Raw genomic sequence first — 72,089 nt, forward strand, 5'->3', positions numbered from 1 at the left:
CTTGAGATATTTATTCTAGTGAGCAAGTATTCACTCTTTTCTGTGTTTTTTAAGTCAAAGCAAATTAAGCTCCACTTAGTAATGTACTAGAGCCCAGAATATATGACTACAATTTTCAGGTGAGCTGGGTGTTAAAATATTTTTTTAAATGACAGAGAAAATATGTATTTAATCTTCTGTTCTTGTTATTGGATAGTTGAGGAATCTACTGTTTAATTCTTAGCAATAGTTTAGTTGTGAATATATTTCCAAATACATAGATAAAGTACTAATAAGTAGAGAAAGTAGCATAAAATGAATTATACCTTTTTTTATAAGGAGGATTACAAGATCATCTCATTATACTGCACATGAGAAAATAAGTTACCTGTCAGAGAAATGATTGTCTAATGGTTGTTAATATATAGTTATACTATGTCATTAGTTATAGTTTTTTCCTGAACTCCCTCTGCTTTTATAATAAAGAGATATCTTCTGCCTGCATTCTAAATATCCAAACAAGTTAATGTTAAAATTGGTGTATTCTTATTGGCTTGGGGAGAAATACTGTTCATCTATGAATAGTTACAGTGGATTGGTAAGTGCTAAAATGTGAGACAGTGTAGATGCTAGAAACAGACCATCAGACTTTCCTTAGTACTATTTCTCCCCACTCCCAGTCACATGAGTGGATTTAATCATATGGAGAGACAGCACAGGCCAGAATGGAAACCTTTGGAGCTGCCTATTCACACATTTAAAAGCTATTAAACAGTTGTAAAAGCAAATTCTTTTTTCTATCACTTTTCTTCTCTTTGGAACCAAAGTTGTTTCTGGACACAGTCAGTAACAATTATCAATAGATTCTTGTGAGCATGATATCTTGGAGCATATAGGAAAAGATAATTGAAAGGTAGCAAAATACAAAAGAAGAAAAGAAGGAAGAGGAGGAGGAGAAAAGAAAGAAGGGGAGAAGGATAAGGGAAAAGAAGAAAAGAGGGAGAAGGAAGTGAAGGAAAAGATGAAAGAGAGAGGGGAGAGGAGGAGAAGGAAAAAGAAAGAAGCAGCAGCTTACAATAGATCATCAGGACCATACATCAAGTAGGTCCATTCATGTAATAAAAATGGGTTGAACTTATTTATTTTAAATAATACTCATTAAACAAAATGAAATGAAATAAAGGGCTAGCAATAATGGAAGGATAAAATATGCAATGGCAAAAAAAATAAACAAAAAGAAAGAAGAGATTGTTATATTGTTATCATATAAAAAGAACTGAAAGTACAAAGCATTAAATAGGAAAAGGAGTTATTTTACATTGGTAGGAATGCATCTATAAAGAAAAGAGGTTATTCTTGAATTTGTATGCACCAAATAATATGGGATTAAAATAAACTTTGTTTAAAAATCCAGGAGCAATGTGTAGATAAACTGATAAAAATGTAAACCATAGTATGAGACTTTAATAAAACAGTTTAAGCAAAATAATGAAAAAATATGAATTGATTTAAACTACAGCCTTATCATTCATGGTTTAGAATGTGTATCTCATAGTTCTTAAAAATTATTTTAAGAATCTGTAGGGACATTGTTTATTTTAGCAAATATTAGAGGAAAAATTGAAGTCTAAAAATAGAGGAGAATTTATAGATATTACATTAAAACATCCTGAACAACAGCTTCCTAGAGACCTAGTAACATGGAAAAAACTTGCATTTTATTTTAAGAAAAAATATTAGGTTTGTCTTTGATATCCTAATGTGTATTAATTATGTATTAATACCTTGCAAAAAGATTGAAATCCACAGGTGACTCTGGAATTATTTTTGTATTTTTATTTTTATAGTTCCCAAATGACCTATGATATACAGCTTCGGTAATCAGAAGCCAAAAACACATTTTTAAGAATAAACTTAATTTTGTATTTATTTTTAATTTTTAAAATTTTTTTTTGAAAATAAACATTTTAATTGAAATTCCATTTGCATAATTTGACACATGATGTGGAGAGTGTTTTATAAGAGCCTTTTGTTGAAATTTTAATTATGTAGATATGAGGTACAAAGAATTGATGAAAGTTGTAATAGCTTCATCTTGGTCCATGAGCTCTAGCTCTTACAAAACATTTCACACACACACGTAATCCCCCTGTGCACTTCACATTTGGGTCTGGTAGTTTTGCCTTGAGCTCCAAATGAATAGTTTTTTTTCTTTTCTTGTTCCATTGGTTAGTTTGAGAGAACCCTTAAAATGAATATTTACAAACATTGCTTGGCTTGCTTAGGCAGCTACCTATTACTTTAAGAATGGGACTCCTGTTGCTGCCAGGTTGAGTTGCTGTGGAGAGCAAGGATGAGAGGCAAAATTGCAGCTTTTAAATATTTTTAGAAAAGAAGGAGTCGACTTGCTGACATCAGGCACTGCAATCAATCCCCATCATCTTTTCATTCTCAGGAATACGTGGGGAAAAAGACCATTTCAAAGCTAAATTGATGTTTCACTATTGAACAAGAATTTAAAAGCTCTTTGCCGACCAGATTCTTATTTCTTTTATTTATCTTGGACATTGAAAGTAGAGTCAATATAAAATTGTTTAATGTAGAAGGCCTTCCTTAAGGATTCTTAATCATCTCCTTCTATTATTTCAATTCCCCTGTAGCGCAGTAACCATGTCTATCTTAAACGACCATAATAATAATTGGTCTTCCAGAGAGCCATATACTAATATCATAGCGATATAGTAGTAAATAATAATAATTAAAAATAGGAATTTTTGGCTAACATTAAAGAAGATATTTTTCATATCAAGATATTCAGCCATCACAATAGATAAAATATATAAAAATAATGTGTACGTGCACTGTAATGAGTTACAATATCATAAACTAAATCACTAAGAAACTAATAGTACTAACCATCTAGGTTACATAATTTTAACTGACTCTGTAAACAAGGTGGCTAAAATAAAAATCAAATGGTAACAGCAAGAAATATTTTTAAAATCGTCAAAATACATTATTTTACAATTGAGTTTCTAGAATGATTAAGCATTATCATTAACATGTAGATGGAATGGAGCAGGGAGGGATTGATAAGATGGCAAATTTTTGCTTCATGGTAAAATATGTAGTAAAGACATTTTGGAAATACATATAAGTGTTTTAGGAAGTTATGGCATCTACTGGAAAAAGGTGTGTAGATGTAATAGAATCAAATGCATAGCAGACACAATTGAGGGAAATAACATACTGCGTCGAAATAATTGTGCACATTGACTCAACCATGGAGCAAGCTTCGTTTAGCCTTTTGCAGGTTTATTTTTTATATGTATTCAGTGGGTAGTTTCTGGCAGCTAGTGGTTTCTGGAAGATGGAATGAATTAAGGGTACCTACTCAGATGGCTTAAACTTTTTAATAGTGTTTGTGAAGACTTTAAAGTGTGTTCATTCACCTAGTTTCCAAATAGCCTTTCCCGTCTTTGTTTCCTTCTGACTAGAATTACCTCCCTGAAATTTGCATTTTGAAGAGATGGCCCTCAGTTTCTACATAAGACTAAGTAAAACATTCACATCTCAAAGGCACAGAGAAACAATGCAAGTTCCTCCTAGAAGGTGTATTGTTTCCTAAATCCAAAATTATTACAATACTTATGAGCTTTTTGAGATGAATAGGGACTGGTAGAAAAGTGGCCTTTTTCTCTTCTTGTGAAAGCTCAGTTTATAGGACAGCTGTTTTTAATTCTTTAAAGAATTGGGTTACAACCTGAATGCAATCAAGGGACTGAGACAATCACCCCACTATATTATCTTCAACTATACTTGAAATCAAAAGATTCCTGTGTTCTAGATTTAGAGCTATTTGTCTTTGGAATGTTTTTCTCTCTGGGTACATTGTTTCATTTAGCTAAGGCTACACACATAGCTAGGTTGCCTTCCCTTGTCTTGAGGTTTTTCATCACATTCCTCAGGGAGGGGCTCTACCACACAGAAAGCCAAACCATATTCTCAGAATGCATGACAAGACAAGTAAGCCACCATAGCTGTCTCTGTGAGAGAAAAAGCAGATAACCAATAAGAAACAACGTGACATTTTACCTTCCTTTCTCTACAGGGCAAGATCCAAGAGGACTGACTCTGGTAAGAATTCTCATGTTTCACAGACTTCTGCCAGTATTCCCAGGCTCCAGAAAGAGTGAGTTAAGTAGAGTGTGTAACTCCAGTATGTACCAGAATTTCATGAGGTTCTCCATTAATTTTAATTTTAGTTTTCCCTGGGCTGCTTATGGGAATAACTCATGGCAATTTACCAGAGAATCCCTCAGCGTCACATCAGCCCTAGGAGGCCATCTGGGGCCTTCCTTTGAGATGTGGGGGTGTTCAAATTGGTGTGGAAGGATTTGTATAAAATCTTCAAAGACAATCTTTCTTCCAATGTCAAAATTGATTGCAAATGAGACCTCAGTTTCTGGGCCAGTGTTTTGATGATGGAACCCAAGTAAGGTGCAAAGTGAGAGGCCCAGGTGTTGTTTTAGGTTTCTGGTCTTGGAGCCGCTGTAATTTTAAGGCTACTAACTTTGTGGACTCTTGTTTATGATCTTGTATGTCTCTGCAGAGTGGAAAGGCAATTAAGATGGACTTTTAATAGACTGAATATTCAAGTAAAGGAAAGTAGAAAGATGCAATAGGAATCACATCAATCTTACAGTCTTTGGGGTACCTCTTGTGGCTTTCACTTTTCATTAGTCTTCTGCAACGAATCTTCTAATGAAGCTCTCTTAGAATCTTGAAGCCTTTTGGAGTCTTCTGCATAAAATAGGTAGCCCATTCTATTTGATTTTAGGAACACTTGTTTTTAATTGTACTTCTCTAATGAATGATTTTGTCTAATTGGAATATGTCCCATAATGGCCATTGTAATTCTAGATTGTCTTAGTAAGACTTTACCAGTTTTGTAGGTATCTACAGCTTCCAGAGAAACAGTTCTTTGACATATAAGCAGGTATGCTGGAAGGAAGCACTTTCAGTTCCTTGAAACTTGATGATTCCATTTCTTTAGCTAGGGCTTGGCTCTCTTGTAGCCAAATTAACACCTAAGAGGAATGTGCTACTGGGTTGGTGATATTGTGGTGTTCTACAGTGTGCCTTTTGCATGGAAATTTTCTTGAGGTTGCTAGGTGATTTAGTATCAATTTAACCCATTCTATGATTAACGTATCCTAGCACAAGACTCTATAGAGTTAGGTGGCTCGTACTCTAACAGTTTTTAAGTGCTTGATTCAGGCCCATCAAATGTGACATTGGCTTCCATGAGCAATAGATCTACTGTTTCTTTCATGAGAAGTTTTGTTTATAGTGTGGATGACCTGATGGTTTTTAATAGTGTGAGTGACTTGATTCTACTTAGATTTTGATGTGCCATTGGTCAAACATTCTGAATTTCTTGTTTTAATTTATTTCCTCAAGTTCTCCAATGGTTTATGCTGTGGACTTACCTCAAAGGTTTGTGAGTCCCCCTAATGACTGCAATCCATTGCACTCATTGGAATTCCTTCTTCTTGAGTCTCCTAATGGCTGCCACTCACTGTCAAATCCTAGTATAATTATTCCAGAACTTTTCCAGGATCCCAGAACTTTCCTGGGAACTTTAAAAAACTTTGAAAACTTCCTGGAGAATAAATATGTAATTTTGCAGGTTTTTTAAAAACACAAACAGGGTAGAATCAATATAGTATTGTCACAATCAGATGGCAGTTGGTTATATTGTCTTTGTGCTTGATCTTTTTGTTTTATAAGTAAAAACTTAGTTTTAAACAGCCAATAGCTGGTTATGTTTTAGAAAGCATGATTAGATTAATTCTTTAATGGTGGCTTCAAGTTCTTCCTTGTAGCTCTAGAAAATCCACTCAACCTTTTGTAACTTTTTTAAAAACTGGAAGGTTTGCCATTTGACTTTGCACTCTGAAAGCAACGTTTCAAGCAAAGAAAAAGAGTATTTATATATAAATATAATAATAACATAATATAAATATGTACATTAAAAAAATAAAGTTTGTTTGGATCAGAATGCTGCACACAGGGCGTGAAGCTTAAATCTGAGAGTGGCTCACCCACAGCCCTTGGTACTGATGAGAGGAACAATAAGCTAAAAGGGGTCAGTGTGCATCTCATCTCATGGACTGTTAGCAGTCAGCTTCCCATCCTACTAATTGTTACCAATACCAAAGACTTAAAAAATGATAAAAGAAGACCATTTAGGTGATACAAACAAACTTTATTTAACACTTCATGAAGCAGTCTTCATTCACAGAACTGCTGAACTGTCTTTACTGAAGAACATAAATGAGTATATACAGTAAAATGATGTAATTAAAAAATCACCAATTAGGAAACAGTAATGTAAAAAATTGATTTAGGCAAGTATCCATCGACAGACACTGAGCCATTGTGTGAATAGTTGCTGGGAAGCAGATATTCATTAGCAGATATTCATGCGGTTGGAAAACATCAGGCCAGATTAACAACTAGCATGCCCATAATTCATAAAAACAGACATTATGTCTCTTGATGTTATGCAAAGGAATGTATACATTCCTTGTAATGTGGTTTAAATCGTTTGTAAATGGTTTGATCTAAGTATGATCATGAGATAACAAAGAGAATGATTTAAATTGTGGAACATTTTATACAAGTGGCCTGGATGCTTCAAAAGTATCAGTGTTATGAAAGACAAAGTCAAGAAAATTAAAAAAAGACTAAAGATGCGTGCAACCAAATACAGTGTATAATTTTTGGTGGAATCTTGTATTAAAACAAGGTTGGCAGTTCATTTTATGAACTGTTAGATAACTTATATATGGATTACATTTCGTATAATATTATTGAATCAAAGTTAAATTCCTTGGTATGGAAATGGGACTGTGGTTATGTAAAGGCAAGTGATCTTAAAGGCAAGAGGATGAAATATTTAGGAATGAGTACCATCATGTCAATGATTGACTTTTGAATATATAGCAAAGGAGAAAGAGAAAACATATTTGCCAAATGTTAACAACTGTTGAATCCTAGTAAAGGGTAAATGAATGTCATTAAAACATGGCTTTTACTATAACTTTTCTTTAGGTTTGATACTTTTGAAATTAAAAAAAATAGGGCAAGTAATCAAAAACAGACAAAATACAGAATTTTATACATTCCTAAAAGTTGTATCTTCATGAAACCCATCCATTTCGTTACCAAAGACTTGTCTTTTATAATGAATTTAATATAAGCAAAGACTTATATATGATTCCAAAGTTTTAAGAGACATTTAAGAATCTTATTTTCATGGGGCGCCTGGGTGGCTTGTCAGTTAAGTGTCAGACTCTTGGTTTCAGCTCAGGTAATGATCTCATGGTTTGTGGGTTTGAGCCGCACATTCGGCTCTGCACTGACAGTGTGGAGTCTGCTTGGGATTCTCTCTCTCCCTCTCTCTCTCTCTCTCTCTGTCCCTCCCCCACTTGCTCCCTCTGTCTCTCTCTCCCAAAATAAATAAGTAAAAAAAAAAGAATCTTTTTTCACAACAGTCATAAAGTAGAAATCAATTCTCACAAACATAATAACCCCTCTTCTTACATTAGCCTTTACAATTTACCTTTCCATGTTTCATTCGAATATGAAAAAGGTTATGGCCTTGTGCACAATTCCTTTTAATCTTTATGTGAATTTAGGAATATACTCAGTTCTTTTAATTATATGAAACAAATTCATTCAAATAATGAATGAATGTTTTCATAGTAGTTTTGGTAGTATAAGACTGGAATTAGATTTTAGCTGAGAGTAGAAGGAGACAATTCCCAATCTATACTCAAAATAATGTATTATTTCTTAGAGTAACAGAAAATAAGAAATGACAAAGAGAAAATAGCTATACACTTCAAACCATGACAGCTTTGCAAATGGCATAACAAAGTTAAAAGTATAAAGAAAATTGTAATGTTCAGATGTACAGTGAGAAGTCATTACTTATAGTCTTTTGAAGACAAAGTTTGCTTTGTGTATTTTGAAAGAGAAAAAAACTGTTTGGTACTATCCTTTTGCTTACAAACTGAGTGCTAATAATACTCCTTTTACTGACAATTGAGAGATTACACTGTGAAAATCTGTGATAGGATTGTGAGAAAGCTTAACATGTTCACTTATTTAGACCATTAAAATAATGAAAATATCATCCTTTCGTACAAAAGATGGGTACACTTGAAGCCACAACTTTTTTTCCTTCTTTTCAGAGTGGCATCATTCTTAAAAATGTTATCTCCTTCGAAAAGGTAAGCAATGCACACGAGTTTTAGAAAATACAGGCTCACATCACAGAACTGTAATCAAAGTCAACAATTTTGTACTGATTGGCATGAAAGTTTGAGTGTTAAGCTGATTCTTCTGTTGGAATCGTTTGATCACAGCAGCACTCTGCTATATTAGGCTTTCAAATTAAATGGTCGTAAGTACTCTCCTTACTGTATTGCAACATTCATGTTAATCTACTGACACTAAATATAAGCTCATTTGGCTCCTACTGGAACGGTATTTTTAAAACCGTGGGTCACAGTCTGATGGCATCAACTTTATGCATTGAGACTAGCATTTATAAATAATAAAGCAGGGTAGGATAAAACAGACCATAATACTTGTACATGTGTCACAAGAAGCAGACATAAATATTGTTAGTGAATGAGTGTGTGTATTTATGTGTGTAATTTTGCAATATAAAATGTCATGCTCTTGGTTTCAGTTTATTTATTTGTTTTTTAAGTTTATTTGTGTGAGAGAGAGAGCAGGCTCATGAATGGGGGAGGGGCAGAGAGAGAGAGAGGGAGAGAGAGAATCCCAAGAAGGCTCTATATGGTCAACGTAGAGCCTGATGTGGGGCTTGAACCCACAAAACCATGAGCTTATGACCTGAGCCAAGATCAAGAGCCAGATACTTAACCAATTGAGCCACCCACACACACCAACTCTTGGTTTCAATTTTAAAAAGTTGAAGGCAATGACTTGAATTTTCAAAGAGTGTAATAGAGGCTGCTACTTTCAGGAATTTTACTACATAATAGCAAATTTTAATGAAACATATTTCCAAGCACAGCAAGATTTAACTTACCAGTCTTACTAAAATAAAAATGGTGTTTTTATAAATATGTTATTAATGTTTTCTCATGTGGAAAATATATGCTTATCACAAACAAACCTAGAAGAAGTAGAAAATCTGATTATGAGTCAAATTGAGCATCTTATATTCAAAAGACATTTGTATTTTATTGTGGACTCTTTAGATTATTTAAATATTTAATTGTTTTTCTAGTAGGTGGTTAATACTGATTTATAAAAATTTAGATACTTATATATCCTATATTTTACAAATATTTTCCCAATTTTTCTGTAGTGTTTGAGTTTGTTTATTCAGACATTTTCAAAGTATATGTAGTGAAATTTATTATGTCAATTGCTTCTGGATTTGTCTCTTTAAGGCCTTTTCATACTTATGATACCTATTCAGTACCTATATTCTATCTTTTTCTTAAAATACGAGTATCCTACTAGTATAAACCTTATTAAATCATGGTAGATTTATAGAATATTTTAATAACACATAGAGCTAGTCTTTTAATACATTAACATTTTAAATATGTTTCTGGCTAGTTCTGCTCATTTGTTTTTTATTTTCTAATAATTAAAAAAGTGTTTTTAGAAGTTTAGCATAAAAGTGGATGAAATTAAAACTGTATAGTTTGATGATTATTCTAAAAAGACTCAGATGATAGCTGAACAAAGCTTAAAAAAAATAAGTAATCAAAGATCAAGGTATAAGGCATTACTAACACACTGTAGGAAACAAATATTCTAATACCTATAGTAGATTATTTCTGACTGCACAGGAATGTTATGAATATGGAATAAGCAGTATGAGTTGGGCCTCTTCTGCCTAACATGATGTCTGTGGAATCTATATATGCTGTTGTGTCTTGCATGATTTTGGTCATTTTCATTGCTTTATGAAATTGCATTAAGTGACTATCCCAAATGTGAACTGGCATATGAATTAAGTGTACGAATTTCATGAAGAGTATTGTTATGGACATTTTTTGTATATTGTATATTTTTTATTTTGATATTGTTTCTCCTTGGGTTAGTTTTGGTAATTTGTGTTTTTCAAGAATTTGTCCTTTTTTCATTTAAATATTCAGATAATATTGGCATTTAGATAGCATTTTCATTCTCAAATCCCAGGGTTCATTGCTTGGACCTGGTCTAGTCTTCATCTTCACTCATTCTCCTATGGTAATAGTCCCCAAATTCCTTCTGTAGTCTGGAACTCTTCTTTGCATAAAAGAACTACCTGCTTATTCTAAATCTCTACTTGGACGTCTAAGAATCTCAGACTTAACAAGCTCTGAATTTAAACTCTATTTCCCCCCAATTTTTTTTTCTTTCTCAGATGTCATCTCAGCAAACAGCAACTTTCTTTCAGTTGTTCAGGCTAAAACCTTGAGATCATCTTTTTTTTTTTTCTTTTTTTCTTGTTTCCCCTCATACCTCGTAGCAATCTCTTGGCAATATCCGTTGACTATTTTCAGAAAACAACCTCTACTTCTTCTTCCATTGCAGGCACTCTGGCCCAAGTCAAAGTCCCTTTTTGCTGTGATGATTGTGATAGCCCTTTGGTAACTCCTCATCCTTCTCCACCTCCTCTTCCTCTCTCTTCCCTCTTCCGTTCTTTTTCTTCTTCACCTTCTCCTGTTTTTCCTCTTCTCTTCCCTTCTTTCTGTGCCTTCTCCTCCACCTCTTTTCATTTCCCCCCATCTCTCACATCATGTATTTCAGTCTTCTACCCAAAACCCTTCAAAAACTCTCTTCTTAATCATTTTAAGAGAGAAAAGCCTTAAAGTGGTCCACATTACAGCTATATGATTTCCAGGTTTTTTTTTTTTTTTTATTACATTAGCCTCATCTCTTCTAATTATTCTTTCTTACTATTCCGCAAAAGACAGAACATGTACCTGTTTTAGAATCTTTTTCACTTGATTTTCCTTTGCTCAAAATATTTTTTTCTTGATCCACATGAATCAAATATTCCTCCATGAATTTCTGTATTGTATTTAAATCATAATCCCACACCAGACACGCCATAGTTCCTTCTCTGATTTACTTTTCTTATTATCTACATGGCATATTTTAACGTACTGCATACTTATATAGTATGTGTGTATGTATATATTCATTTATTTTTCACTTATTTATGTTTTTGTTTTTCTGTATCACAAGTGAGAACATAAGTGCCTTGATAGGAAGGATTTGGGTTGTATTTTCAGGACATAAAAGAACATCTAACACATGGTAGACGCTTAACAAACATGTGGTAAATGAACATTTTGGAATAATGTATAAAGTACTTCTTTTAGAATGGTTTGTGAGGCAGGGCATTTATGCTAAATTCTCCATATTTTGAAATCTAGAAATGTCTTTGTTTTGCCCTAAATTGTGAAAGAGTATTTCTGTGTAGACAACTAAAATGTTGGGATTTACTCTCAGCTCTTTGAAGATTTTATTCTATTCTTTTCTAAATTCCTTTTTTTTTTTGAAGCTTTTGGTTGTTTATTTTAAAGGATCTGTCTTTTATCACCAGGTACTTTTAAAATCATCTCTATTTTATTGGAAATTTTATAACTCCATGTCAATGTGTTAAAATACAGATTTAAAAAAAATATACTGTGCTTTTAGTTTCCACTTATCCATGTCTTTATTACCTAAAAATTGCACAGCTATGATCTATCATCCCTTTAATTTTTTCTTCTGCTCCATCTATATTTTCTATTCTTTTTTAGGTATTTTGATTAAATAAACACTAGAATTTTTAGTTCAACACTTCATATGTATTAAAATGACCTTAATATTTTACATCTGTCTCCGTATATTTTGTTCTATGGTAGAATACAGTTTATAAATTTTCTGATTTTTTTCAACAACTCTACTTTTATTATTGAATGTTTATTGATTGTTTACAAAAATACACCTCACCATGTTAAATTAGCTTTTGATATCTCATTTTTTCTGATTGCAAATTTTATTTCATTGAATATTTAATATGTAATATTTTTATATTGTTTTTGATACTTTTATATGTGAAATTCTTGTGTTATGATTGCATTTGATTTCTGTCTTCTGACTTTCACTTGTAGTTATTTGTTTCACTACCAATTTTAAAGATCTTTGTGTATGGTCCTATATTTAGTTTATCTTGTTGAATGGAAAACATGGTGGGAAATAAATCCAGTAACTCTGAGGCCTTTTACATAGCAAAATTACTAGGGTTCTAGAAGTGTGGATCATGTCAAAATACTCCTGTTAAGTGAAAGATAAATTGTTGCATCTGGCCACTATAGGCAAAAAGAAGCACAATTCCCGGTGTATCTCTTTGGATATTGGAGGCAACGTCTTCATCATTTGGATGTGTTATACTGTCCAATTTACTGAGTGACCTGAAAAGCTGCTAGATTTGAGTGGGGCCCAGAACATAAGATGGCTTTGCTACAGGTCCATCCTGCCTTGAAAACTGCTCTGCCACTTGGGCCATGTGATGCAGTAGATTCAGTGGTGCTTGAAGTGTCAGTGGCAGATAGGGAGGCTGTTTGTAGGTTTTGGCAGGCCTTTGTAGGTGAATTGCAGCACGGGCCCTTAGGATTTTAGAGCAGAGCCCTACTATCCTCTGGATAACTACTCTCCTTTTGAGAAACAGTTCTTGACCTGCTACTGGGTCTGAGGAGAGACTGAATACTTAAACTTAAGCCATCACATTACCATGTGACTTAATCTGCCCATCATGTAATGAGTCTTATTTCACCTCCTTAAAGTCGGGCATTCACAACCATGCTACATCATCAAATAGAAGTGGTATATAACATGATATGGCCTGAAGGCGTGAGAAAGTTACCTGAGAAGTGGTCCAAAGGCCCATGGCCTCACTTCTGCTGTGCTACATTCTCTCAGCCTGCAACCATGGCCTCATGGGGATTTGCCTATGATAAACTGACAGAGAAAGAGAAGACTTAGATTTGACTTAAAGATGTTTCTGCAAGATATATAGCCAACACCTGATGGTGAACAGCTTCCACACTACAACCCCTGTCTTGGAGATCTCTGAAGGATGGTAATGAAGGGAAATCTTCCCTGTGGGCAGAACTTTAAGCAGTGCACCTAATTTTTCACTCTGCTGGGAAAGAGCAGTGGACTGACATGTGATTATACATTGATTCATGGGTTGTTCTCAATGGTTTGACTGAATGTCAGGGACTTAGAAGAAACACAATTGGAACATGTAATCTCTCTGAATGGGCAAAAAACAGGAAAACATGTGTGTCCCACATGAATGTTTACCAAAGAGTGACTTCTGAAGAGGAGGATTTTGATGATCAAGTGGAGAGGATGACCTATTCTATATATACCTGTCTTCATCTCTCTCCAGCCAATGTCATTGCCCAATGAGCTTATAAACAAAGTGGTCCTTGTAGCAGGGACAGAAAGTATGCATGGCTTCAGCAACCTAGAATTCCATTCACCAAGGCCAACCTGGCTCTGGCCACCGCTAAGTGCTCAATCTGCACCAACAAAGACCAATGCTGAGTCTTCTACATGGTATCATTTCCTTATGTTTATCAGGTAGCTATTTGGTGGTAGGTTGATTATTTAAGACACTTCTATGAGGGTAAAGGTGGCATTTTGTTCTTATAGGAATAGACACTTCTTCTGGATATGGGTTTGGCTTCCTTGCATGCAACGTTTCTGCTAAAACTACCATCCATGGACTTACAGAATGCCTTATTCACTGTTCTTGATATAGCACACAGAATTGTTTCTGATTAAATAACTCGCTTTGTTGCAAAAGAAGTGAGGCAATGGTTGGGGTGCTTGGGTGGTTCAGTTGATTAAGCATCTGACTTTGGCTCAGGTCATGATCTCACAGTAGGTGAGTTCGAGCCCCACATCGGGCTCTGTGCTGACAGCTCAGAGTCTGGAGCCTGCTTCCAATTCTGTCTCCCTTTCTCTGCCTCTCCCCAACTCATGCTTGCTCTCTGTCTCTCTCTGTCTCTCTCCCTCTCTCTCTCTCTCTCTCTCTCTCTCTCTCTCTCCCCTCTCCCTAATTGCCAATGAGGCAATGGGCTCGTTATTATGGAATTTACTGGTCATACCATGTTCTCCAATGTCTGTAGCTTTCTTGATTGAATGGTGAAATGACTTTTGAATACTTCTTTACAGTCTAGCTAGGTGACAATACCTTGAAAATTTGGTTAAGATTTCCCAGAAGGCTATGTATGCTCTGAATAAGCTTCCAGTATATGGTGGTGTTTCTCCCATAGCTAGGATCCCCAGGTCTAGGAATCAAGGAGTGGAAATGAGGAGTGGTACTACTCACTATTTTCCCTAGTGACCCTCTAGCAAAATTTTTTGCTTCCTCTTCACAGTATCTTAGGCTTTACTGGCCTTAGAAGTATTAGTACTAAAGGGGTGAATGTTTTCACCAGAAGACCCAACAATGATTCCCTTGAACTAGAAATTAAGAATAATACCTGGTCATTTTGAATTCCTTGTGCCTCTGAATCAGCAGGCAAAGAAGGAAGTTACAAAGAAGGGATTCTTCTTGATTACCAAGAAGAAATTGGACTACTACTCCACAGTGGAGATGACGAAAAGTATATCTAGAATGCAGGGGATTCCTTAGGGTGTCTCTTAGTGTTTCAGTGCCCTGTGATTAAGGTTAATGGAAAACTACAACAGTCCAATCCAGGCAGGACCAATAATGACCATGACTCTTCAGGAAAGATGGTATGGGTCACCCTACCAGTTAAAGAATCACACTCAGCTGAAGTGCTTCCTGAAGGCAAAGAGAATAGTATAACCATATGACACGTAATGGCAATAAAGACTAATTTTTATGAGTATTTCCTAAAAATTCCTTATTTTGTCATGAATGTGTATATCATATATCTTTGTTTTCTTCCCTCTCTTATTCCCTTATCAGGTAACCTAAAATGTATTGACTTTATATCATAGTATTAACTGTTGTTAATTTTATATCATAATGCTATTATTTATCAAGGGGAAGAGTAAACATCATTCAAGCACTTAACATCTTGGGACTTCATGTGTTTTTGGTTGTACATAGGATAGTATCATGTTAGTATCATGTTAGGGATGGACTTGTGATGGTTAATTTTATGTGTCAACTTGACTGAACCATGGCGTGCCCAGATATTGTCAAGTGTAATCCTGATTTAGTCTGTGAGGATCTTTCTGGGTGAGACTAACGTTTGAATCAGTAGACTAAGAATGGATTGCCCTCCTAAGTATGGGTTGATCTTATACAGTCAGTTGAAGACCTGAATAGAACAAAAAGGCTAACTTTCCCATGAATTACAGGGAAATCTTTCTGCCTAACTACCATTGACTGGAATTTTGGGCTTGAATTGACATATTGGCTTTTTCTGCTTTTGGACTTGAATGGAAATATCAGCCCTTTCTGGTTGTGAAAGAGAGTGCAAGCCTCCTAGCACTCAGACTGGAACCACACTATAGGGTCTCTGGATTGTCAGCTTACTGACTGCAAATCTTGTGATTTGTCAGCCTCTATGATTGTATGAGTCAGTTTTTTATAATAAATTTCTTTCTCTCAATCTCTCTCACTATGTATAGACACCCTGCTGGTCCTGTGTCTCTAGAGAATTTCTAATACACTGATTGTAATTATATATATTTGGGTTATGTGATATTGTTCCATGAGCTGATGATATATATAAATACAAATATATTTATTTTATATATATATATATATATATATATATATATATATTCTGTATATATAAACATATCACTATATAAACATATATATTCCCCATATTATATAATTTCTGTTGATCTGTCTTCAAGTTCAGGGAATCTTTCCTCAGTCATTAGTATTATTTTCTCATCCAGTGAGTTTTATTTCATATATTTTTTTGTTTTGTTCTGTTTTACAATTTCTCAGCAGTTTGATTTTTATGGTCTCTATTTCTTAATTCAGTGTTTCTATCTTTTCATTATTTGTGACCATATAGATCTATAACTATTGTGCTTCACTTGAATACATTTCACAGGTAATGTGTTTTCACAAACTGAAGATTTGTGGCAATCTTGTGTTGAGCAAGTCTATCAGCACCATATTTTCCAACAGCAATTGCTCACTTCATGTCTCTGTAATATGTTTTAGTAATTCTCACAGTATTTTAAACTCTTTCATTATTACATTTGTTATGGTAATCTGTTATCAGTGGTTATGACTCATTGAAAAGTCAAATGATAGTTAATCTTTTTAGCAATAAAGTATTTTTTAATTAAGGTATGTTCATTGTTTTTTAGACATAATGATATTGTTTACTTAATGGACTATAGAATAAACATAACTTTTATATACACTGGGAAACCAAAACAAAAGCCATTTGACTTGTTTTATTGTGATATTTGCTTTATTGGGGTAGTCTGGAACCAAACATACTGTATCTACAAGGTATGCTTATATTTTCCTTTATATCTTTAAACATAGTTATAATAGCTGCTTTATTATCCTTGTCTGCAAATTTCAACATCTAGGTAACACAATATTATCTTTTGTTTAATGTCCTTTCCTCTCTGAATTAATTATGTCTTTCTATTTCTTTAGATTTCAACTAATTTTGGATTGTTTCCTTGGACATTGCAATGGATATTTTTAGCAACTATAGATGATCTTATGACTTTCTGATGACTATTTTATTACTATTATTATTTATTATTATTATTATTATTATTAATTGCTTTCAAGAGTAGAATTCAGTGATTCATCACTTACATGTAACACCCAGTACTTATCACAAGTGCCCTCCTTAATCCCCATCACACATTTGGCCCATCTCCCACCCACCTCCCTCCATCAACCCTCAGTTTGCTTTCTAGTTAAGTCTCTATTTTTTTTCAACTTATTTTCAAAGACCTATAATTTCACTGAGCTTGATCTATAAAACACCATTTCTCCTTTTAGCCTGAGTTGAGTTTTCCCTATGAATGAGTGTTTCAGAGATTAGCCAGGGATTTAGACAGAGAAAATTTATGGATCCCCTCTCACTTTTCCTTTTGGTATTTCCCCTCTTACGTTAAGTGGCTGCATTTTTACTAAATCCTGTCCTATGTTCTCTCATGTCAGTAGGACTTCAGGGTTTTTGTTAAATTTTAGCCACATTGAATTATAATGGCTTGAGACTCCTCTCAGGATGAGTCATAAATAATTTGATCCTGTATCATTGTCTTCCTCTTTGTGTCAACTTCCATGGAATATCAGCTTGCTTCTATCCCTCTCCAGTGCCTTGAGGAAAATGTTTATGTTTTGTTGAGTTTATAATTGTTATCTGCAGTAGTGTTGGTCGAGAGAGATTACTTGGCCATGACAGGAACAGAACTCTCTAGGGAATGGCAATTATCGGAACCCGAAGATTGTGCAGAACATAAAATAGCATAGATATGATTAGATCAAAATGAAATCCATCTTACTTCATTGTTCACGTCTGGTGTACATTTGAGAGAATATTTTCAACATCTATTCTTTTGAACATTTGTAAATTTTACTATCACATTTTACATTTCCCTAACTTAAGACTTGATATATATTATAAAAAGAAGTTCCAGACCAGGGAAAGAGGTCTTTAATAGAGTCCTGAGAAAAGTTGTCAAAGATTAAGGTGTTAGTGCAAGTCATAATATATAGTCCAAACAACTTCGAGTCTTAAAAGAAGCTTTGCTTTTTATATTACTAATATAAGCCACTTAATTGTAAAATCCCTGTGTTGACTGCAAATTCATGTTATTGGTGCCAGTTAGGCAACAAAGACTAATGAACTTTTGAGCCATTATTCATATCGCTTCGTTTATATTGTTTTCTATGATCCAACATTGGATTTATGATTCTCATCATAATTGTAATTAATGACCTCAGAAAATAATCAGTACATTATAGTAACATTTAAAAATAATTTTATTTATGTTAGGGGTGCCTGAGTGGCTTGTCAGTTAAGCATCTGACTCTTGATTTTGGCACTTGATCTTGTGGTTCATGAGATCGAGACCCATGCCAGGCTTTGCACTGAGTGTGGAGTCTGCCTGAGATTCTCTTCCTCTTTCTCTTCCCCTCCCCTGCTTGTACTCTCTCTTTGTCTCAAAATAAACATTGAAAAATAATAATTTTATTAATGATAAATATTGAATAAGTACCAAATGCATTCATTATGATGTTTATTTTGCATGCATTACTTTTAGCCATCCTGAAACTCTGAAGGTATAGTCATATCAGTTTATCAACTTTGCAAAACCAGAACAAAACAAAACTTTAACAGTCATAGAAATTAAGTAACCTGCCCAAACCATGTGGCTAGTAAGTGGTAAAATCTTGTTCAAACAAAGCCAGTGGGTTTCAATAGCAATTTACCAGATTTTATTCCCAGTACATTTATTTTCCTTTTTTAATCTTCTTTTTGTGGGACAAAGATGAAAGAAGGGCAAGAATGTTAAAAAAAAAAAACATAATTTAATAATTTATGAGAAACTGACAGATTATTTGAGCTTCTAAACCTTACATTTTAAATTGTTAATCTCAAATCAACAAAATGCCCACGTGTATGTAATCAATAATAATATTTTTAATATGAATGCAGTTGTCTTGAATTGGGAGAGTGTATACTTTTATGCTTTCTGATTTCCCATCTTTGTGCAGCATATATAGTATTATGTTGGACAGCTTGAGGACTGAAAATAAAATGATGGAATTTTAGAATTTAGTGAATTTAAAAGATTGAGAAAGTAGTCTTTCAACTCAGCAAGTTTTATTTCTCACTGTTTTATGATAAGGTTGTATGCCATTGACTCTTTTTACACTGGATTAAATTAAAAATTTTTTCAACTTAATAATTTACAAAATTACAAATGAAGACTTCACTTTATTAAAAAGAAACTTGTCTTTTGGGGAAAAATTTGCCCACCATGTCCTCTGGATATATTTGTGGGCATTTTCTCTCTATGGCCATTAATTTATTTCATTAATTTTATGAAGAAGTTTTTAAGTTACTTACATAAAACAAATGATTTCTGTACCCTGAGTAGCTTTAGGTAATCAAGCGTGGTCTGTTCCACTCTCCTGGTTCCTGGATGCCCAGCATCACTCCTTGCCCTGCAGGTCCTGCTTGCATTCATAGTGTCACAACTACCCACCACCCCACCTTAGATGAGGTGATGGTAATGGCCAACTCCAGCAACATGCAGATTGGGATTTATGTGGAGACCTAGCCAAGAAGTGGTTCCTCTTGGGGAAAATGTTTAATGTCATGTGCTTGGGGTGTGGAGTGAGACCCAGTCAGGCTTGGAAATAATTTTTATTGTAAAGGAGAAAACCCATGGAGAACCAGAAATGAGAACAAATTCAAGGCCCTAATTAGCAAACCCAAATATATCAAGCAATGGTAACATTCTTAAATGAAAATAATGGAAGTATTACTGTTGAATGGATAGAAATGGAGATATAAAGGGCAAAGATACTGATCTGGAGAGCATCTTTTCACTCAACCATGACTCTGTTCCTGATGAAGAAATTGAATCCAGTTCAGAAACACCTTTACCTCCAGCATCCACAGCCAAAGTAAACAAAATTGTAAAGAATAGACAGACTGTGGCTTCTGTTAAAAATGACCTTCCTCCAAAAGATATCAGAGTGGTTGGCTCTGCACATGAACAACCTAGTCAACTTCCTGAAAAGTCTTCCTCTTCACAACAGAATACACATGAAAAATCTAACTGTGTGAAAAAAGTAGAAAAATTATAAAAAACAAACAAGCAAACAAAGAAAACAAAAAACAAAAACAGGGAACTATAACAGAAAAAACTTAAGAGCCCGGGATGTTGATGCTACAAACCCTAATTAGGAAATTCTGTGTATGATCATAGACTTTAAAAGGATTGTAGACCATTGACAACAGCAGGTCTTATTGATGAAAATGACCATTCAGTAAAAAATAAACTCAAATGAAAGCTCTAGATGTAATCATAATCCCTAGTAAAAATATTGTAATGGTATATAAGTCTACTTTTAGTTTTGTCTCAATAAGTTACATAGAAAACCAAACATTTGGTCTTGATTTTGCCTTTCATGACTCAGATCCTAAGTGAAATGGTTTAGAAGGATTACAGGTAGACCATTAGTGGAAACTCTATTTGAGAGGAGAATGGCTATGTCCTTTGCTGCAAGTGGAAAACCTCAAACATAGGGAAGGAACGAACCAAGATTGTTCTGAAGGAATTCATGCTTTAGCAGCTTGAGATATTTTCTTAATGCCAAAGACCAAACTATAAGAAGTTAGAACTTCAAGTATATGCAGTTTGCTTTGAAATTTATAGTGGAAATGTGTTTGACTTGCTAAACAGGAAAGCAAAATTAAGAATGCTTGAAGGTGGGGTGCACCTGGAAGGCTCAGTCGGTTAAGCATCCGACTTCAGCTCAGGTCATGATCTCACACTTTGTGGGTTAGAGCCCTGCATCAGGCTCTGTGCTGACAGCTCAAGTGGTGTGATTATAGGAACAGGAGGTCAAATGTGTTGAAGATGTACTGAAGCTCATTGACATAGGCAACAGTTGCAGAACATCTGGTCAAATATCTTCAAATGCACATTCACCTTGGAGCAATGCAGTATTTCAGATTATTCTTAGAAGGAAAGGAAAACTACATGGGAAATTTTCTCTTATTGATTTTCCTGGAAATGACAGAGGTGCTGGTATTTCCAGTGCAGACAGGCAAACTAGGCTTGACGGTGCAGAAATTAGTAAAAAGACTTCTAGCACTGCAGAAATGAATTAGAGCCTTAGGTAGAAATAAACCTCCTACTCCTTTCCGAGCAAGCTAAATCACTCAGGTGTTAAGAGATTAATTCATGGGTGAAAACTCTCATGCCTGCATGATAGCTACAAAGTCTTCAGGAATGGCATCCTGTGAAAATACTCTTGATGCATTAAGGTATGCAAATAAGGTGAGAGAATTGACTGTGGATCCAGCTGATGCTGGGGATCTTCATTCAATGATGCACTGCCCACCAAATCAGATTGATGTCTTAGAGGCAGAGTGGGGTATGGGCAGTTCCCTTCAGATATCCAATGTAAAACTTCTTTGTGAACACAGTGAAGAAGAGGTTTCTCCACAATTGTTTACTTTTCATGAAGCTGTCTCACAAATGGAAGAAATGGAAGCACAAGTTGTAAAAGATCACAGGAGGGCAGTGTTTTAGGAATCTATTCAATGGTTACAAGATAAAAAGTCTCTCCTAGAGATAACTGAAAAAGTAGACTATGATGTAGGTTCATATGCTACTCAGCAGGGAGCTATTCTTGAGCAAAAATAGAAATTTTAACTGAACTCTGGAATAAAGTGAAAATCTGTAGCTCTGCAAGAACAGGCCAGCAAGCAGATCAACCCAAAAAGACCCTATGCCCTTTAAATCAGCATTTGCTGCCAAAGGATCCCCAGAACCCACACTACTGTAACATGTAATGGTTATACTGTAAGAGCCATTTGAAAGTTTGACATTGTTAAGCTTCTGTGGAAAATGCCTTGTCCCTTCATCTGTATGACATCTCGGTTTTGTGAAACACTCCTTTGTCTACAAAATACTTCTGATCCAGAAGATACATCCAAACTTTGGGAATAGTGAAAATTCTTTCATTTGCCCAAATTGTGATTTACTTTTAGAGATCCTTGCCAATTGTATTTTCTCTACGATGAAATAAGACTGTGGACTTGATCCAAAGGTGAATAGTAGGGGGAAGCCACAGCATTTCCTTTTCAGTGTTCCCAGCAAGACTGAGCAGTTTTAAGTCTTTCGTGTACATGGATACCTTTATACATACTTTGCCCACTTCTGGGGACAGCCATGCTCACCTCTTCCTGCTTTGTGCCTTGGCAAAGGCAGGTGACGCTAAATTTCTGAAGCACAGCCAAGATAAATCACAGTTCTTATTTGTCATTATAAATTACCTTTATTCTGTGTACATTTTACTATATTTGAGACATTTTTGTGTGTGACTAGTTACTTTTGCATTATGTACTGTATTATTGAATGGAACTGAAGTCAGTGATGGTGAAAATAGCTGCTGGGCCATTCTCTCTTATAAGTAGAGGAATCTGGAATTATGAGTTTTAAAATATAACAATGGTTTTAATTTTTTTAGCTTTTTCTTTGTAAAGACATAAAATATAAACTAGTTGGTATGTAATAAAAAAGTAATGAAATTTTTAAAAATTTCCTAAAATTACATGTACCTAAATTATGCCCATATAACACTGAGCTGATTTGATCTGTTCAGTTTACAGAAAAAAAAAATACCATTAGAAAGTTGACATAAAAATTTCTTTTAAGGGATGATGAGTTACCTTTTTGAAAATAAATAAGATACAATAAAAATTATCACATGATCCTGTAGATTTATTATTTTTTTACTTATGCTGCTACAACAAAGTCTAATTAGCAATGGTTATTTTATGTTTCTCTGAGTTGCAGTTTTTGAAAAAAATCATACCTTGATTTCCTGTTATATACATGACAAAGAATTGATGGTGAAAGGGATGAGTTGAAGAGTGTGAAATAAAGCATTTTCAATCATTACAGGAAGAGAAGAAACCCTGTAATTCACAAATCAGCATGACATTTCTTCAAAATTTTATTACTTCAATATTTTATTCACAGAAATTAAACCACTTTACTATTCTAAGAATAATAGGTAGTCGGATAATTTATGTAAGAAAATTAAATAAAAGATGTCAGATTTGAGTGAAGACAAAATAGTTTTTAATAGTTTAGCTTAAAATTAAGTACTAGGTAAAAAAATACATTCAGTTATTTTATTACAGAGGATCTTTACAGTATTCTACCCCTTCATTATGTTAGCTTAACACATATCCGTAATTCCCATTTTATTAAACTTAATGAGAAAAACGAAAGGATCTAGGACATAAAAGTTGTGAATTGCATATCATCATCAAAATAAAAGCTAATTCATGAGATCAGACAAAGAAAATGGGTACTAGGGTAATAACAGTTGTGTCCTAGTACTTTTCACCAAAACCTGAACACAGCCCGGCCACCTTTCTGTTGCTCCATTGCACGCTGAAAACTAAACCGAGCTCTATTAACAGATTAATGAAATCTGTTCAAGATGAATAGTTTGTCTTAATTTGTCAACTTTTCTACCCTGAAAAACGTTTGGATATGATGAGTCATATTGATCAGACAATATTTGTCATGCTATATTTTAATAAGCATTTTCATTATAAAATAATCTTCACCAAAAAAGTATAAGTATGTAGATCAAATTTAATGCATAGATTATACATGAAGAATGATTTTAAAAATGAGAGAAAACAATTAATTTTCATGTCCCTATGTTCCAGCGTAGAAGACAGAAAATAAGTTGAACATGGCGAAATACACACATAATAATTCTCTTCCCAGGATAAAAGAGGCTCTGTGGAAAAATATAGAAGTTCTATCAGGAAAGAGATTTGTGGTAAACTCCACATCTTGAAGGCTTTTCTCATTCTGAAACAAATATGTTCGTGAAAAGAAAAATATGTGATCTATTTAAAGGAACATCTGGGTAGTTAACCTGATTGGCAAAATAATTTTTTATATTTTAATTGTCTTCAAAGAAAATGTTTTTGTGTTGTTGTGTGTGTGTGCATGTACATGCGAATTAGAGAAACCAACTGAAAATAAAAACCATGATCTAGCTATAAAGCAGTCCTTTAGGCTGAATGAAAACATGCTCCTAGGGACCAATTTCCCAATTAGGAACTTTTATTAGCCTTCTAGTTCATGCTTTTGTTTGTTTGTTGAATTTCAGGAGATCTGTCAGTTAACGAAAACGTCAATTATTTATTATAAAGTTATTTAGCAACTAAGATTGAAATAGTGAAAGCAATGTATATTAGGGCATCTTAACATTTATTTGTGAGAAGGCAGCTTTCAAGTAGCCTAGGGAGAATAAATCCTTTTTATTTCCAGATTCTCCAGTGATGTCTTGCATGTAATTTAGTATCTCCATATCTCTAGGTACTTCTAAAATCTCCTATTTTAGCTGCTGGCATAAGGAATAAAATGCCTTATAAACATTTTCCTGTATTCTTCTAAGAGACTACAAAATAGGAAACACTGCATATTAGTCGTCCTGTTGACTACAGTGCATTCATAATGATAAGGTAATTAAGCACATTAAAGTAATTATTTAAAACAGATAAATGTCTTCTTGTGCCTCAAGAGGAAGCTTCTTACCGTATCACTTGTGTTGCAACTATTCAAGCACAATCAAGTTGAGTCTTCTAAATTCTTGCTTCAGGAAAAATTTTTGAAAGTTAACTAGGTAGTGATTTCTCTGAAAATTTCAATTTAAAGTCATAATGATCATGCTTACACAAAAGTAATGGCTTCCTTCAGCCACAGAGACTATCCCTAGTTGATATAAATATGTAGTTGCATTCTTCAAAATTACCACAAAATAAGCAATTTTGTAACTCAGGAATGCAACAGGAACTGAACCAAATCAACTGCGTAGTGATGTCTATCACTGTGTCGCAATTACACAGAGGGTAAACAAATAAAAATCACCATAAAACGACTCTTTCCTTTATATTTTATAGACATGGTCCAAAAGTTGTTTTAATTACCCCCCATTTTGGTCTATTACCTCACCTCCCTCAAATATCGGTATAACTTATTTGATAGTAAGTAGATAGTCTTCTATTAAACCAAACAATTTGGATTCCTTACTGTCTCCTGTTAGTCAATGTAGAAACCTGAGATTCAAACTTATTGGTTTCCTATGTAACTTGGAGAAAATCAAATATGTTCCAAAGAAAAGCCATCATACTGTTAAAACTTAGTTATAAAGGAAATATTTGTGCCAACAGCTAACTTCAATCCAGCTCATAAACACTGGCATGAAAATGAGTCTTACAGTTCACTATCCACACCATTGCCCATAATCTGATAGGCCTATAATTTAAATATGGTGCCTCAGTACAAATGTAATTGTAGTGATGGGCCACTGGTAAGTGAGGGATAATTCCAGGAGCTGTCTGTTGTCTCTTTCCATTCTAGGACTTTCTCAGTGGCTGTTGTTGCCCCAAACAAGACACTTTGGTTCTTTAAGCCAGTAAGACTGGGGTGGTTTTATTAGAATATGAGGCACTCTGTGCAGTGCAGACCAGGAGCTCGTGTTTGGATAACTGTTGCCGTTGTATCTCCCACACTACCCTCATTCTCACAGTAAATGTGAATGTTTAAAAATAAGTCGCTTTGAAAAAAAATAAGTAGGCTTGAAAACAATTAGGAGGCCTTTTCTGTATGACATTTCTCTCCAGGCATTCAAGCCAGTACTAAGAGAAATATAATTATAGGCCAGACTTGCTTTCTGACTCCTAATCACCACCTTTGATATTTTACCTGCTCTGCCTTCAGCTCTTGCTCCTAATTTCAGAGTCTTTTCCTACTGCTTGGGCTCAGCTGTACTGAGATAATAATATAATAATAAACGTATTACTGTAGACATTGCACTTTCCCTTCTCAAGAATTCTTATATATTTTTTTTTAAAGTTTATTTATTTTTGAGACAGAGAGAGACAGAGCATGAACGGGGGAGGGTCGGAGAGAGGGAGACACAGAATCTGAAACAGGCTCCAGGCTCTGAGCTGTCAGCACAGAGCCCGACTCGGGGCTTGAACTCACGGACCGCGAGATCATGACCTGAGCCGAAGTCGGCCGCTTAACCGACTGAGCCACCCAGGCGCCCCAAGAATTCTTATATTTTAAACAGAACCACACAGGATAATGCTTTATCAAAAGGAAGAACTGTCTAGTTGACAACTGATAAATGTGACTGAAAGATATGAGGAGGTAGTTCATACACCACCCTTGACTGGTGACACAGATTGTGATCGCTCTCAGCGCTGACTTTGTAAAACTCTCATGGTTTCATTTACTTTTCTGAATACCCACCTAGAACTTTGGAAATTATGTAACAGAGAGTTTTTAAACTTTGCACATTCGAAGCAAAAAATGGAAAGTGGCAAACCATGAATGAGGGACTATTTCTTTTTTGTATTCTTCTCAAAAAAATACCTTGACAGGATTTATGAAGAATCATCCAATGAAAAAAAGTACTCGTCAGTGTGGGAGAAGCTTTATTAGAGCGCCATGTCCTAATCTTGTTTATATATATCAGAAATCTTAGTCACACAAGAAAAATGGACCAGAATTAATACACATTTGAAAAAGCCATATTGTCGCTGCATAACTCAGATATACTAGTTCCCAGTCTTATATCTCTCTCAGACTAAAGTCTTATGGTTTTCTCCTGGAGGTATTCCCTTATGCTACTGGGAAAATCTGTGATCAAATTTGCAGTTAATGAGGGTTGATAGAGTCCAATTTCCCACTGCTATAATTTTAAACACCCACCTTTTTTTTATGAGCATGGTGTAATAATGTTCAGCCTTTAAATTTAGATGTAGGTCATGTCAAGTTCATAATAAAAATCAGTTTATGGAAACGAAGATTCATTCTTATTTATCTTCTTTTCTCTTTTTCCTTTTATTCTTGTTTAGTTCCATGATGGCAGGATGTTGGTGTACTGATACTGAATTGACCTGGCGATCAGTCACTGAATAATTATCAACTAATTCCCTTTTTTTTTTTGGTTTTATTATTTAATCCCTGTTTGCATATAAAAAGATAACCTTGGTGTACAAACTGAACAAAAATGAGTCTAATTTTAATAAATAAGTCCAAATTTTGATATTTATTTACTATGAGGAAAGAGAAATAAGGGAGTTTTGATTAGCACCAAATTTTTAACGGTGATTTCAGATGAGAGCAGCAGTAATGCCTCTTTGTCTAATTTATCACTGTATTTTTTTGTTGTCGCAAAGTACAAAGAGAGTCTTTATATAAATCAGTGCTTATAGGGTCACCTGGGTGGCTCAGTCCGGTAAGCGTCCGACTTCTGCTCAGGTCATGATCTCATGGTTGGTAGGTTGCAGCCCCATATCGGGCTCTGTGCTGACAGCTCAGAGCCTGGAGCCTGCTTTGTATTCCGTGTCTCCCTCTTTCTCTGCCTCCCCCCCATTCACGTTCTGTCTCTCTCAAAATTAAATAAACATTATTTTTTTAAAAGAAATAAGTATTTATAAATAGAAGTTAAAAAAACAATTTTTTTAATGTTTATTTATTTTTGAGACAGAGAGAGACAGAGCATGAATGGGGGAGGGTCAGAGAGAGGGAATCACAGAATCTGAAACAGGCTTCAGGCTCTGAGCTGTCAGCACAGAGCCGGACTGGGGGCTGGAACCTACAAGCCGTTAGATCCTGACCTGAGCTGAAGTCGGGCACTTAACTGAGCCACCCAGGTGCCCCTATAAATGGAAGTTTTTAACTATCTACATTATATCTGGGAAATATTCTCCTAATTAACATCTAATGAGAAGTATAATGATATTGGAAAGAACAGCTTTGATCTGAGCATCAAATTCCATGGTTTCTTATACCAACACTGTAGTCCTGCACCACACGATGTAATATCCACATGACAAATGTAGCTATTGAGTACATGAATGTGGTTAGTCTGAAGTGAAATATGCTGTCAATGCTAAATACAGAATTCTTATAACTTAATATAAAAAAGTAAACTCTCTTAATATTAAATTTGGGGTTGATTGCATTTAAATAAATATTTTAGATAATTTTACTTAAAATATATTTTATTCATTTCTTTTTATTTTTTTTAATGGGACTACTAGAAAAATTTTAACATTTGGGCAAATATTCTCAAAAAAGGTAAGCCACGGTGGTAAATCATTTTTATTTCAATTTCTTTTTTCAATTTTAAAATAGTTATTCAAGTATAATTGACATAGTGTTATATTAGTTTCAGATGTATGATATAATGATTCAGTAATTCTATTCAGTACTCAGTGCTCATCAAGGTAAGTGTACTTATATTCCCCTTCACCTATTTCACCCATCAGCCCACCCACCTCCCCTCCAGCAACCACTAGTCAGGCAACCACCAGTTTGTTCTCTAAGAGTCTTTTTTTGTGTGTCTTTTTAATTTGTTTATTTGCTTTGTTTCTTAAATTCTACATATAAGTGAAATCATATGGTATTTGCCTTTTTCTGACAGACTTATTTCACTTAATATTGTATTCTGTAGATCCATCAATGTTGTTACAAATGGCAAGATCTCATTCGTTTTTATGGCTGAATAATATCCCATTGTATATGTATATATATATATATATGTATATATATATATATATACACACACACATATACAATGTATACAATATATATACAATATATATCCCATTGTATATGCATATACATATACAATGGGATATATACATTGCATATACATTGTATGTACATTGTATATACATTGTATGTGTATATATATATATATATATATATACATACAATATGTATGCAATATATATCCCATTATATATGTATATATATATACACATATACAATGTATATGTATATATATATATTTATATATATTTATATATATATATAAACACCCCACCTCTTCTATATCCATTTATGGATGGATATTTGAGTTACTTCCATACCTTGGCTTTTATAAATAATACTGCAATAAACATAGGGTCCATATATCTTTTTGAATCAGTGTTTTCATTTTCTGTGGATAAATATCCAGTAGTGGAATTACTGGATTGTACGGTAATTCTGTTTTTAATTTTTAAGGAAACTTCATACTCTTTTCCACAATGGTTTCACTAGCTTGCATTCCCACAACAGTGCACAAGGTTTCTTTTTTCTCCGTATCCTTGCCAATGCTTGTTGCTTCTTGTGTGTTTGATTTTAGCCCTTCTGACAGGTATGTTTTGATTTGCATTTCCCTGACAATTAATGATGTTGAGTAGCTTTTCATTTGTCTACTGACCATCTGTATGTCTTTGAAACATGTCTATTCATATATTCTGCCCATTTAACAAGATTATTTCTTTTATTGTGTGATGCACTGTTTTCTTTATAAAATTTTGGATATTAATCCCTTATTGAATAGATCATCTGTAAATATCTTTTCCCATTCAGTAGGCTGCCTTTTTGCTTTGTTGATGGTTTCAGTCCCTATGCAAGAGCTCCTTATTTTGATGTAGTCCCAATAGTTTACTTTTGCTTTTTTTTTGTTGTTGTTTTTTTTTTTTGTCTTTTTGGAGAGAGGGAGAGAGAGAGTGCATGAGCAAGGGAGAGGGGGAGAGGGAGTGGGGGGAAATCCAAAGCAGGCTCCACACTCAGCATGGAGTCCAATGTAGGGCTCAACCCCACAAGCCTGGGATCATGACCTGAGCCAAAATCAAGAACTGGATGCTCAACCGACTGAGCCACCCAAGCATCCCAGTTTATTTTTGTCTTTGTTTCCCTTGCCAGAGGAGACATATCTAGAAAAATGTTTCTATGGTTGGTGTTAAAGAAATTATTGCCTATGTTATCTACTGGGAATTTTATGGTTACAGATCTTACATTTAGATCTTTAATACATTTTTAGTTTTTTTTTTCTCTGAGTGGTATAAGAAATTGGTCCAGTTTCATTATTTTGCATGAGGCTGTAAAGTCCCCAACATCATTTGTTGAAGAGACTGTCTTTTTCCCATTGTATATTCTTGGCTCCTTTGTTGTACATTAATTCTAAAATTGTGAGTGTATTTCTGATCTTTCTGTTGCATTACTCTACGTGTCTACTACTTTTGTGCCAGTACCATACTGTTTTGATTACTACAGCTTTGTATTATTTCTTGAAATCTGGGATTGTGATAGCTCCAGTTTTGCTCTTTTTCAAGTTTGTTTTGGCTATTAAGGATCTATTGATCTTAAAAATTTTAGGATTATTTTTACTAGTTCTGTGAAAAATGTTGCTGGTAATTTGATCAGGATTGTATTAAATCTGTAGATTGCTTTGGGTAGCATGGACATTTTAATAAGAAGACTGAGATAGCAATACTTATGAAGACAGAGACAAAGAACACTACATAATAATAAAGTAAACAATTCAACAAGAAGAGATGACAGTTGTAAATATTGGAATGTCTGGGTGGCTCAGTCAGGTAAGATTCTCTCTCCCTCTGCCCCTCACCCACTCATGCACACTCTCTGTCTCTGTCTCTCAAAAAAATTGTAAATAGTTATGCACCCAACATGAGAGTACCCAAATACATAAAGCAACTATTAATAACCATAAAGGAAATCAATAGTAATACAATACTAATAGGAGACTTTAGCACTCCACTTACATCAATGGATAGATCATCCAACCAGAAAATCAACATGGAAACAGTGGCTTTGCATGACACATTGGAGAAGTTGGATCTAACAGATATTCAGAACATTCTATCTTAAAACAGCAAAAATACATATTTTTTCAAGTACACAAATGGAACATTCTTCAGAATATATCACATGTTAGACCACAAAACAAGTCTCAACAAATTCAAAACTATTGAAATCATATCATGCATATTTACTGACTGAAACATTATGAAACTAGAAAGCAATCACAAGGAAAAAATATGGAAAAAAGTATATGGAAGCTAAATAACATGTTACTAAGCAATAAATGAGTCAACCAAGAAATCAAAGAGAGAATAAAAAAATACATGGAAACAAATGAAAATGAAAATGCAATGGTCCAAAATCTTTGAGATGCAATAAAAGCTGTTGAGATGCAATAAAAGCTGAAGATTAGAGCAATACATGCCTCCCTCAAGAAGCAAGAAATATCTTAAATAAACAACTCAACCTTGCCCCTAGAGGAGCTAGAAGAAGAAACATCCAAAAGCCAGTAGAAGGAAAAAACATAAAGATTAGAGCAGAAATAAATGAAATAAAGGCCAAAATATAAAATAGAACAGATAATGAAACCAGGAGTTGCTCCTTTGAAAAGATCAATAAAATTAGCGAGACTCACCAAAAAAAAGAAGAAAGAGGATTATGATAATATCAGAAATGAAGGAGGAGAAGTAACAACAGACACCACAGGAATACAAAAGAGGGTCCCCTGAGTGGCTCAGTCAGTTAAGCTACCAAATCTTGATTTCGACTCAGGTCGTGATCTCACAGTCCTGAGATGGAGTCCCACATCAGGCTGTGTGCTGAGCATGGGGCCTTGGGATTCTCTCTCTTCTTCTCTCTCTGACCCTTCCGCACTCATGCACACACATTCTCTCCCTCAAAATAAGTAAACTTAAAAAAAAGAAAGAAATACAAAGGATTATAAGAACATACTATGAAAAATTGTATGTCAGCAAATTGGACAACCTAGAAGAAATGAATAAATTCCTAGAAATAAATAAATTACCAAAATTGAAACAAGAAGAAATAGAAAATTTGAATAAACTTAGTATTAGCAATGGAATTGAATCAAAAATAAAAAAAATTTAACAAAAATCCAGGATCAGATGGTTTTCCAGGTGAATTCTACCAAACATTCAAAGACAAGCTAATACATAGTCTTCTCAAACTATTACAAAAAAATGGAAGAGGAAAGAAAGCTTCCAAATTCATTCTGTGAGGCGTGTTACCTTGATACTAAAACCAGATAAAGACCCTATGATAAAAAAGAACTACAGGCAAATATCTCTCATTAACATAGGTGCAAAATCCTCAACAAAACATTAACAAACCAAGTCCAACAATACATGAAAAAAATCATCCACCATGATCAAGTGGGATTGATTCCAGGATTGCAAGAGTGGTTCAGTATTTGAAAATCAATGTAATACATCACATCAATAAGAGAAAGGATAAAAACCCATGATTATCTCAGTAGATGCAGAAAAACCATTTGACAAAGTACAGCATCCATTCGTGATAAAAATTCTCCATAAAGTAGGTTTAAAGGGAACATACTTCAACATGACAAAGGGTACATATGAAAAACCCACAGCTAACATCGTTCTTAATGGTGAAAAACAGAGTTTTTACTTTAAGATCAGGAACAAGACAAAGATTTCACTTTCACCACTTTTATTCAACATAGTACTGGAAATCCTAGCCACAGCAATCAGACAAGAGAAAGAAATAAAAGGCATTTGAACTGGTAAGGAAGAAGTAAGACGTTGACTCTTGGCAGATGACATGATACTACATATCGAAAACCCTAAAGACTCCACTAAAAAAACTACTAGAACTGAGAAGTGAATACAGTAAAATTTCAGGATACAAAAGTAATATACAGAAAATGGTTTTGTTTCCATACACTAGTAATGCAATAGCAGTATGGTATGACATTTGATTTTTTAAAATAAATTTTTTAACATTTATTTACTTTTTGAGAGACAGAGAGAGACAGAGTATGAGCAGGGGAAGGGTAGAGAGAGAGGGAGTCACAGAATCTGAAGCAGGCCCCAGACTCTGAGCTGTCAGCACAGAGTCCGACTCAGGGCTTGAACTCATGAACTGTGAGATCATGACCTGAGCCAAAGTTGGATGCTTAACCCAATGAGCCACTCAAGTACCCCTGACATTTGAATTTTAATTGAGTCTTGGGCATTTTGGGTATGATGCTATGAGATTTGGGGTCTTATTTCTGTCTTCCTTTTTAAGAGGCCTTTTCTGACACTGTGCTTATAGTGGAAGGCCAGGGTCTCACCTCATTACTGCCTGGTGGGGGGTGGAAACCCTGGATTCTCACTAGGTCTCTCTACTGGCATCAGGTCCTCTGGAGACACTTATTACTGCCTGGAGGCACTGAATGCCCCAGGTCACTACTAGGTCCCTTTTGACACCTTCCCAGTGGGGATACGGCCTTGTTACCACATGTGGGGATGAAAATCTAATCTCTCCACTAGAATGAGGTTGGAAGGGCTATAGATTTTTCTGTGGTGTTTGGCTGGAGTAGAGCAATTATAGTCCTGATGTTTCCTGGCTTCTCAGGCAACAACTTCCTTGGTCATTTGGCTCAGGAGAGCAGGCTTTTCTTGAGGCTATGTTTTTTTGGTCTGGTTTTTATAGACTGTATGAGGAAAAAATGCACAGTAAATGCAACTGAAAATTTAAAATCCCTTATCAAAACTGGGCTGCCACTGGAGTGGTTTTTTCTTTTACCTCACTCACAATCAATATCTAGTTTCAAAATGTTCTCCAAAACCCTATTTCCCCTTTGAAATGTTTTTATTACATTGTTTCTTCTTTTCCCTCAGATAATACTTAAATTTAGGTTTGTTTTCTACTCCCCTTCCTGTTTAATGTTTGAAAAGAACATATTGAATATGTCATCCATTTGCCAATAGCAGCAATGAACATAAAATCAACCACTTTCCATTATAACCCCTTTCTTGTATAACAATGCCCAATCTCCAATTTTCCAAGCCCATGAGTTTCCTTCTTGCCGTAGTTTTCCCAGAAGAGCCCTTCATTCAGTGGGAATATATATACAGCCCTGAAAATGTTCTGGCATTTATTCCCCTAGTTGCTCAAGCCATTCAGCCTGCCTGCAATGGATTCTCTACTTCTCTGAATAGTCACATTCTATGCAATATTGAAAAGTCGGTTCAAATTTCCATAAAATCTTTCACATTCACTCTAAAATCACAGCAAGTTTGTCTGTTCTTATAAGGTATGTTGTCTCTGAATGTAAGTTTTTAGTCATATGAAGCTCATAGTCCACTTTTACAAAAAATATTTCATACCACTTTTACCACATATTATTTATTTATTCATAAAAGTATATTTACTTGCTTATTTTGAGAGAAAGGAGAGAGAGATAGAGAGCATGCAAGTGGGGGAGGGCCGGGAAGAGGGAAAGAGAGAGAATCCCAACAGGCTCCCCACTGTCAGTGCAAAGCCTGATGTGGGCTCCAACTCATGAACCATGAGATCATGACCTGAGCTGAAATTGAGAGTCAGATGTCAGATGCACCCACACCATATACTATTTATAGATAATATAACCAAGCTATGAACATAATTTCAAAAGTTAATATAATATCCTAATTGAATTGTACAGAATAAATAAAAGGAGTACAAATTCTTTTTTAAAAATGATGTCTAGGGGTGCCTGGGTGGCTCAGTTGGTTAAGCGGCCGACTTCGGCCCAGGTCATGATCTCGCGGTCCGTGAGTTCGAGCCCCGCGTCGGGCCCCGTGCTGGCAGCTCAGAGCCTGGAGCCTGTTTCAGATTCTGTGTCTCCCTCTCTCTGACCCTCCCCCATTCATGCTCTGTCTCTCTCTGTCTCAAAAATAAATAAATGTCAAAAAAAAATTAAAAATGATGTCTATGTAATATGTAAGTATTTTGATATTTCAATGCCAAAAAGCACTGTGAAACTATCAGAGCTCTGTAAACTTACTCTGAATAAGATAGCCACTAATGCAGACCAATAGAGCTGTTTTTATATTGGTGACTCAAATAAATTGAGCCATAACTGCAACTGGCTTTGTGTTCAATGACAAAATTATCTACTATAGTGAACAAGTCTTGGTAACATCAGAGCTGAAATAGAACATGTTCCTTTGCCGTTTTTATAACACTGTGATTCTTGAGCGTATAGTAACTCATGCACAAAATATTTTATCCATTATGTAAACTGGAGTTAGATTCTAGGCGTAGGTAACTGTATACAGATTTTCTTTCCCCAGGATCCCTGGTCCTGATCACTTAAGTATGTTATCCTCCAATAATCAACAGTCATAGATGTTCCTGCAAATATCCCAATACTTCTAAGGGGAATCATATTGTTGATTCTATAGTCACAAGTGGACTAACAATTGTAATTTTGAATTTTTATTAACTTGTATGTTGCTTTTAATTTTGTCTTAGTGTGTGAGATCCTATATATGTTTTTGGAATGTCTTATAAGATTGTTATATCTTCATGGCATCTAGTACTATGCTTTTGTGAGCATAGATTTTCAATACATAGCTGACATTTTAAAAGTTGCTAATATTGATGAATTTACCTACAGAGGAGAGGGCATTTATTTTGAAACAATTCTTAATTATTAGCAAAAGCTATTTAATTTTCTTAAGCACTCATGAAACAATATTGTGCAACTCAGGGATTATTAAAAATTTTGTGAGTAAAAGTACTTACATATTATGACAGGAACACTGCATTCAGAAATTCAGAGAAATTAGGTGTTGAGGCTTACTTTAAAAAAAAAAATTTAAAGTTTGTTTATTTATTTGAGAGATACAGAGACAACGTGAGTGGGAAAGGGGCAGAGAGAAAGGGAGAGAGAGAGAATCCCAGGCAGGCTCTGTGCTGTCAGAACCTGACACTGGGCTCAATCTCACGACACCATGAGACCATGACTTGACTGAAAACCAAGAGTCAGACACTTAACCAGGTGAGCAACCCAGGCACCCCAGAAGCTTACTTATCTTAAAATACAGATGTTTTTTCTTAGGTCAATTTAAATTTCAAAATACTATGACAATACTGACAAAACATTCCATTAAAATAATAATTTATATGTTCTAAAATATTTTCCTAACATTATCAAATTATAATATTTCTAAATCAAGTGTTAACCAGCAAATAGTCAATAGTCTAAGATTTTTAAAATAAACAAGAGCTATCTACCCTGAGAACGTCTAGCTCTTCAAAAGTACTGTACTGAGTACAGTTTTTTTTGATTACTGTGGCTGTTTTAACAAATGACACAGAGGCTTGAGTCACTTTATCTGTGATGAATACTGTTGCTCATGAATTGAGGAAAATTATCAGCTCAGTCATGTGCTGGACATGAACGTATGATCATTACTTCTTAAACAGAATAGTTCTAGAATAACATTAGTAGATGTTATAGGAATCAGTGTAGCATATTAAAAGAGAACATAGACTTTGGGATTGGAAAATATTGTCTTTGGGTTAATACTATGCAACTTCCTAGATTTGACCTTCGGTGATATACTTTGCTCTCAACTTGGTTCATCAATTATAAAATAAGAACTAAGTATATTCATGGTTTTTAAGAGCATGAAGATACTTGGAAGCAAAATACTAATATTACCCAAGATATGTCTGGAAAAAAAACCCACTAAAGGTAGAGTGTAGTCAATGATAAAATTATTAGCAGGGATTACATATTTAATATACAAAAAAACATCTGTGACAATAATAACCATTATGAAGCACCTGTTGTAAAAATCTGGTGATATCTTACTGTTTAGACCTCTTACTTACTGTAGTCCAGATGTCCATTTCTGGAAAAGGTCAGATAGCAAATATTTTAAGCTTTGTGATCAATGTGCCAACTAGTCCACTCTGCTGTTCAAGCACGAATGCAGTCGTAGATAATATGTAAAATAATAGGTGTGCTGTGTTCCAATAACAGGTTATTTGTGGACAGTGAAGTTTGAATTTTATATAGCTATTATAATTCACAAATATTCTTTTTAAAATTTGTTTCAAACATTTAAAAATATAAAATCATTCTTAACTCATGGCCCATAAAAAATAGGCAGTGTGCCAAATTTAGCATGCAGAACAGTTTGCAATTTGGTGTAGACTGAATCAGTGAGATTCAAGAGAAATATGTAGATCAGGCTTTGTAAAAAATGTTCTGGAATCTTTCATTAAAACAATTAATAGTGAATTAAAATAAGTCTCTAACTATTCAGTTCATTAGCCTCTTCATCGTTAGTGAACTTTATGCATATTCTACCCCAAACATCTTATTCTATAGCCATACTTTGAATCTGGTCATCACTGAAAACTATTCTTCAGATATATGAACTTTTAACACTTTATTCTCTGATCATTATCAGCTGTATTTCTTATTTCATTATGATCTCTTACTTCATTGGGTGCTTTGACTCGTCCACCTTTTAATTATCCGCAGAATCATGTCTCTTTTTCCTTCTTTTATGAATTTAAATCCCATGCTCCATTTTTTTCAACTACTCTTACATCTTCCCCATTATCCTTTGTCTGTAATTCTGTAGTTAATAAAATCCCAATCTCTTATTGATACAAGTTTTTTCTTTCATTTACCCATCAGTTAGGATGCTAACAGGACGGGGTGGGGGGGGGAAATAAATTGCAATTTTAATGGAAGAAACACGATAAAAAATGATCTTTATTTTTTTGAACATTTTTTCAGCTTTATTTTGAGAGAGAGAGGCAGGTATATAGAATGAGTGGAGAAGAAGCAGAGAGAGAGGGGGACAGAGGATCAGAAGCAGGCTCTGTGCTGACAGCAGAGAGCCTGATGCAGGGCTCAAACTCATGAACAGTGAGATCATGACCTCAGCCAAAGTGAGACACTTAACCGACTGAGCCACCTAGGTGCCCTGAACAATGATCTTTAAAAATGTTTACTAAGAGACCACCATTATAATTAATATACATACAAAACTAGTTCTTCCATTGTTGAGGTAGACAGAAGTTACTACTCAAGGTTTTCCTTTCAATTCTCTATTGATGTAGATAGTTAACACTGGTGGAATATTTGAACATAATCCTGTCAATTGACAAATGGGTTCACCTCTAATAAATGGACTGTTTTACACACAGTTTCCATTTTCCTTGTTTCAGTGGCAAAAAAAAAAAACAAAACAAAAAACAAAAAAACCCAAAAAACAAAAAACACATTATGTGGCATTGTTCAGAAAACATAAACATACTTTACACTTTGCTACATTATGGTTGGTAGGAAATACATTGGTATTATTGCAACTGTTAATAGCTGTAATCAAAATGTGCCCCCTTCCTGGTCCTTGATAGTTTTCTGTTAAGAGATGGCATATTAGTATCAAAAGATCCTCATTTTCTTTTTTATAAAGATATCAAGAGCCATTTAATTTTTAAAAAATCACCTCATTTGTTTCAATTTATTAGACGTTCAACTCACATTTCTTTCTGAGATCAATTCTGAGCTTGCACAGCCTGTTGTATATAACCATCAGAAACTTTACTCTGAGCTAAAAATGAATGCCAAAGATTTTGCCTAAGGCTATCTTGAACCATTTCCAAAGGAGTGTTATTATTTATGAAACTTTATTCCCATATTTTTCTAAAAAAAATCCCCAAACATAAATTGCCTACCAGAAAGATGTTACTACAAGACCAGCAACTCTTTTTGGTTACTCTAGAACCTGAGACTAATTTTTCATGTAAAATCAGCAAAATGCTGATATCTGTAAAATTTTTATTTATACTAGTGTCTCAGATTCAGTAACATTTTTTTTTGAAAGTTTCAAAGTTTATTGAAGAGATTTTGACAAGTCCATGGAATAGTTTACAAATTGAGGAAGATGTAATGCTACTGGAACAGGATTCTCACACAGAGAGACAGCACACCAAGACTTTTCTGTCCAGGAGGCAACTTTATTCATTGTGATGGCATGGGTTCAGTGGGTTCATACCCAAAAAACCCAGCCCTGAGCATAGCAGGATGTAGGTTTTTATGCAATTCCTACTTGTTTATCTCCCCTATATGGTGACATATAATCTGACTGGACACAGTCCACGTTACAGAGTCTTGTCAGAGCTCTGCATATGTGTATAGGAGTCCATTGGGCCACATTGCCTTCCTTTGTTCTGAGGAGGCCTCCACCACATTCCTTAGGGAGGGGCTCTACCACCCTACCTTGAAACATTGCAAGGAATGCCATGATATTTGACTTATTAACTATTATTATTTTTTTAATTTGTGTAGTTAAACTTTTGTTTAAATTCCAGTTAGTTAACATTCAGTGTAATATTAGTTTCAGGTGTGCAACTTAATGATTCAACACTTACAGTCATCATCTGGTACTCATCATAAGTGCCCGCTTTAATCCCCATCATCTATTTAACCCATTTCCCTCCCCCTCCCCCCATCTACCTCCCCTCTGGTAACCATCAGTTGTTCTCTACAGTTAAGAGTCTATTCCTTGGTTTGCCTTCTTCTCTTTTTTTCAACCTTTGTTCATGTGTTTTGTTTCTTAAATTCCACATAGGAATGAAATCATATAATATTTGGCTTTCCCTGTGTGTGTGGTGTATATATATATATATATATATATATATATATATATATATATATATGCCATGTTTTCTTTACCATTCGTCAGTTGATGGACACTTGGGCTGTTTCCATAATTTGGCGACTGCAGATAACGCTGTTATAAACATCTGGGTCCATGTTTCCCTTTTGGAAATAAACAGGGCCACATATTATTATATTATCTATCTGTGAACATGTATACTGCTTGTAGTACTGGGAATATTATCTTATCCAGAAGTAATTTGTATCTGTGTATAAGAACTGGGTCCTTATTAAAGTGGTAGACACACTAGGAAGAGCAGTTTGAGTGACCAAAATTAATTAAATATCAAAATAATCCTGCCAAATTATTCCTGGAGGCCCTGCTTTTATCTCTCTATTTTGCAGTAGCTGGACAGAAATTTTATGAATAACAGTATCATACTTTCAATTAAAATTGAAATAAATTGTTCTGGGGCACCTGGGTGGCTCAATCGGTTGAGCATCGGACTTCAACTCAGGTCATGATATCTCAGTTGGTGAGTTCGAGCCCCACATGGGGCTCTGTGCTGACAGCTCAGTGCCCCTCCCCTGCTTGCACTCTGTCTCTATCTCTCTCTCAAAAATAAGCAAACAATAAAAAAAAAAAACATTTAAAATATTTTAAATAAATTGTTCTGAAATTATTTAATTTTTTTAAATTTTTAAAATATTTATATTTTGGGAATGTTCAAGCAGGGGAGAGGCAGAGAGCCATGGACAGAGGATCTGGAGCAGCTCAATGCTGACAGGCTGACAGGCTGACAGCAGAGAGCCCGATGTGGGTCTTGAAATCACAAATCACAAGATCATGACCTCAGCCATGTCAGACTCTCAACCAACTGAGCCACCCAAGTGTCCCAAAATTTCTTGATAAAAGATACCCACAATCATTTTAGCCTGAGAAAGTCTCTAGAACCAGCAGAGATATTTTTTTTTCTTTTTGTTGGTTACAATTATGTAGGTATCTTGGAAACTAAATCAGGAAATGTTCTTTCTTCTCGTATTTTGATATGTTTCAGCATCTAGATATCATAGCATCTGATCATGGATCAGAATAAATTCTCTCACCTTGGTACATTTCAAAGTAGAGTAAAAAAATGGTATTAATTGCTTTATAAGTGATGTTTAAAGTTTCTGCTCTTGGAATTAACCATCAATAATCAAAATGGCATAGTCAAGATTTATTTTGATCTGCAATGACGGTATCATTTGGCTAATTCTTCATTTAAACTAACAATGTAGATTTTTTTTTCTACATTTAAATTCCAGTTAACATACAGTGCAATATTAGTTTTAAATGTCCAACATATTCATTCCACACTTCTATACAACACCTGGAGCTCATTACAAGTGCGCTCCTTAATCCCCATCAGCTGTTTAACGCATCCCTTTGTGCATCTCTCTTCTGTAACCATCAGTTTGTTCTCTGTTTTGCCTTTCTTTTTTTTGTCCTTTTGCTCCTTTGTTTTGTTTTGTGAAGTCTACATATGAGTGAAATCATATGGTATTTGTCTTCCTCTGACTTATTTCACTTAGCATAATACTCTCTAGCTTCATCCATGTCATTGCAATGCAGATTTAACAACTGCAATATGATCTGTTCTGTTTTTTGTCTGAAGAACATACTCACATCTGTTGATTACCCAAACTGAACTCACAGATAGCTTGAGTCCAACTATCCATTTTGTTTAAGCATCTGATAACCTGACACTCCCTCATAAAGCTTGTGTTGCTCATGAACTTCATTTGCCTTCTCTAAAAATTTTTTACTTAATTATATTCTGGCTGTGTCCTTTAGTATTAACACATATAGAGAGGGCTTTGCTTTTAGTAGAATTGTAACCTAAGTGGAAAAACAGTGTTTCTTAATTCTTCTGTAGCCTCCACCTGAATATCCCTGACAGTAAATAACTATCTGCAGAAAAATCATTATTTTGAGAGAGATTGAGAGAGAGAGAGAAAGAGTGAGAGAGGGAGAGAGATTTGACTTATACTTTTGAACAGTAAAAGATTTTCTAAAAATTCGTGTTCAGTGTTGCTCTAAAAGCTCCGATATAGACGTGTTGCAATTGAGATAGTGTAACTGGAGAAGAAAAAGAAAAATATAGAATTATACTCTGTGTTAGCAGAAAGCCTGTGCAGGATGTTGAGGTATTTAATGAGTAGTAGGTGATATCATTCTAATTATATATTTTTAAAATAAAATCACCATTTTGGAGGAAAATCCTAAATAAGAACATTATTGGGACAAGAGAAAATTGAGGAGAGAGCATTTACTTTTGTACAAATTCCCTGACGTTACCACACTTTTCCCAAGGGTAGTGGAGACAACTAGAGTTCACATATATCTAGATCCTCTCTTTTTCTTGGGCATTTTGGAAGACTAAATTTCCTGGCTTCCCTTGAAAATAGAAGGGTGTTGTACTAATTTAGGTAAGCCCCTGTTAATGGACATGTATCATTTCCAGAACAAGGCATTAACAATCCTTTGTGCTAGCTGGCTGCTCTCTCTTCCCCTGACACTGCAAACTCAGAGGCCATGTGTTGAGATGGCAAGAAAAGATGGAGGAAGCTTTGATCCCAGAATCACCACACTGAGGAGAACCTGTCCTATTTCCTCTTGCCAGCCCATATTAAATTGAGCATAAGTGAATAATAGACTTCTTTTGTGTAAAGCCACTGAGCGTTTAGTGCTTGTCTCTAATACAACTTGCCCATTTGGCGAGTTCATGGCAGTAATCTAAATACCTTTTGACTTTAGGCTTGGGAAAATAATTCCATGATGATTCCAGTCAAACAAAAATATCCCAATATTTAAGATGTTTGTATATTGTTCTTACAACAGAATTCATATTATATTTTTACTCATTAGTGTCCTTATATATTTATTCAAAAATTCAGATTTTTGAAAGAAACTTTTTACTAAGTTGGTTAACCTGACGCTAAATTCTATTAACTCTAAGGAAAAATGATAGTTTTTCAGTTTACCACCCATGTAATTATTTATGGAATCATATCTTTATATGTAAAGGAGAAAGCAAAATAAAATACTTTCTTTAAAAAAAAGTTTTTGTTATAGTTGACACACAATGTTATGTTCATTTTGGAATTTTTTTGGTGTAGTTGACACACAATGTTACATTAATTTTGGATGTACAACTTGGTGATTCAACATCTCCATATGTTATGCTATGCTTAACACAAATGTAGCTACCATATGTCACCACACAACACTATTACAGTATCATTAAATATATTCCCTATGCCTCTCACTCCCTTTCACCTATTTTGCCCATCCCCCCACATCCCTTCCCTCTGACAACCATTAACTTGTTCTGTTTTCATACATCTGATTCTGCTTTTTGTTTATTGATATGTTTTGTTTTCTGAATTCCACACAAATAGTTTCTGACGTTTCTTTTGTAATTCTGTTTTTCTGAATGCTTTCAAGTACTGACTCTTGTAATAAGTACAGGCTTCAAGAAGAATGCAAACCTTTTAGTAGTTCTGCCAGCAAAGGACTAACCTGAAAGAACTAATACAGAGATGTAAATAACTATACAAATTCTTCATATAGAAATATGTATCATATCCATGTATATAATGGATTATATCATACATTATTACATATAAAATATTGTATATAAAAGAATATGTTGAAGAATAATCCATTTTTTTCCTCCTGAATTTGCTTTCCTTGTCATCAGACCTCTTTCGACTTTCCATTGGACACTGATAGTGTTAATTATATTACCCGTTCTTCCATACAACTAGCTAGAAAGTCCTTTCTTGCTCTCTCTTTTAGATAATGCTCTAACTTTTCTTTAAAATCTAGCTTAAAAGTCCGCTCATTTTAAAGCCTCCTTGACAGCTCCATCCTTGCCAGTGGCTCTTCCTCCACTCAGCACTGATTTAACAGTCACTGAGCTCCAACCATGGGTAAGGTAGGGTGCTGAGGACATAGCAGAGAACCAAAAGGCACTACAGAGCCATTCCTCTCATGGAGTGACATGGAGGGATACAGGACTAAACTACCAAATAAATATTTCAGATGGTGACCAATACTATGAAGAAAAAGAAAACAGAGTAAAGTAGAAAGCCTGCCAGGGTGGAAGGAACTACTTTTGTAGGAAGAGTACAAACAAGGCTAACCAAAACGGAGTAAAGATCCCAGCCATTCACATAGTTGGGAGAAAAAATTCCAAATAGAGTTAACTTAAAGATAAAAGGCAGAAGCATGCATGGTATGTCAAGAACATAAAAGAGGCTATTAATATTAACAAATAGAAACAAATATAAATATTTAAAAAAATATCTGAAATTCACACGTAAGGTTTATGGAACAGAGTAGATTATTTTTAATTATTATTACTTTGATCAAATAACTGTGAAGTTTCTATGTGTCCCAGTTCTTACCCAGGGATTGATGCAATGAAAGAAAGCAAGTATCATCTTACACATATGCATCTGGATTGTAAATGAGGAACACCAAATTACAAAAAAAAAAAATCTGGATGGTGTTAACAAGGGAGAAATGAGCAGTATTCTCCCATCCCTTTTGTCTTTTTAAAGAGAATTTCCTTATAAATGTAATGGGAGAGAAGAACCCAGATCCTGATTCTAGTCCTTTGAAATGTAAAGTAATCTCTCCACACACAAAAAGATTAAACTAATGTATGGTCAGGGAATGTCTCCATGGCCCTGGGTCTACTCCCTTGAAATTAAACACATACTTCGAGAGAAGTAAATGTGTCTGTTGTTCTCATCAGGGAATTAGTGGTCATTTAAAAAATAACTTTATGAAACATTTTACATATCATATAATCCACCCATTTCAAAAGTACACTTCAGTAATTTTGGGGGCACCTGGGTGGCTCAGCTGGTTGAGCGTCCAGCTATTGGTTCTCACAGTTCTTGAGTTCAAGCCCCCTATTGAACTCTGCACTGACAATGCTGATCCTGCCTGGGAGTCTCTCTGTCTCTCTCTGCCCCTCTCCCATTTGCTTGCATGTGTGCACACTCTCTCTCTCTCAAAAATAAATAAACCTAAAAAAAAAAAAAAAGGTACACTTCAGTAATTTTTAAGTAAATTTACCAAGTTGTTCAACTATCAACATAAATCATGTTTAGACTATGTTGATCACCCCAATGAGATCCCTTGTGAGCATTCATTGCTCATCTCCTGCTCTTGGTCCCCTACTTAAACCACTAATTTGCTGTCTCTATTTGTATCTAGTTTCGCCTTTTCTGGGCTTCCTACAAATGGGATCATGCACATGGTCTCTTATATGTGGATTATTTTACTCAGAGTAATATTTTTGAGGTTCCTCAGTATCACAGCATATATCTATATATAGTTCATTCATTTCTTGCTAAAAAACATTCTTTTGTACTGCTATTTTGTTTATCCACTCACCAGTTGGTGAATATTTAAGTTGTTTCCAATTGGGGACTATTATGAGTAATACTGGCAAGAACATTTGTGTGTAAGGCTTTCTGTGGATGTATATTCTCATTTTGGGGGATAGATAACCAAAATTAGACTTGTTTGGTCATATGGTAACTCTATGTTTATTAACCTTTTTAATAATTGCTGGGCTGTTTCCCAAAGTGGCTGTGTCATATTACATTTCTATAAGCAATGTAAGAAGGTTCCTTTTCCTCTATATCATCACCAATATTTATTTTCTGACACTTTTATTAGAGCCATTTTAGGATAGGATAAAGTGGCATTTTTATTATAGACATTTTAGGATAGGATAAAGTGGCATCTAACTGTGGTTTCCATTTGTCTTTTCCTAATGACTAATGACATTGAGGGGCACCTGGCTGGCTCTTGAGACAAGAGCACATGACTCTTGATTGCAAGGTTGTGAGTTTGAGCCCCATGAATGGTGTAGAGTTTACTTAAAATCAAATTTAAAAAAAAATTCAAAAATGATATTGAGAGTATTGTTGCATGTTTTTTAGATATTCATATACCTTATATAGTTAAATGTTCAGAACTTTTGCCCATTTTTAAAATTGGGTTATTTTGTCTTTTAAGGTTTAGATGCCTTCTTTGTATATCCTGCATATAAGCCCCTTATCAATATTTTGCAGATATTCTTTTTCACACTGTTGGTTGTCTTTCCATTTTGTCTGGTGCCTTTACAAGAATGGAAGTTTTGAATCTTGGTGAAGTTCACTTTATCAGATTTACTTTTCACAGACCATGTTTCTCATGTCATGCCTAAGAAATTTTTGCCTAACCCAAAATCAATTTTCTTCAAAAATGTATCACTTTAATTCTTACATTTAAGTATGATCAATTAAAATAAATTTTTTTTGATGTTTATTTATGTTTGAGAGAGAGAGAGGGACAGAGTGTGAGCAGGGGAGGGGCAGAGAGAGAAGGAGACACAGAACCTGAAACAGGCTCTAGGCTCTGAGCTGTCAGCACAGAGCCCGAGATGGCATTCGAACTCATGGACCACGAGATCATGACCTGAGCTGATGTTGGACGCTCAACTGACTGAGCCACCTAGGCGCCCCAAAGTCTGATCAATTTTGAGTTAATTTTTAAACATGCTGTGAGGTAAAAGTCTAAGTTCATCTTTTTGCATGTGAATATCTAATTGCTCCACTATTATTTTTAAAAAAGACTACTTTCCCCAATTACTTGCCCTAGGACTTTTGTTTAAAATTCAATTGATCACAAATATAAGGATTTATTTATGGTTCTGAATTGTTTCATTATTCTCTATCTAATGCCAGTAACACATTCTCTTATAACTGTGGATGTATAGTAAGTTTTGAAATTGAGAAGTGGAAGTCCTCCAACTTTGTGATTCCATTTCAAAATTGGTTTGGCTATGTGAGGTCTTATACTTTTCACATACATTTTAGGATCAATATGTCAACCCCCGCCCCACCTTGCCCACACGCATACACTCAAAAGCCTGCTGGAATTTTGGTAAGGATTTCAATGAACCTGTAACTCAATTTTGGTAGAATTTCCATCTTAACAATATTGCCTTCAAATTCATGAAAATGAAATGTGTCCCCAATACTTGGGTCTTTAATTTCCCCATCAGTGTTTTGTAAAATGTGTGAGTCTTCTTGCATTTCTTTACATAAACTTCTGAAGTAGTTTCTTCTTTTTGATACTATTGTCAAAAAATATATATTATTAATTCCATTTATAGATCATTCATTTTAAAGCACTTTTAAATGTTTATTTATTTGTTTATTTACGTATTTATTTTTGAGGGAGGGAGGGAGGGAGAGAGAGAGAGAGAGAGAGAGAGAGAGAGAGAATGCGCAGGGGAGGGGCAAAGAGAGAGAGGGAGACACAGAATCTGAAGCAGGCTCCAGGCTCTAAGCTGTCAGCACAGAGCCCAATGTGGGGCTTGAACTCACAAACCGTGAGTGAGATCATGACCCATGCCCAAGTTGGATGCTTAATTGACAGAGCCACCCAGGTGCCCTATGGATCATTAATTGTTATATGTAGAAATTAATTTTTGTATGTTGATCTTGTGTCAGGCAACCTTGTTACAATTGCTTATTCTAATAATTTTCTTTTGTGAATTTCTTTTATATGTGGGATTATATCATCTACAAGCAAAGATAGTTTTATTTCTTTCTTTCCAAGCTGATATTTTTTTTTTTCCTTGCGAGATTGTACTGACTGTTCTCCAGTACAGCATTGAAAATAATGGCAAGAGCAGGCAACTTTGCCTTATTCCCAGATGCAGAGGGAAGGTCTTCAGTCTTTCTGGACCTTGACCCTCTTTAGGTCTTAAGTATCCATCCTACAGCACTGGTCATATTAGATTCAGGGGGATTAGAGTATCATTGTTTACAAGGAATTACTTAGTCCACAGGGAACTGGCTCACCCAAATTTCCACCTCCTCCCAGCGGGTGGCTCAAGGTTAATGAGTGACTAATCAACAAATATAAAGACATATCTTCCTTGCCCAATTTGGGACAACTGTGTAATCCCAGCTTCAAAACTCTACATACAACTGGATGAAGCCTTAGTCACAACTACATTGCAGGTCAGTTTTTCCTGCTGCCCAATTTTATTTCTTCATTTTATCTATAGTTGTGTCTCCAAACAGCACTCTACACCGACTCATCTGTCTATAATTCTCCATTTCGGAATATCTATATCAAGTGAACATAATCTAAAATAAGTGCCACACTCCAACAGAAGTCAGGGTGAGTCATCCTGAACAATTTAAGGGCAAAAGACAAAAGAACAGCAGTCCTCATCTTGTACTTCTGGAAAATCTGTAGTTTCAAGTTTCTTTAGTACTCTGGATACCCTAACCCACCTCACTAGTTTTGTTTACACTCATCTCTCTTTTTCCTATTTTAACGTGCTTAATTTTCTTCTTGATTCAAGGGTCATTCATTGTTTCCTTTTGTTGCCTTAACACTTTAAAATCTCATTTCAAAATTAGGGTAGAGCAAAGAAATCAAAGAAAAAATCTTTAGTTCTCTACCATTTTTTGCTGCAGCTTCGAATGCTTTGGGGGTTATTCAATGCTTTAGATCCTGGATATTAAGTAGTACAGTTATGGTTGTAATTGAGATCTGTGTCTAAAAGATTTATGTAATAGTAAATCTTCCTGAGAACGAATTATCAAGTAGTGCTTATCATAATGTGCACTTAGAAGCTCTTACAAAGATGATATGAGCAAGGGCTGAGACACTGTAGAGAAACACTGAATATTCCTTATGCCTCTCTTGATAATGATTCCACTTATTAATTATTTTAAATCCTTTGGTGGTAAGACAGAGGTTAATTAAAAAGGGATTAGAAAATATATTGTAATGTTTTAGGGGAGTACCATCTACAAACTTCTGGGAATATCCAAACCTCTGAACTTGGCTTGAGAGTCTGAAGCAGGCTCACACAATGCTGGCAGGCATCTCAAGGTCAATAAAATCTTTTAATTTTCCATGCCAAATTGGTTTTGGTCTCCTGTAAGTTATCTAAGAACCTGAAGAAGGTTGAGTTATTAAGGTATACAGTAGAAGGGAGAATGTTAGGCACAAGGAAAGTTCTTACAACCCTAATACGCATCCTTGGTGCATTTACCAATAATGAATTGTCCACAAGATCTAATGTGCTTATCACTTCAAAATAAAATTAAGATTAAAAAATGAAAAGCTATGAATTCAATAGGCTATTTTTTTGAGTTCTATAATAAATGTGCAGATTTTTCTAGGCCATGGGTGTAAGTTTGTCATTGATAAAGACTATGCTGTTTTGTTTTCTTTTGCAAAAGGAAAAAAAAAGAAACGCAGGTAACCTCAAATAGTGAAACATATCAATATAGTTTTCATGCTTGGAGTATATCCAAGTATATACTACTTGCTTGGCAGAAATTCTGACTAACGTTAAGAAAGTTAACTATTTAGAAGGTTAATTTAAGGTCTTGTACTATTTTAGAAAGTCATCATAGTAAAGTGGAAAGGTTGATTAGGAATCAGGAGTCCTGTAGTTTAGTTTCTACTTTGTCACTAACTAGCTGTGTGACCCTAGGCAAATCACTTAACCTCTAAGATCACTGTTTTCTCATGTGTAAAATGAGGAGATTGAACTACATGATCTCTAACAGTGTTCAACTAAATCTTCAACTAAATCAAAATATAGAGAACCTGATAGAAGTAACTTCTACAGAACCGCTGCACATAAAAACTAATGTTGAAGACAGAAACAGGAAGTTAGACCAGATCCTTTACATGTACACATCTCTTCTAATCCTGGATGTTTTCTGAGGGCCATTCCTAACACTTTCTCCACAGGGGAAGGTTATGTAAAGATAAATAAAGCAATATTTCTTTTGCATATTTTAGTAGGATTGGAGAACACAAGAGTAGTATACACATATTTCTTTTATTTTCATCCGTCTGACAAACTTAGAGTGTCTTCCTCCCATGTTGGTCTTATATTTTATTTATTTCTGACATCCCATTGATAAAGCATTATTCTAAGAGGCAAAAGTAAAAAATAGCAATATGTTGTTTACTTGGAAGCAGGTAACCAAATAACAGTGTCAGTGTCTATTAAAACCAAGAGATGAAATGTATACATTTAATCTATCTCTGGGGCTATGGATTGAAAATTGTACTCCAACTGTTATTAATAAGTAGAGAAACTGGGAGAAAGCAAATGAATATACTCCAAGGTAACTTTTCTACTCAAATAAAGGTCACTGAGAGTGGCCAAAAGCATCCCAATTGTGTGATTAAAAACTAGATAGGATTTCTCCCTGGGTGTCACAGAAATGTCTCCTCCTCTGATAATAAAGGGATATCACCAGAACATTCTGAGATTTTAAGACTATCACATTTGCCGCTTCATCTAATAGCTTAATTCAGACATGTGGATCCTCTTGGTTGTATAGTTGCTAACAAATCATTCTCTTGTAGAAAATGTCCTTCCACTTGAGTTACTTAACATGGGCTTATATGCCTCATCTTAATCAGCACCATTACAATTTCTTTTCTAACCATATATATTTCACTATTCCATTATATAAAATAGTGTCTATCATACCCTGGAATGTTTCTTCCATCAGGAAGTTAAATTTCTTAAAATATATTTTTCTTCATTATAATGTAAAATGAATTTTTCCCAATTCTGACAGGGTTTTACTTTTTCCCCAAAGCTTAACTTTACCAACTAACTGGCAAAGCAATTCAATGACAAAATGCTACCCTTGAGCTAAACTGTCAACCTAGTCGTTAGAATAAAGACACAGATAAATGAAAAGAAAAAATGACATGTATCACCTACAGCTTTAGTGCAAGGAATTGTAAAAGAGCAGAAAAATCAAGATAAAAACATTCTTCTTATGGAACACTTTTTATTCATATATGATGATCTAGATTTAAAGTAAATAAATATTAAGTACTAAAAAGTTTTTACCAATTAGAAAGACTTATAGTAGAAAGTTTAAAAAGAACATGCAGTCCATAAAAGAAAGAATTTAAAAAGCTGACAAACATAGGAAGACATATTGAAGCTCACTCATAAACCAAGAAATAAATATAAAAATGTTAATGAACCACCACTCTTTAATGATCAAATCATCAAGAATTTTATAAGTGATAGCACTCAATATTGGCAATGGTAGAAGAAAATGGAAAATTTTATATACTGCTGATTGAAGAATAAAATAGTATAAGCTTTCTGTAACAGTTTGACAAAAAACACCAAAAGCTTTAAAATGGCCCTATTTACTGGCTCATCTGAATGGGTAAGTGGGTTGCGTCCAACTCTTGATTTCTGCTCAGGTCATGATCTTACCGTCATGAGATTGAGCCCCACACCAGGTTCTGTGCAGAGCGTGGAGCCTGCTTCTCTCTCTCCTTCTCTCTCTGCCCCTCCCCTTTCAAAATAAATAAATAAAAATTTAAAATATCTCTACATATCAACCCTTCTGGGGATTAACCTAATGGATTACTACAGAAATAAGTGAAGATTTAGTTTCAAGGATGTTTATTATAAACAAAAAGCAATATAGGAACAAACTTTATGCACCAAAGGTGATGGTGACTGCATTATGTATAATATAATAATATTCACATATTAGTATTTCACATATATTCTCTTTTCACGCATGTATATTCATGTTTCACAAAAAACTGTTGAACCCATAGTGATGTACTTATAAACATGGAAAGATAGGTATAATGTATTCAGTAAAACAAGATTATAAGATTACATAGTTGTATTCAGGTATGATTTATTTTCTTATGGTATTCCAGTATCTGGCAGAATGCTTTCCCCAAAGTGTACATCATACATTTGCTGAATGAATGAATGATGAATATAACTTTCGTACCTTTCAAATGGATTCTTTATGCATTTATACAGTGTGATACTTAGATAGCAGTAGATGTCATGATATGAAAGTTCCTTTTGCTATTTATATTTTTGTTAACCTTGGGATTATGTATGGAATCTGTATATAGTGTGCTATTTTTGAAGTCACTTTAAATCTAATTCACTGGGGCGCCTGGGTGGCTCAGTCGGTTAAGCGTCCGACTTCAGCTCAGGTCACGATCTCGCAGTCAGTGAGTTCGAGCCCCGCATCGGGCTCTGGGCTGGTGGCTCAGAGCCTGGAGCCTGCTTCCGATTCTGTGTCTCCCTCTCTCTCTGCCCCTCCCCCGTTCGTGCTCTGTCTCTCTCTGTCTCAAAAATAAATAAATGTTAAAAAAAAAAATTTTTTTTAATCTAATTCACTTATATATTCCCTCTACTTGTATTCATAGAATAATGTATGGTTTTCTCTCATACTTTATTCTTTATAATTTTTAATATATGCTATATTTAAGTTGAATATTGTGGCAGTCACCATAGAAAAGATTAAATGATTAAAATGTAAAGAAAGAAAAATTTTAATGTTCTCTAGAATTCACCTTTAAGCCAGCATAAGATAAAGATTTAAAGTGCTCTAGAAGGGCGCCTGTGTGGCTCAGTCGGTTAAGCATGCAACTTCAGCTCAGGTCACGATCTTGCAGTTTGTGGGTTTGAGCCCCGCGTCGGGCTCTGTGCTGACAGCTCAGAGCCTGTAGCCTGCTTCGGATTCTGTGTCTCCCTCTCTCTCTGCCCCTCCTCTGCTTGCTCTCTCTCTCTCTCTCTCTCTCTCTCTCTCAAAACTAAATAAACATTAAAATTAAAAAAAATTTGAAGTGGTCTAGCAAAGGACAAAAGGTCTCTTTGTCTTAAGAAAATTAAGTACCTCTTGTTTCTCCTCATTAACAGCTTCTGTGCTTGGCTACCTTGGGAAAACCAAAACAACCTTAGATGGTAATTTCCCAGTCTGGCAATTCCAGATCTGCAGCATTTCTTGGTCACTAACTTCTGGGGCTGTAATTAGCTGCTGCTCTTATGGTTTTATACAGCTGTTTGTGTGTCTGATGGTCCTGCATAGGGTCAGGTTGATTTTGGAAGAACTACATCTATCTGAGTCTTTAATGACACTGTTATCTCACTTCCCTTGACAAAACAGATAGGTGGGAGGGACAGAAATAAATCTATAATGAGTAAATCAGTGAGCCGAGGTTTTATATCCGAGGAACGCAGATTTTAAGTTTTCCTCCATTGAGTGTGATGTCAGCCGTCTGTGTGGCAGATTGCTGTTGGCTCTACAGAAGCATGGAGCAGGAATCAGGCCTGTGAAGGGTATGAACAGGGGAAAGTGGACACCAAGCCTTCAAAACATGTGCATAATCCTGTAGAATGTCAGACAATCATCAGAGTTTATCTTATGATTACTCACCTGTGTCTTCCTTTCCATGTTTGCCAGCTGCTTAGCAGCCCCGCCCCTGTTTTCTGGTGCTTTCCTGTCTGGCCTGTGGTTTATGGTCAGCCTGGCCACCGAGTTGGTCTGTCCAATGCCTAGAAACCTTTTACCTTCCTTGTGACCTACCTCACCTGCCATTCACTTTTCAGCCCTTGTCATCCTCATGGTCAGAGTTCTTTCTGATTGATTTCAAGTTGTTGAGCATTGCCAGTGAGTGTCACAACAGAATGCTGCTTTGTCATCCAACCTCTAACGGGACTCTTCATTAATTTCTTGGATCACTATCGTATTCACTATATTCATTCATTAATTAACCCACTTAACGTTTCTGATTATAATATACCAGGCCAACACTGCCCCTTGACAAAGTAGAAAATGTGTGTAAATTTCTATCTGAATTATTTTGTATTACTTCTCTATCCTGCTTTCTTCACTGTCACAAATTTTTTCTACTACCTTTGTTCTCTGGTTTCCTCCTTCCTTTTTGATAGACTGTTTTCTTTTGTCTTCTTTGACCCGTTGCTGGTTGTCCTCCTATCTCTGGAATTCTACCCAATGTCAACGCATAGGAGCTCCTTTACCTCCTTCACATCATCAGTGTGGGCATTCTACATGGTAGGATCTTTGCTTTTGTAATCTCTAATTTTTACCCATGGGAACTTATTCACTCTTACACATTCATTTATTACTTTTATATGGATTACATGCAATTTTTATTTGAAATCTATACTTCTTTCCATACATCCCATTCTGTATTCCTACCTGAACTCTCACTAGTATCTAAAACTGTGAAACTGTGGTCTTCTATTTTCTCTACCCTGACAAATTACATGTCCAGTATGCCTGTTCTATTGTACCTCAGAAACTCTTAAAATAATTACCCCCTATTAAGTGTTTTCGGGACTACTGTGTACTATAGATAAATAATTGAGGTGTGAATGTCTGGACACAGAGAAATGGACCATTGTTTTCTGCTCACTCTCCACTTTACACAGTAATAAAATATGTATTAAGAGAGCTAAATCTCCAGTGTCACGTTTTGTATTTTTTGGTGTAGAGTCAATAAGAAAGCTCATTGGATTGCCTGGGTGGCTCAGCGGGTTAAGCATCCAACTCTTGAGTTCGGCTCAGGTCATGATCTCACGGTTCGTGAGTTCGAGCTCTGTGCTAACAGTGTGGAGCCTGCTTGGGGTTCTCTGTCCCTCCCCTGTCCATGCTCTGTCTCTGATTCTCTCAAAATAAAGAAAGAAACAAAAGAAAGAAAAAAAGAAAGAAAGAAAGCAAGCTCATCTGCCCTCCTAAAAAGTGACTTATTAATGTTTGATATTCCTCTCATTTTATAAGCATGAATGAATTAAAAGTATAAAGATACAAATTTCTTGAAGGTAAACTTTCTGAGTGGATTTCAGTCAAAGTAGGTAGGATGATACCAATATTAGGAGAAGTTACCACGCAGCAGTATTGAGTATTTAAAAGGGTGGAGGATGCCAATGGAATTCAAAGGTGACATCAAGGGGAGGCTGAGACACCAATAATTAAAACTCAGTAACTTCGGGTGCCTGGGTGGCTCAGTTGGTTCAGCGTCCTTCAGCTCAGGTCATGATATCATGGTTCATGAGTTCGAACCCCACACATGACAGGCTCTGTGCTGACAGCTCAGAGCCTGGAGATGCTTTGAATTCTGTGTCTCCCTGTCTCTCTGTCCCTCCTCTGCTTGCACTCTGTTTCTCTGTCTCAAAAATAAGTAAACATTAAAAAGTATTAAAAAAAAACTTAATATCTCAACTATTCCAAGCGCTGGGCTTTAAGAATTTCATGTATATGAACTGAGACAAACTATTTGCAGAGATGTTTTACATCTTCTCTGGCCATTTGCCTTAGTAGAAACTGTAGTAAAATCCACTAAATACACATTTATGTGGCCTAAGGAAGCCTGCATGATCAGGTAACATAGGTTCCTTATTAAAGCCTTACTGCGTATTGAGTCTAGTTTAGGGCTTTGTAATTATGCAAGACTGTGCAGAAACTGAGACACTCAGAACACCAGAGAACATGATAAAACAGGGCAGAAAATAGTGGTGGTTGTATTATTCATGAAAGTCACATACTTGCTCTGTTTTACTTTCCTGCTGGTGCTCTTTTTTCATATGCCCCAGTCTCCTTACTCAGTCTCGATCCACAGCTAATCCGAATTCAGTCTCAACTCATGTCTCAGCTACCTCTCACTTGAAGTAATGATCCATCTGTTTAAACCATGTGGCAGCTTACACATTATGATGATATTATGTTGATTTTTGTTCTTTTTGTGTATTTGAGGAACTGGATAACTGTATACTTTTCATAATAAGAACATTGCAACATCAACAATTCTAGTACACATTATCATCTCCTTGATTACAATTTTCTTCTCATTTTCTTAGTTCTCAGAGTGTCAGCCACAGTATTGGATGCAAGAAAACAATGGAGCAATAAATTTAAAATTCTGAGGGAAAATGATTTCAGACTAAGAATTTAACATTTAGCCAAACTATCATTAAAGTGAAAGCATTTAAAACCTGCTTGAGATCCACCAAAATCTCAAGTGTATAGCTCCCATATTTGATGTTCCCAAAATGGATAAACAATCAATGTCATTTTCATACTTGCACTCTCAAAGATAGTAATTGTGAGTTCTTACCTGCCCCAAATAATGTATTTTCCTGCCTTCTGCCCCATGTCTTAACACCCAATCTTTCAAGGTACCTGTAGGTGTGTAGTCCATCATATTCTTCCACCCTGTGAGCTAATGGGATAAATCTCATCTAAGCCCATGGAATAATCCCATGCCATTGGCCAAATGGTTGATAGAATGAGAAGTTCCCTACTGGGTATCGGTAGGGAGATAAATGAATCCTAGCTCCTTGTATTTCATATTTGCCTGACAGGAGGAGAGGAGTTTCAGGGATGGAGTTGGGGACTAAGAAGTACAGGATGATGAAAGTGGTGAACTGAATGTCCAAATTAATTTTCTGAGAGTAAATCTTTGAAACATGTCAGCCCTGTAGTGAAACTGATTTTATTCTCAGCACTATTCCTAGCCAGGTCCCAAATCCTGATACACAATTGGGACATCATTTTTTTTTTTTTTTACTCATCCTGACAGTGTTGTTGTTTCAACTGTTGAAACTGGAGTCTTAGCATCGACCCTAGTGGACAGACAATAGTTCATATAGGGGTGACACCAGCTCTGTCACTTCCCTGGTGAGCCCCACTATGTCAGGAGTTATTTGGGTGTGAGAGAAGATACTCCTTCCTTCTTTGTTTTATCACCAGAAACCCTTAAAGCTAGCAGTGGCTTGCATTATAATGTAGGCTGATAACTTTTGCACTTACTCACAGAACCATCTTCCTTGGACATTGGTCTGCATGCAGGATGGCTAGGGGTAGGCAGGTGCAGAATTGGCCTTGATGCTCCTCTGAAACCTGATTTCAGAGTCTGGTCCTGGCCCCATTTCCTATCACCTCACTGTAAATTATTTTTCAGGGGCCCAATTGCACTTTCAGTAATCTGCTCTTGGCTAGGTTCCTTTAGTCCCCTTCTGTGATTATGATTGTTTCCCAAATCTGTCCCTGCTCCCAGCTTTGCTGTAGAAACACACAGCTGGCAGGAGAGATTGCCACAGTAAGACTCTTTCTCTTCTTTTAAAGTAACTAAATGTTTGATTCCCCCTAAATGTTCTCTGCATTCTTTGAACCCAAATATAACTTTACTTTGTACTCATAAGTAGAAAAGGAAAGGAAAAAAAGGGAATTTTCCACTTTTTCCTTGTTGACTTCTTTACTGGGAAAGGGAGTTGGCCAGAAGTTTCTTCACATTTAATTCCCTTTACATCTTCTAACATGAATGCATGCCAAATTTTAATTCTAACCAAATGGCGGGAGGTAATAACTGACTATTCTGCCTTCTAAAGCTATCAGTCTAGTATGCCCCGTCTTTACAAATTCACATAAAAGTCAAAAAATTTTCACTGCAGAAGGAACCTGAGACCAGTTGGTAGAGTCAACTTAGTTTAAAAATGAGAAAAGGAAGTGCATGCCCAGTGATGGATTATCAAAGATCATATTAGCTTTTGAAGTTGGGACTAGAATACAGTTCCCTGTATTGCACAGCAAAATATTCCCCTTTTTTTATTAACCTGAAAAATATTTAAGTGTATTTTAATAATTGTACTTAATATATGACATATCGTCATGTGGACTCTTTCTGATGTGGCCAAGAATCATGCTGAGTTTTAGGCTACATTTACTTTCAGTCTATTTCAGGTGAAACTCAGAATATTTTTGCTGTACTACTTGACATAAAAGTTTCAGTTTTTAAAGGAAAAATAATGTTTCCAAATCCTGATGGAACCACAAAGATTTGTGTATTTTTTTTAATTTCCAAAATTGGTGGGGAAGAGCTTAGAGACGCTTTTAGCATTCAGGGGGAAAAGAGCAAATGTAACAATGGGCAAAGTCGGAGACTGCTTACAGATTATAATTTAAACAGAATACAAAGGCCTCTGGCCTGAATACAGATATCTTCTGCACTGACCAGCCATGTGTCATTAGTTACAATTTAGGGCACTGCCCTAACAGAGCCCTTGCTAAATATAGTCCTATCACCCAGGAAGTTTACAAAATATGTTGCCTCCTGCGACTCTTATTACCACCCAGCATCACATTAGCAACAACATGTTACCAAGAGAAGGAGACACAAAATCTCTATTTTATTATAGGAAAGTACAAGTGCAAAACATCTTCCATGTGGGGTACCTGCCAGTGAGGGGCACCAATCAGAATGCTGCCTGAAGGGGCAGAAAGCAGGCAGAGAAACTCAGGTGCCAGAGGAATACAGAAAGCGATACTAAGATGAAACTGCTACACAGATCAGCCAAAGGCAAACCCGTTGAAAACAATCACATACTAAGTTGAAAGCGGCCTGTGGAAAGGCATCTCTGTAACAATTACAGAGCTCGGTAAAATATTCTTAAAGGAAATAGGAGTGACAACGATCACTGTCATTGGCTTTTTTTTTACTTTCTTTTGTTTTTCCCCCCCTTTTTTTATTATATGAAATTTATTGTCAAATTAGTTTCCATACAACACCCAGTGCTCATCCCAAAAGATGCCCTCTTCAATGCCCATCACCTACCCTCCCCTCCCTCCCACTCCCCATCAACCCTCAGTTTGTTCTCAGTTTTAAAGAGTCTCTTATGCTTTGGCTCTCTCTCACTCTAACCTCTTTTTTTTTTTTTTCTTCCCCTCCCCCTGGGTTTCTGTTAAGTTTCTCAGGATCCACATAAGAGTGAAAACGTATGGTATCTGTCTTTCTCTGTCATTGGCTTTAATGACAGAGTGCAGCTTTCTCATTCGGAGTTCCAAGCTCCACCATTATTATTAACCAAACACACAGATGGATGGTTCCAAAAGCTACTCTGATTCTCAAGAGCTGGTAGTTACGTGGTAGTCAGACTTCTCACTTGAGTGCCAAATCTCGGTCAAATCTGGGCCTCACAGGAATGAGTGGAGAGTACAGATGGGCCACGGGCACACTTTGAGGAGCACCCCACTCGAATATTTCTATTCTAAAAGCCCTCTAGTTTTAATGTCCCATTATGTCTCAAAAGATATATAAATTGCATGATTATCCAAGGAGTTTGGGGAGAACACATATTAATATATTAATACAAATATGTTTCAAATATCACTGACTTCACTGCTTGATCAAGTATGCTACAGAATTCCTATTGGAGTCAAATTATGTTCATGTAATTCTAAAAATGATATGCCAAAAACTGGTGAATCAATTATTTAACAATACTACTGAACTTCCCATATTTCTAACCTGTAAATATATTCTGGTGAGACTTTATTTCTTGAAGATTATGGAGTAGAAAGTGATATTTTTGTTCTTATTGACGAGGCAAATTTCTGCTACTCTAATAGGATGCCAGTTTATATGTACCACATTAATAGATGTATTTAAAGTCATAGGCAGAAGAAGAGAAGTCTGGGAGGTGGGGAAGAAAGTGTCTCTAGTCTCTCCTTGAGATTAAATAGAAACCTTTTTTGTATGTGTAGCTTAGCTGAGCTCATCTTGGGCAGTGAGTCCAGAGGACAGGCTGTCCTTAGTGCAGGGATTCTCCAAAAGCATGCTTACAACCTTGCAAGTCTAGTGACTCTTCTCTCTGACTTCTAATACAGGTAAAAAATAAAACTATGAATCAGACAAAGATAAAAGTCCCCTTATGCCAGATCAATAAATAGCTTCCCCAAATAACAACTTACTATTTTTCTTTCTTTACTTTTCTCTTCCATTTAACAAAGGGAAAGTTTATAAAACACAGAAGACCTCAGTTGAAAGTGGGTTCATTCTTGATTTCCCCTTCAGATGACATGTCCCCATTTCTGTGCATCCTCTAAGAAATAGCAAACTAACTTTGCTATCCTCCAAAATAATTTAATTTTCACACACTGTAAATTATTAATTTATTTTAATATAGATTTATATTCCTAAAATTTAAGACATCCTAAACTGCAAATTCTCTTTTTATTTTTTTTGCTGGAGAGGTCAGTTATTTATTGAAATATTTCAATCTCTCATACTTTCTGCAGAGGGATTAGCAGAATTGTGCAGAGTGATGCGTAGTGGCATTATCAAACCAAATTGATCTGAGCCCAAGAAAGGAGAAAGAATTGCATGTAGGATGCAATTTGCAATTTGGAACATACAGTCAAATAGCAGTCTCATCAGGATGGTCTTCCTGGAGCCATTGTGCTGGTCAGCCACAATGAAAAATCCTATCTGAGCAGTATTCAATGGATTAGCATATTCCAACATTAGCACACTCTGACTCTTCCTCAGTTCATTACCACAGTTGAAGGGCATTGGCACTTTTCTATTTCCATATATATTTTTCCCTAAACTCTGTCTTCAATCAGGTTAATACTGAAGTTTCAAGCTTTCGCTTGTAATTGTAGTCAGAAATATGGCCACGCAAACGTACTAAAAAAGAAAAAATGACAAGTGTATTAAGCAATAAAAGAATTGCATTGCTTTAGTCATTTAAGTAATATACATATTCACTGTACATAATATTAAATTTTTACCATGAAGTCCTCTTATAAATGTGTTTTCTTGACTACCAAAAATAATAAACTGAAAATGGAACTCAAATTACGAGAGTTTATTTCTTACAGAATATCACAAATGTGTAAGAATGAAGTTTAATTCATTTGTATTCCTTAATCTAAAGGATGTAAATGTAATTATGTTGATACAAATTAGAGTGTCTCATCATATGATGATGTATTTTTTTAATTTTTACATACATATTATTTTTAATTGGGAAAAGCCAAGAAAAAAATTTAAAAATAAGAAAATTACTACATCTTCATTGAAACTAATTGGAAAATCAGTATCATTGCCCAAACCATGAGGAAAATGAAATGGTAAATAATTCAGTTCATCCCAATGAACAGAAATCATTGGGTAGACGGAAGGAAAGAAGAAAAGAAGGAAGAAACAAAGAAAAAAAGAAAGGGGATGGAGAAAGGAAGGGGAAACTAACCAGGAATTAATATACTAACATATTTTTTGAGGACAGCTAGACTTCAAAAATTTTTCTGACCAAGGGGCGCCTGGGTGGCTCAGTCTGTTAAGCATCCACCTTTAGCTGAAGTCATGAATTTGCATTTCATGAGTTCGAGCCCCACATTGGGCTCTGTGCTGACAGTTCAGAGGCTGGAGCCTGCTTCAGATGCTGTGTCTCCCTCTCTCTCTCTGTCCCTCCCCTGCTCACTGTCTGTCTGTCTGTCTGTCTCTCTCTCTCTCTCAAAAATAAACAGTAAAAAAAAATTTAAAAAATTTGATCAAGATACTTAATAAGAAACCAAGGAGGAAAAGACGTAAAGATGAGTGGTTAAGTATTAATTGACTACAGTTCTAAATTTCTAAAGATCAAGTTCTGTGTCTACTGCATGTTTGAACCTTGTATCTGGCTCAGATGTTCAATAAATATTAGCTAGAAAGGAAAATTACAAAGAACATGAAATCTACTTGAGGAGATTTTTTTTAATAGCTAATGCACTTACTTGGGAAGACTTACAACCAATGTCTGCAAATATAACTCAATATAAGGAAGAACTTTCATTCCTCCCCATAGGTAAAAGAATCTACCTTAGAAATAGTAAGTTTCTTGGGGCGCCTGGGTGGCTCAGTTGCTTAGGTCATGATCTCACCTTACATGAGTTCGAGCCCTGTGTCTGGCTCTTTGCTGACAGCTCAGAGCCTGGAGCCTGCTTCGGATTCTATGACTCTCTCTCTCTCTCTCTCTCTCTCTCTCTGCCACTCCCCCACTCATGCTCTGTCTCTTTCTGTCTCTCAAAAAATAAATAAATGTTAAAAAAATTTAAAAAAAAAGAAATAGTAAGTTTCTTACCCTAAATTGAGCAATAGGTATAAATAAAATGGGGGATGTGTGAATAATGAACATCCAGGTTTATTAAAACTTTAGGATTATAATTCTGCAATTACAAATTACAAACAAAAGTTACACACAAAATATAATAAAATAAGTTTTACAAATAATATACCAATAAAATTATATCTAGAATGTTAACATGCAATGCTGTAAAATGTTGATTTAAATAAATATTTCTCTAGAATCATTGTTTCTAATTAGAGTTCAAAAAATTCAAATACTTTTAGCATAATCAATGCATTTATGATAGCTCACATCCATTTCATACACTTTCCCTTTGTTAATGAAATCATAGAAATACATTTTAAGGAGAAATAATATATATCAATGAGCAAATTAGAAATATAACAGCTATATGATTGAAATGGACGTCATTAACTTCTGCTAATTAGTTTCCATTTTTGGGTAACATTAACCTTAAGGTGAAAATTCTTTTCTTTATCCTAACAACAGTGTACACATGTTGTACATATTGGATTCTTGCATCATCAACAAGGAAAATAAGTTTTCTTGTATCTAGTTGAAGAGAAAGTTCCATTTGTTACCCAAGGCATCGTATTTTCAGAAATATAGTTTTACATTACTAGACTTCATAAAGGTCATCCTCAGGCAAAGCTGCAATTTTGGGACTTAATGTTCTCTGCCATTATAGTTTTGTAAAATTTCCATAATATGAATTCTCAGAGAATCCTGCAATACTTCTTGGGTCATATCTCTAACTAAAAATTGAAAGTAAGATAAGTAATTTGTTCATTTACAGTCAATTAATTTTGTAACTGCAAGAAATGTATGAAATGTAAGAATTCATTAGAAAATAATTGATTTTCATTTTGAGTCCAAGAGGTCTGGTAATCTACCCACTTAAAACCACTGCAGAAAACAAAACAAACAACAACAACAAAACAACCCACAAACACCTAAGAATGATAAGAAGCAACTAAGATGTTTTGAAAAATCAAAAAGACACAAACATACATAGAGTGACACTAATGTTAAGGCAACACATTGCCTCTAACAACAAGTAAATAGGTCTTTCATTCACAATTTCTTGATTATTCCAGTTTGATGTTCAAAGTGCTTTGTACCCATGCTGTTGTCTTCAGTTTCTGATGTTCAGTGTTTTATAAAAGTTCAAAAAACTTAAATTTGGCAGCAAAATGATAGCAGCAAGGAACGGAAGGACACCAAAGGCTTTTCTTTTCATGGGTAGACAAAAATAATTGCTCTAATATTTCAAGAAAAGTCCTTAAATGTTGCAAAAGTAAATTTCAATGTTCTATTCCTCAATTTTCCATGCATTTCTATTGCTTCCATTAGAAGTTGCTGTGATGGGAAACTTTAAGTAAATTCGTCCATGCAGAATTGTGTCCCCAAAACAAATTAGGAATCTATACAATATATTTGAATACAAAGGGAAGAAAAAATTTAAAACTAGATCTCTCCTTCCCAGAGAAACCATAAAAACAACTTATATGATTAGAATAAGATGTTACTTTATGAATCAAATCATTTTTAGCAATAGTTTACAACCAAAACCCTCAGATGGGCTGTTTAATTTTGTTGTTCTTGACAATATATTTAGCCAGTGGTCTTCAGTGGAAGAAACATTATAAATGTGTGTTTCATACTCTGATGGATGAATATTTTCAACTGAACTTCTGCATATGTAATCTCAAAGTACACATTTACAAAATAAACATTTTCAATATATTGATACTCAGAACTTTCCAAATATTCAGAAAGAAAACATACTATTTTGCAAAATGTTCATTCAATAATTGATATATAATGTAAGCTTTCCATAAATATGCATTATTTAAACAAAACTAGATGTGCCTATATATGTATATATTTAAATTTTATTCTTAAACTACCTTATTTAAACACTTAACATTATGCTTCAGGACAGAATAAAATGAAACATCAGTGTATGTTTTTGTGTTTTAATTGCACATTTCCTAAATCTCAAATTGTTTTTATACATTCTTAATTTGTTCATCTATCAAAGTAGCACTAAACCAGCAAAGTCCAATACTGTGGTGTTGGAAATGTTCTAGCAACATGTGCTATTGAGTGAGGAGTTAACATTTAGCTAGTATGACTGAGGAAATGAAATTTATTTTCTTTAAGTTTAGTTATTTTATACATAAATAGCCACCATGGCTACTGACTACCATATTGGACGACACAGCTCTAATGTATTTGAAAGGAATTCAACAACTATTACTTCTCTTTATCTTCCATAAAATTTCATTTACCATTGTCACATGTTTTTTCACAATAATATATACTAAGAATATTTAGTGACTTTTTTTTTTGGTTTTGCTTCATCAGTGTCAAACCAAAGTATATCTGTCCATATATTCTTTTAATGTTTATTTATTTTTGAGAGAGAGAGAGAGAGAGAGAGAGAGAGAGAGAGAGACAGAGTGTGAGCAGGGAGGGTCAGAGAGAGAGGGAGGCATAAAATCTGAGGCAGGCTCCAGGTTCTGAACTGTCAGCACAGAGCCTGACAACGGGCTCAAATCCATGAACTGGGAGATCATGACCTGAGCTGAAGTTGGATGCTTAACCGACTGAGTCACCCAGGCCCTGCTCTGTCCATATTTTTAAAAGGAATGAATAAACTGGGCTTTCTGAGAAACAGAAGACTCACCACCATCAGTTATGCAATTATAATGGCAGAATGTCTTATGACTCCAACATTTCCTCTCTCCTCGGAATTCACCTTGCTTACACCATTTCTCCTCTTAAAAAATCAATTTCAAAGACTAGCTCCACTATAATAACTTTAGAGCCCAATAAAGAAGCAATAGAATTTGTGTTCTCACTTCCTTTTAGTGGCCACATTTCGGAATAATCTCATTTACATAAAAGATGAAATTCAAATTTCATAAGTTTAAGTCAAAATTTCTCAATTTTGTTGCCCTCATCTGCTCTTTATTTTAGCCACACAAGTCTCATTGTTCTTCTCAGAAGCTTCACTCTTTGCCTTCTCTGTTTTCTCACGCTATTTCTTTTTCTTGGATTTAAAATCTATTTTACAATTCATAACCCAATGCAACTCTCCTCTTTATCACAAATCCTTCCCAAATATTTCATTCATTCTAAGAGCTCTTTCCTCAGAATTCTGAAGCTATCTATACATGTTTTGTTTTTTTTTTTGTTTGTTTGTTTTCAACGCTTATTGCTCTACCATATTCTATCTTGCTCCGTTACACTTTGTATATCACACTTCCCCCTCTGGAAAATAAGTTCTTCATTAATATTATCCAGTGACAAATTTGCTTTATACATTATATGTCAGATTAATATGAATTGGCTTGACTGAAGGATTAGGGCAATATCCATTGGCCAACTATAGAAAAAGGATTGCAATGAGAGAGAAGGGCTAATATGTACTTGTAACAGCTTTGTCCTGAGGAAGTTGTACAGATTCTTTGAATACAGAGGGAAAAGATAAACACTGAGAAATTAGCACACAATCCTGAGTGCAATGGCCATCAGCTGTTGCCATCCACAGGAAACTTGTAATGTTTGTAAAGCCTATTTTGGTTGTCTTTCTTTCTTTCTTTCTTTCTTTCTTTCTTTCTTTCTTTCTTTCTTTCTTATTTATTTATTTATGTTTATTTTTGAGAGAGAGAGACAGACAGAGCATGCACCAAGAGGGGCAGAGACAGAGACAGAGAGAGAGAGACAGAATCCGAAGCAGGCTCCAGGCTCTGACCTGTCAGCGCAGAGCCTGATGTGGGGCTCAAACTCACGAACCTTGAGATCATGACCTGAGGCGAAGTCGGACCTTTAACCAACTGAGCTACTCAGGTGCCCAATGGTTGCCTTTCTAATCTCCATTTTTCCCAGTTTTTTTTTTAATTTCCCATGATGCTCTCTTTAATTTCTATCAACATACTTTGGATGTTGTAAAATCTTATAACTCCATTCAGTACTTTAACATTTCTCTTTCACAATGTTTAAGAAGAGGTAATTTACTGAAAAACAGGTACTTAATTTGATAAATCACTTGTACTGTTTTTTTAATAGAATTGTGTCAGGTAGTATTTGAAAATTGTAGTCTACTTCTGAAAAATTTCACAGAAGCTACCATCATGTTTGGAAGCAGATAGAGTAGGTTAGTCCTGAAATATTTAGGAAGTTCTTACTTTTTAAAAGTCTTTGAAAAGGCATATGATGCCTTCACTTATTTTTTCCTCTCTGGTGATTTCTCACATCTTTGCGGTCACTGATTTAAGGAGAGCAGATTTGCCACAAGATCAGATTCTTCGTTGTAGATTCTCTATAGGAAACACAAAACACCTATGGTGGATAGGATTGAGTGACGGTGGAGAAAGGGTAGCTGTTAAGGGTTAAATTTTGTCCTCACCTCAATTCAGTGTTGACGTCCTAGCACCCAGTACTACAGATGTGACTGTATTTGGAGATAGGGTCTTAAAAAGAGGTAATTAAAATTAGATAAAATCATTGCAGAGGGTCCTAATCCAGCTCAACTGGTGTCCTTGTAAAAACAGGAGATTAAGACACTAACACTCGTGGGGGAAGATGGCCAAGGAGACTTTCTGCTGTTTAAGTACCTACTCTGTGATACTTGGTTATTAAAGCCCTAGCAAACTAATACAGTAGCCTTTTGGAGCAGTGTTAAAATATAATTAGAATTCTTTTCTAAACAGGTAGTTTACAATTCCAATAAACTATTTCTTTTATGTACAATAGGTATACAGTTGGTGAACCTAGGTTTGAAATACATAATAAAATGACTGTCCAGAAAAGGAAGCATTTAGGCAAATAGGCATCATTAGACATGAAATCTTCTAAATGGGATAAATGTTTTCCTTTAGCCTGACATTGTACCTGCTTTTCCATCTACTGGGCCTTGAATATAAACCTCACCTAGAAAAGTCTTGGAGAAACTGTTATTGTTGACACTGAGGGCACATGAAATTCAAACACTAATCCTGTTAAGGAACATTCTATCTGTTGGATCATTCCTCATCTCCAGTCATAAATCTGCATTCAATAAACATTGAGCCTTTTGCAGCATGCACAACAGACAATCAATGAAACAACACAGATTTAATCATGTACTAATGAGGAATCAGGTTAAGCTGATAGGACTTGATTTTTGCACTTCTTTGGTACGTATTACATATCCTGCAAATTTACCAGGATCTTATTATTTAGACTTAAACAATAGCAAAAAAAAAAAAAAATAGTGGCAAAAACAAAACAAAAATAGCATTATCTTAAGATATTTAAAAATGATGATAAAAAGTTAAACTAACTTAGATATGCTTTGTAGCCATGTAATCCTTTACATCTATCATCTGAATTATGTGATATTTAGCATGTTCTTAATTGTTAGTCATAAGACATATCGTCTCTGGTACTAAATGAATTTTTTTTTTTATTGTAGTAAGAATGCTTAACATGAGACCTACCTTCTTGAATATTTAAGTGCACAATATAGTATTTTAAACTATAAACACAATGTTGTGGGTCACATTTCTAGAACTTGTTACCATTATGTAACTGAAACTTTATATTCATTGAAATGCAACTTCCTATTTCCCTCCCCCCAGCTCCTGTCCCTAGCAGCCATTAGTCTACTGTCCCTTTCTATGAGTTTGACTATTTTATATACCTCATATAATTGAAATCATTCAGTATTTGTCTTCCTGTGGCTGGCTTATTTTACTTAGCATAAAGTCCTTCAGTTTCATCCTGTTGCATATGATAGGATTTCCCTCTTTTTAAGGCTGAATATTATATACATATATATATATATATATGTGTGTGTGTGTGTGTGTGTGTGTGTGTGTATGTGTGTGTATATATATATATATATATATATAAAAAACATATATATTATATATAATAACATTTTCTTTATAACACATATATATATAATAACATTTTCTTTGTGAATTTTCCTTTGTGAATTCATCCATTGATGGGCATTTAGGCTGTTTCCACCTTTTGGCTATTATGACTACACGAATTCTCAAAAATTAATACTAGTACTTTGTGATGCTTTCAGTTACCTTTAAGAGAGTCAGAATTTTTGTTTTAAATATTAACATTACAATACATTTATGTGGCACAGTATACTATGCATTCTACCCCAGACCTAGTCTGCCTTTGTTCAAAGCCTGACTTTGCTACTTACTAGTTGAGCAAGATACTGAATATTTCTGTGCCTCAAATGGTTACCTGTAAAATATGTCTGTTAATACTTCCTATCATAGGAGTGTTGGGAGAATTCAGTGAGATATAACAAAACATTTAGGGGTGCCTGAGTGGCTCAGTCAGTTAAACTTCTGACTCTTGATTTCAGCTCAGGTCATGATCTCATGGTTCATGGGACTGGGTCCCACATTGGGCTCTGTGCTATCAGCATGGAACCTGCTTGGGATTCTCTCCCTCCCTCTCTCTGCCGCTCCCCTGCTCATGCTTCCTCTCCCTCAAAATAAATAAATAAACTTAAAAAAAACCAAGAAACATTTAGAAAAATGACTTATATAAATGCATGCTATTATTACTTTATTGATATTATTGTCCATTCACAGATTTATTTCCTGTTCTCCTGGAGTAAAAGGTACCTCACTAAAAAAGTAAAGATAGAAACCCTAAAACCATAATGAGAATTCATTTTCTATCAATAAACTTTGTAAAAATGTAAATACTGTTAAGGGACATTGCTATAGATACTTTAATAGAGACACGACTAAAAGCAGAGTTATATTCAGATTAACCTGAGTTAAAGCTCATCCTTATTTCTTACTGTCTGTGTGACCATTAGCAAGCTGCAAAAACTCTCTGAGCCTACATTTCTTTATTTATTAAAATTATGGTATACATGGCTTAGGATTATTGGGAAAAGAAATAAATTAATGTTTATGAAGTCCTCATTATGCCTAGAGTATAGTAAATCCTCAATACATTTTTGTTTTTATTGTTGTTTTATTATTTTCTAGTTATCAGTGTTTATCAAACACCATAAAACTTGATGGCTCAAAGCAATGATTTATTTTTTATATTTCATGGTTTTTTGTGTTGGCTGAGCTCAGTGGAGCAGTTCTCACTTGTGGTCCCTCACATGAGTGTAATCAGTTGACAGCTGAACTGGAATTATCTGAAGGCTCAAGTGGGCTGGATATCTAAGATAATTTGTTCTAGATTCACATGTCTTGTATCTCATCTACAATATAAGGAATACCTTGGTACTATCCAGGCATCTCTCCATTAGAACTTTTCACTTGGCAGCTTGAAGTTCTTGTAACATAGCAGTCTCGGGATAAATTGATTTCTCAAATGGAGGCTGGCCTTCCACAGGGTAAGTAACCTGAAGCCCAGGGTTTAGCTATAAAAATGTTTTGACTTAGCCATTGAAGCCACATAGCATCATGTGTAGGGGATTCTTTATGTTACAAATGAGTCATAAAACAACCCTAGGTTTAGGGGAGAAAATTATACAAGAGTTTGAGAACTAAGGGTGTGATTATTAAGGGGTGAGCAATCTTGGAAGTAGAGCTACAATATCATTACCTCTGTGATCCTGATTATTACCATCCACATAGTCATCACTATCATTATCTATTCTTTTTTTTTATGTTTATTTATTTACTTTTGAGAGAGAGAACACAAGCAGGGGAGGGGCAGAGAGAGAGAGGAAGACAGAGAATCCCAAGCAGGCTCCATGCTGTCAGTGTGGAGCCCAAGGTGGGGCTCGAATCCATGAACCAAACCATGAGATCATGGCCTGAGCCAAAATCAAGAGTCAGATGCTTAACTGACTGAGACACCCACCTGCCCCTATCATCATCTATTCTTTTTAACAACAATTTGTTTCAATCTTTTTTGGGAAAGACGTAAAAGAAATTGTTAGTACACTTAAGTTACCAATTGTCTTTAGCCAAATAATTGTACTTTTGAAAGTTATTCTAAGAGAATAATCCAAGTTATGAAGTATAATTTATTCATAGACATGTTGTCCTTCAGATAAATTTGGAAAAAAATGAGAATAACTCAGTAAAAAGAAGTAAATTAATATATTTATTCAGGAAAAAATATTAAGGAAATATTAAGAATGATGGTTTTAAAGGAATTTTTTATAATATTTTATATTTCCACATCATATACATATATATGTGTGTATATGTACATATATGTATGTGTATATGTTATATATAGAATGATGTAATACGTTGACATTAGCATGATACTTTTAGAAGCAACCAAGAGCTATATATTGGAGTGTACTGAAGGGAAATAATCAATATATCAATATTGCCAAATTATTTAGTGGAATTATGAGGTATTTTTTCATTCCTTTTTCTTTTTTTTTTTAACATTTTACTTATTTTTGAGACAGGGAGAGACAGAGCATGAACAGGGGAGGGTCAGAGAGAGGGCGACACAGAATCTGAAGCAGGCTCCAGGCTCTGAGCTGTCAGCACAGAGCCTGACGCGGGGCTCGAACTCACAAACCGCGAGATCATGACCTGAGCCGAAGTCGGCTGCTTAACCGACCGAGCCACCCAGGCACCCCTTTTCATTCCTTTTTCAATTACTAGTGCAAGTGTCATTTTGTGGCCAAACTCTTTGTCCCTTTATATCTTATTGCACTGTCATTCAAAACTCTTTCCCTGCACTATTTCTAATATCCAATGCTTCAGTTATACTAAATGCTTATAGATTCTTGAATGCACCTTGTTTTTTTTTTATTAACAAAAAATTAATGTTTGTTTATTTTTGAGAGAGAGAGAGAAAGAGAGAGAGAGACAGAACATGAGTGTGGAAAGAGAAAAGGGGGAGGGAGACAAAAGTCCAAAGCAGGCTCCAGGCTCTGAGCTGTCAGCACAGAGCCTGATGCGGGGCTCGAACCCACGAACCACAAGACAGTGACCTGAGCTGAAGTCAGTCGCTTAACCGACTGAGCCACCCAGGCACCCCTCACCTTATTGTTTTAACCTCATTAATAATCGTTTTTGGTTCCCCGCTTCCTATCCCTCGGTTCACCTCTAATTTTACTTGCAGATGCCATGGACAATTTTGTGGGTTTTTGTCTCACATTGGTAATAGATCAGCCACCATGGCCCATCTTCCTGTTTGACTCTAGCACTTTTTATAGCACCTTAGGTGCCACTGTAGGCCTCAGACCAGCAGAGGTGGAAGGCGAGGAGGATGAAACATCCCTGGAGCAAATGCTCAGTTACTGAGGTCAGAGAGGCAGAAGAGAAGTGCTCCAGCTTTCCACCATTGAGTAGACAATTGGGGAGCCACTGTATTCTTTTCTAAGAAGGACTTAGCAGAATCCAACTCCTGTTTCTCATAGCAGTTATTTAACCATCACATCTTTATGTCATCTTTCTCATTCTCGGTGCCTTGCTTCTGCATTTTGGAATGACTGCCCAAGTAACATACCTCCTCAAAATTCTTTATCTCAGTTTCTTTTTCTTGGGGATCCCAGTTTCTGACTGGATGTCAGTTTTGGTATCTTGATTTCTTGCTCAGCTTGAAGATTCATTTATATATGTATATATAATGAGGTCAGGTTCCCCCTGACCTCCATGGAATGTTGACTTAGCCTTAAGAATCCAGGCCAATCCAACTTTTCCAGCAAGGCCTTTCCTGATACCAAAGGTGTTTGATTTTTTTTGTGCCAGCACACAAACTCCTCCATTATAATATTTATTACAGTGCATTTTAATTGTGTCCTTACATTTAGCAGACTTTAAGGTTTTGAGGATAATGACTTATTGTGCTCCTATTTGTATATTAACATTTGATAGTTGGTATATAATTAAGTACTCACTAGCATCATTTTAACAGATAACTAAATTCATAACAAAAACATACCATTGAGAATCAAGTGTACTTTAATCCTAGATTGATGAGGATGGTTAACTAAATTACTTAAAATCTCAAGATCCTATGTCTTTATGGTGTCAGTTATTTTCTCTGTGTGTCTTCTATTTTTTTAATGTTTATTTATTTATTTTGAGAGAGAGAGACAGCGAGTAACGGAGGGGCAGAGAGAGAGAGAGAGAGAGAAGCAGTTTCTGTGTGGTCAGCTCACAGCCTGACATAACACTTGAACTTATGAACTGTGAGATCATGACCTGAGCTGAAATCAACAGCCAGATGCTTAACAGACTGAGCCCCCCAGGTACACCTGTGGTCCTCTAATTTTTAACAAGATGATGGCATCAGCTCTAAAAATTTATTTAAAATTATCTAAGTTCTATTATTTAAAAATAAGTATATAGCTATATGACAGACCCTAAGGAGATCCCTCAATGCATCATACTCTTTGTAATCTTATAAAAACCCCTCCCCTTAGGTATGGGCAGAATCCATAAATTATTTCTACCCAGGATATTTAAAAATGGCAAAGGTGATGGGACGCCACTCCCTTGATTAGTTTACATTATATACCAAAGATGATGGGATGTCATGACCACGGTTATATTATTGTGGGTAAAACTCAGTAAGAGTTAAATATTCTCCTGCTGGGATTGAAGAACCAAGGAGCCACTTTGTGAATTGTTCCTGGGGAAGGCCACATGACAGAGAACTGAGACTACCTCTAGGATTTGCTGGTTGCTTCTGACAGTCAACCAATAATAATCAGGAGCCTTTAGTTATACAACCACAATAAAATGTATTCTGCCAATAATCAGAATCACAAAAAATGGATTTTTCCCCAGTGAAGTCACCAGATAAGAATACATCCCAGTTGACACCTCAATTGACTTACAAGACCATGAGGAGAGGATCATAATAATAAATGCATGTTGTTTTAAGTCTTTAAGTCGTGTTACATGGCAGTAGAAAATTAATAAAATGTAAGTTTAGAGATTATAATTGAAAAATTACACTAAAAATGTATTACCTTAGCTGTTTTTGTGACTCAAATATCGGTTTATCAAAATAGTTCTCATCCCCTTTCTCTCTTAAATCCTTTCCCTCCGAGGTCTTCTGAATATTTCAATCATTCCCTTTCTTCTTCTATTTCCCAAGAGGATTTAGATATGACAAGATTTTCATGCCAATGAGTGTAATGAAGTGAGCATAAAAGTAGCAAAAAAAAAGTGATGTATTGACACGAAATTCAGAAAACAAGCATC

The 72,089-nt window shown here is 35.2% G+C and overlaps 1 pseudogene; it reads left to right on the top strand.

Annotated features, from left to right (window-relative positions):
* Positions 1-19,508: 19,508 nt before the first annotated feature.
* Positions 19,509-21,543, top strand: LOC109268208 (kinesin-like protein KIF2A; annotated as a pseudogene).
* The last annotated feature ends 50,546 nt before the right edge of the window (positions 21,544-72,089 follow it).

Source organism: Panthera pardus, unplaced genomic scaffold (assembly GCF_024362965.1).
Source record: "Panthera pardus isolate Hobbes unplaced genomic scaffold, ASM2436296v1 HiC_scaffold_24, whole genome shotgun sequence".
Lineage (NCBI taxonomy): Eukaryota > Metazoa > Chordata > Mammalia > Carnivora > Felidae > Panthera > Panthera pardus.